Genomic DNA, 72089 nt, shown 5'->3' with positions numbered 1-72089 from the left:
AGATCATGAAACCCTGTTAAAGTTCAATTTAAACGCTCTCGTGATCAGTGGCAAACTGTGGACTTTTCAGAAAAACTTACACGTATGTACAATTATCTCAAAAGCCTACAAATATCTCTAGGTCAGGGTGGCAGTGGTTAGCACTGCTGCCTCATAGCTCCAGAGATCTGGGTTTGATTCCTGGCTTGGGTGGCTGTCTGTGTGGGGTTTGTATGTTTTCCCTGTGTCTGCGTTGGTTTCCTCCCACACTCCAAAGATGTGCGTGTTATGTTGATTGGCCACGCTAAATTGCTCATAGGGTCCGTGATGTGTAGGTTAGAGGGATTAGTGGGGTAAATGTGTGGGGTTGTGGGGTAGGGCCTGCGGTGGGATTGTTGTCGGTGCAGACTCGATGGGCTGAATGGCCTCCTTCTGCACTGTAGGGATTCTGTGATTCTATGATTACCACAAAGGCTTAAGTCCTATGCAGTTGGAACACATTTACTGGGTCATCCAACCCTGCCCTCAATGATCGCTAATATAGTGACTACACAAAGAAATGATTCAGTTTTGGGTGTTTTAGGATCTTTTTGGACCATAATAATACACCTTATAAAAGCAAGATCTTTCTTACTTAAAATTGATACTGAGACGGATTTGAAGGTGAGTCCAGGGCAAAATCTGAAGCTAGTTTCCCAATCAGCTCCCTGAGGTGTTCCCACTTCCACGCATTCTTGCCAGAGGTGGAATGGATGTGGCAGGGCCTATCTGGGTAGCAGCAGCAATAATTACTTAGGGCCAATTTAGGAACTAATTGGGTACAAAACACAAAGGTGGTCTCTTTTCTGGCTGATTCCTGTCGAATCACAACACCATACAGCCCAGCAGCCAGGCTGGGACAAACTTTCAGCAGAAAATTCCAGAGGTGGGAAAGTTTGCCCCCATTGGCCAGAATCTTCCCAAAACTGGACTCAAGCAGACACACCAGTGTGAAGTCCCTGGCTCTTCTCGCCATATTGAACAATGCTCTGTGCAACGTCAAATGGGAAGCGAGAGTCAGACATTCAGTGAGAGTAACAGAGCCAGGGAAAGCTGGAAACACTAGGAATGCTGAGATCCGGCGCCCTTTCCCGATCTCCAATTTAAATAAAAGATACCGCCATGAACCTTCCCACACACGGTCACCGAAATCCCCAACGGATGCAGAGACCGCCACCTCACAGACAGCGAGATCCCACATGGACAAGGGGAACGCAACCCTAACAAGTAAAGGGAAACTTGCCCCCTGCACACAGAAGGGCAGCCCCCCCTTTCCCCTCTTCCCCCAGCAACCCCCACCCCCCCACCCCCCACCCCCCACCATGGATAAGGGAAACTCCCACAATCGAGCTCCCCATAGGGGGAGTGCCATGGGGCAGTACCAGGGAACAGTGTTGGAAGGCACTGCCTGAGTGCCAGGGACATGTTGGGGGTAGTGCCATGGGGGTGCACCAGGGGACAGTGTCAGAGGGCACTGCCAGGTTGCCAGGGAATGATGCCCTGGAGTGTCCCTCACCACCCAGTGGCCATAACTTACCTTGAGGTGAAAATCAGTAGAGACTCGCGCCAGCATGATGTCACACCGGCTGGGTGGGAAGTTATGACAAGGCAGTAAATTGCGGCCTGCGAATGAAACGTTAATGTATGCAAATCAGCCTCACGTCCTTCCCGGGGCAAGGAGACAGGGGAAGATCTCATTCCGAGATCTCACCAGCACAAATCCTGTCTTTGGCCCCTTGCGGGATTTAGCAGGATTTATGGGATCTGCACCCACGGCTAACACAGCTTCTAAATCACAGCCATTGGCTGGAATTTTACCGGCATGTCCATCCCGGTAACTCGCAGAATGGAATTCTGCTTTGGCCTTGGGTTGGATTTTGCGAGCCTCATCCAAACGAGGTCGTAAAATATCGGCCATTAGATTTCGATGTGCTAGAAACAAAGCAATCTTGCCAGGACCTGATCAAATATTTGGTAATGTTAATATATTTAATATACGTCATAGTCTGAGTATTTTGTTATCTGAACATGAGGAAGTAAAAGTAAAGGTTTCTCCATAACTCTGGGTAATAAATAAAAATGTGCTTTCAATGAACAGATCATAAAATTTATCTTTTTTTTGCTTTGTTTGGGAATTTTTGGGATATTGAATTGAAGCAATGATTGGAGTACAGTCTTACGCTGACCCTATGTTTCTGGAAAAAGCCTCACACTCACAACAAAACTGAAAGCAAGTAACTTTCCAATTCCCGAAACAGCTTTCAGCAATCACAATAATTAACAGCAGTTGTTTTCCAAGTGAACTTTAAAAAGGATGAACTTGATAAGAACATAAGAACATAAGAAATAGGAGCAGGAGTAGGCCATCTAGCCCTTCGAGCCTGCCCCGCCATTCAATAAGATCATGGCTGATCTGTTGTGGCTCAGTTCCACTTTCCCGCCCTCTCCCCATAACCCTTAATTCCCTTGTCTGTCAAAAACCTATCTACCCGTGACTTAAATATATTTAGCAAGGTAGCCTCCACCACTTCAACGGGCAGAGAATTCCAGAGATTCACCACCCTTTGAGTGAAGAAGTTCCTCCTCAACTCCATTCTAAACTGCCCCCCTTTATCTTGAGGCTGTGCCCCCTAGTCCTGCTATCCTTTCTGAGCAGGAAGAATCTCTCTACCTCTACTCTATCCAGCCCCTTCATTATCTTACACATCTCTATAAGATCCCCCCTCATCCTTCTAAACTCCAATGAGTACAGACCCAGACTATTCAGCCTTTCTTCATAGTCCAACCCCCTCATCTCCGGTATCAGCCTAGTGAACCTCCTCTGCACTCCCTCCAAGGCCAAAATATCCTTGCGCAAGTACGGCGACCAAAACTGCACACAGTACTCCAGCTGCGGCCTCACCAGTGCCTTGTACAGTTGCAGCAAGACCTCCCTGCTTTTATATTCTATCCCCCTCGCTATAAAGGCCAGCATCCCATTCACCTTCTTGATCACCTGCTGCACCTGCAGACTGGGTTTTTGTGACTCATGCACAAGGACCCCCAGGTCCCTCTGCACCGTAGCATGCTGCAGTTTTTCACCCTTTAAACAGTAATCCCTCCTACTATTATTTCTGCCAAAGTGGATAACCTCACACTTGCTAACATTGTACTCCATCTGCCAGGTCCTCGCCCACTCGCTCGGCCTATCTCGATCCCTCTGCAGACTTTCCACACCCTCCGCACGATTTGCTTTTCCACTTATCTTGGTGTCATCAGCAAATTTCGACACTCTACACTCGGCCCCCTCCTCCAGATCATCTATATAAATGGTAAATAGCTGAGGCCCCAGCACCGATCCCTGCGGCACTCCACTAGTCACCAACCGCCAACCAGAATAGCACCCATTGATACCAACTCTCTGCCTCCTATTAGACAACCAATCCTCTATCCACGCTAACACCTTACTCCCAACTCCATGCCCCCTAACCTTCTGAAGCAACCTTTTGTGCGGCACCTTATCAAATGCCTTTTGAAAATCAAGAAACACCACATCCACCGGTTCCCCTCTGTCTACCGCACAAGACACATCCTCATAGAATTCCAATAAATTCGTCAGACACGACTTCCCCTTAACGAATCCATGCTGTGTCTGCTCTATCAAACAATTCCTCTCTAGGTGCCTCGCTATTTCTTCTTTGATGACGGATTCAGGCATTTTTCCAACTACAGACGTTAAACTAACTGGCCTATAATTCCCTGCCTTTTGCCTGCTACCTTTCTTAAATAGGGGCGTAACATTAGCTGTTTTCCAATCTTCTGGCACTTCCCTGGAATCCAGCGAAGTTTGGTAAATCTGATAAGTAATCTGATTTGGTAAGTTTGATGATCAGCCTTGATCGAAATGAATGGCAAAGCAGGCTTGAAGGGCCGAATGGCTTACTCCTGCCTCTGGTTTCTATGAATCAGGCACTCCAGTGGACAGCAATGGGTCTTTCCTGGAATCATGAACTCCAGGGCGGACATTCCACCACACAAGACCTGCCAGCCAATCAGAGGCCAGCAACTCTTCATTGCACGGCAGTGCCCCCAAAGAGTTGGTGGAAGCTGCCAGTAATCCCAGGAGCCCAGGATCACCGAGGATCTCAGGCCAGATGTGAATGATTGTGGCAGAGAGATGGTGTTGTGGGGGAAGGGAGAAGCAGGGGATGACAGTGAGGTCAGGAGGGATTCTTCCTGATGTCTTGTCCCACAATCAGGCACTGAGCACTTGACAACATGGGATCTCACCAGAAGCACAAGAGGATCCTGAACAGGGTTTGTGTTTTGAACTCCCCACATGGCGTGTCCCCCACCTGCCACTAGGCAAATAGCTTTGGTGCACATTAACTACTCACTAAAGAACCATAACTGGTGACAAGGGAGGAAGGGTGTCCATGAGCCTTCCCATCACAGGTTTAATTGGAAGAGAGGTGGAAAGATGGGCATACAACTTAGAATCCCCACAGTGCAGGAAGAGGCCATTCAGTCCATCAAGTCTGCACTGATCCTCTGAAGAGCATCTTACCCAGGCCGAATTCCTCCAGCCCTATACCCATAGCCCCACACATTTATCAAGGCCAATTCAGCTATACAGCTTTAGACTGGATCACCTTGAGAAAACCCATGCAGATACGACAAGAATGTGCAAACTCTACATAGTCACCCAAGGCCAGAATTGAGCCCAGGTCCCTGGCACTATGAGGCAGTGATGCTAGCCACTGTGCTACTGTGCCTGTCTGATTAAATGCCCCCCCTCGATACCATACTCACCATTGTGAAGGGCATTACATTGCACCCATTGGTGCTGGAGATTGGAATCTCACTGGGCCTCAATTTCCTCTTTGCTGCAATAACAGTTTGGCAGGTCAGGGTAGCCTTCCCCTTGGCCCTTGTCTTTGGCCTCACCCCAGCTCGTTTCCAAGGGTCGGGGCTTGGGGCTGACTGAAGATTCAAAGCAATAATTTTCAACAGTTGAAAGTCCCAAGTCCAATCATCTTCAGCTGTTTCATCAATGGCCTTTCATAGAACATAGAACATAGAACATAGAACACTACAGCACAAACAGGCCCTTCGGCCCACAAGTTGCGCCAATCACATCACCTACCAACCTACAGACCTATCTATAACCCTCAATCTCATTAAACCCCATATACTCATCCAGAAGTCTTTTAAAAGACCCCAGCGAGTTCGCCTCCACCACCACTGACGGCAGCTGATTCCATTCACTCACCACCATCTGAGTGAAAAACTTACCCCTAACATCACTTCTGAACCTCCCTCCCCGCACCTTAAATCTGTGTCCTCTCGTAGCGACCATTTCAACCCGGGGAAATAGCCTCTGAGAGTCCGCCCTATCTATTCCTCTCAACATTTTGTAAACTTCTATCAGGTCGCCTCTCAACCTTCGTCTCTCCAGGGAAAAGAGTCCCAGCTCCCTCAACCTAACTTCATAAGGCATGCCTCCCAGTCCAGGCAACATCCTTGTAAATCTCCTCTGCACCCTTTCAATAGCTTCTACATCTTTCCTATAGTGAGGCGACCAGAACTGCGCACAATACTCCAAATGAGGCCTGACAAGGGTCTTATAAAGTTCCAGCATTACCTCCCGGCTCCTAAACTCAATCCCTCGATTAATGAAGGCCAGTACACCATACGCCTTCTTGACCACCTCCTCCACCTGCGAGGCCGATTTAAGAGTCCTGTGGACCCGGACCCCAAGATCCTTCTGCTCCTCAACACTACTCAGACTTCTGCCCTTGATAGTGTACTCGTTCATCCCGTTGGTTCTGCCAAAATGGACGACTACACATTTATCCGCGTTGAAGTCCATCTGCCACTTCTCCGCCCAGTCCTGCATCCTATCTATGTCCTGCTGCAACTTTTGCCATCCTTCCAGATCATCCACAACACCACCGACCTTTGTGTCATCAGCGAACTTACTTACCCATCCCTCCACTTCCTCATCCAGGTCATTTATGAAAATGACAAACAACAAGGGTCCCAGAACAGATCCTTGAGGCACTCCGCTGGTGACTGACCTCCATTCAGAAAAAGCCCCATCCACAACCACTCTCTGCCTTCTGCAGGCAAGCCAGTTCTGGATCCACAAGGCCAAAGGCCCTTGGATCCCATGCCCTCTCACCTTCTCAAGAAGTCTTGCATGGGGGACCTTATCAAACGCCTTGCTGAAGTCCATGTACACTACGTCCACGGCACTTCCTTCGTCAATGTGTTTTTCCTTCATCATAAGGTCTCAACTGGGGGATGTTTGCTGACGATCGCATAATATTCAGCACCATTTCCAATTCCTCAAATATAGTTCTTGCTTAATGTTGTAACTGCGTTCCTGAAAAGCGCAACTTTAAATGAGACATCATTAAGTGAATCAGAATTTCCCATTACAATCAATGTCAAAGCTGTAGCTGTGTTCTGTAGGACCCGTCTTAAACCTGATAGCAATCAAATGGGTTGTTTTGTACCTTTCCTGCAACATGTTTCAAAGCTGGAACGATGGCTGGGCATAATGTGGAGTATCCACAAATCTGAGAGCATTGTGAATAGCACATTTAGAGATGTGGCCAGATGAAGGGACCTGAGGAAGGGGGTGAATGGGTGACCACCAGGCAACCCAAGAAAAACATTCAGGTAGTTCTACACACCTGGCCACCTCCTCAAATGTTTCAATCAAATTTGTTAGGCATGACGTCCCTCTGACAAAGCCTTGCTGACTTTCCCTGATCAAACCTTACCTCTCCAAGTGGAGATAGCTTCTCTCCTTCAGAATTTTCTCCAACAGTTTCCCTATCACTGACATAAGACTCACTGGTCTGTAGTTCTCCGGCTTATTGCTGCAACCTCTCTTAAATAGCAAAACCACATTATCTGTACTCCAGTCCTCTGGCAACTCCCAGCCACCTGACGACGGGACAGCCTATCCCAAAAGCTTGTGGCATTTGCTACAAATAAACTTGTTGGACTTTAAGCTGGTGTTGTGGGATTTCTTTCTGTTTTACCCCAGTCCAACGCCAGCAACTCCACATCATAACTCCCCAGTGGCCAGAGAGGAATTAAAAATTTGGGTCAGAGTCCCTGCAATCTCCTTTGTTCCCCTCCTCCCAACAACATCATGGATATTGTCATTAACCAAAACCTGAAGTAGACTAGCCATATAAATACTGTGACTATAAAAACAGTAAGAAGTCTGACAACACCAGGTTTGAGTCCAACCGATTTATTTGATAGTAAATTCACACAAGTTTTTGAGCTTCCCCTTTTCGTCCGACTGGGGTAAACACAGTAAGACTTCTCACTGTGTTTACCCCAGTCCAACGCCAGCATCTCCACATCATGGCTATAAAAACAGGTCAGAGGATAGGATGGGACACTCCACAGCATGTTTTCCAATGACAAAGGTGGCTCGCCATTGGCCCTTCCACCTCCAGAGGACCATCCAGCTTTAGGAATCCTGCAGAAAACAACTCACCCCCTGACTCCCCAGAGCCTGTCCACCATCTACAAGGGACAAGTCAGGAGTGTGAGGAAATATTTTTAACATGTCTGGATGAGTGCAGCTCCAACAACACTCACGACGCTCTACACCATGCATGACAAAGCAGCCCAATTGATTGCTATCCCATCTACAGTTATTCAGTCCCTCCATCACTCACACACACTGGCAGCAATGTATCCCACCTGTAAGTACCTCACCAAGGCTCCTTCAACAATTTATTTCAAACCCACCACCTCTACCGCCTAGAATGACAAAGGCAGCCGATACATGGGAACACGATGTTCTTATGTTCTTATCAGTCCTCCACCGACTTTGCATCATGCATTTGATTACTATGTGACCACCTGGATTAATGATCATTTATATTTTAACCATTTTATTCTTCAAGCAGTAACATCTCTGAGGGTAGATAGCTGACCCTTGTACCTAGCATTGCTCAATTACAATGATGGGAAAGAGGTCAAATGACAACATCCCCCTGCGAACAATTATCAGGGTCGGCGAAAATGTGGGATTGAAGTTACAATCAAATCAGCCATGATCCTTTTGAATGTTGGAGCATGCTTGAGGGGCTGAATGGCCTACTCCCATTCTTTGTTCGTATGTTTGATCCCTTTCATTGTTCACAGTTTGTTGTACCTTTTCATTTGCCATCAGTAAATTTCATATTGTTCCAAGTCAAATCATTTCTAAAAATGGTGATCAACAGGCAATTCATCAATCTTTTACCCCCTATTCTTTGATTTGTGTTTCCAAGCATCCTTTCCATACAGTAGCCATCGTCTAGTATACCGTCTATACATTATACATTGCCGATCAAACCTATTCTGGTGCTTTGTTGAGCTGTTGCTTCAGAGATAAGAGTTGTTAATTTAGGATTAACTCTCTTGGTATGACAGCTGGGCCATGATACATAGACAGTTTTCTAAACAACTTGTCGACTTTCGAGAAAGCTGGACTGAGGAAGCCAGAAGTGCTTCAGTCTTCTGCATCATCCTTCATGTCCATCGTAGCAACGCCTATTGTTGGCACTTTCTCACCGTTGTTGCCAATCTGTGTTTCTACAAAGAGTCACAGAACAAAGAGATCTAGGGGTATATGTTCATAGCTCCTTGAAGGTGGAGTCACAGATGGACAGACTGGTGAAGAAAGCATTTGGCATGCTTGGTTTCATTGGTCAGAACATTGAATACAGAAGTTGGTACATCTTGTTGAAGTTGTATAAGACATTAGTAAGGCCACACTTGGAATACTGTGTGCAATTCTGGTCACCCTGTTATAGAAAGGGATATTGTTAAACTAGAAAGGGTGCAGAAAAGATTTACTAGGATGCTACTGGGACTTGATGGATTGAGTTATAAGGAGAGGTTGGATGGACTGGGACTTTTTTCTCTACAGCACAGGAGGTTGAGGGATGGTCTATAAAATAATGAGGGGCACAGATCAGCTAGATAGTCAATATCTAGTCAATATCGGTACAGTGGCACAGTGATTAGCACTGCTACCTCACAGCACCAGGGACCCAGGTTCCATTCCAGTCTCGGGTACACTGTGTGTGTGGAGTTTGCACATTCTCCCTGTGTCTGCATGGGTTTCCTCCAGGTGCTCTGCTTTCCTCCCATAGTCCAAAGATGTGCAGGTTAAGTTGATTGGCCATGCTAAATTGACCCTCATGTCGGGAATTAGCTGGGTAAATATGTGGGGTTACGGGAATAGGGCTTGGTTGGGATTTTGGTTGGTGCAGACTCGATGGGCCTAATGACCTCTTCTGCAACATAGGGATTCTATGATTCCATGAACTGGATACAGGTTAAAGGAATCACAATATGAGCCCTCCATGCCTCCTAACATGGAGAAGGAAGTCTCCAGATGTGCACCATGCAAAGCACTCAAGCCACATCAAGTAAAGGAACCATTGCACCAAAATGAAGTCCTGGAAATCTGCAAAGGGGCAGCAGTCAAGTGATGTTGTAGGGAACTCTGCAGCAGTGGCGATTGGTGAACGGAGGGTGCAATACTTAGGAGGTTGAACAGCAGGTTACTGCTGCTGATTACATTGCTCCTTATCTGACACCACTCTAAAACAGCCAAAGCATCTCCTATTTTATAACGATTCAGAAAACCTGAAAAGTGTGCAAAGTACGTGGGGAGATTGTGGCACCTGCCCAAGAGCTCAGCAGCTGGCTTCACCAGTGAGATTAGTCTCTGCTCCTCCCCCTACTGGCGAGAATTGCACCCTGGCTCTTTTTTTAAACTAAGTGCTGTACAATTGCAACTGGGAGCTTGCCCATAAAATTGGCACAATCATCTCACATTTTCACACTCGTTAAATACCGACATATACCTTTTTTGATTTATCTGATAAACCAGCACTGCAACTGGTACAATATTCCTTTTTAAGCTTGGCCCAGTTGTCCGCAATGTTGTCATCGATCTCAAGAGAATCGTGAAGCCCTTGTGCCATTCTGCCAATTCCTGGCCAACGTAGAAGTGCTGAGTTTCAATGAATGGCGACAAGAACTTATAACAACAGTGGTTTATTCAGCACCTAGAGCAGCTTTCATGCTTCCAATCTGGTCACGTTCCAGGGTGAACTCCCATGCTTCCATCACTTGACCCTTTAAGCAGCATTACATCATTGTATGACTTCTCAATCTACAGGAACCAAGCCTCAGGTGGATATTAATGTATTTGGAGTAGCAAAATGTAACATGTAATGAAGAAAACAATAAAAGTTTTGCATTATAACCAGGAAGAAAAAATTCTGAATATGCCATTTTTTTGTCATTGTGCCCATTAGAATCTCAGGATCATGGAATGTTGCAGGAAAGAAAGGAATTATTCCTGTGCCAGGTCTTTGAAAGAGTTTTCCAATTAGTCCCATTCCCCTACTCAATCCCCACAGGCCTTTAAATTGTTCCCCATCAATTATTTATCTCATCCTTTTTTGAAAATTATTGTTGCACCCGAGAACCATTGAACCACTAGAGCGTAAAAGGAGGCCATTCGGCCCATTGAATCTGCACCGACATTCCAAAAGAGCATCTTCTCCAAGCCCCGTAACCATATTTATTAGGGATAAGCCGCCTAACTTACACAGCTTTGGAAGGTGGGAGGAAACTGGAGAACGCAGAGGGAGAGAATGTGCAAATGGGGAGAATGTGCAAACATCACACAGACAGTCACCCAAGGCCGGAATCAAACCTACAATATTGACTTCACAGTTCCATTTTTAGATTCTCAATTTACGGGAAATATTAGATTTTTGATCTACTAGTCATTACCAAACATCTATAATTTTGCATTTGATGTTAGCAAGTTCTGTATTCATTGGCAGGGCTACGTCCTGATGATATGGGTGGCACGGTGGTTAGCACTACTGTCTCACAGCGCCAGGGACCTGGGTTTGATTCCTGGCTTGGGTCACTGTCTGTGTGGAGTTTGCACCTTCTGCCCGTGTTTGCATGGATTTCCTTTGGGTGCTCCGATTTCCTCCCACGCTCCAAAGATATGTGGGTTAGGTGGATTGGCCATGCTAAATTGACCCTTAGTGTCTGGGGACTAGCTCAGGTAAATGCGTGGGGTTATAACTATAGGACCTCGGTGGGCTTGTTGTCGGTATATGCTTGTTGGGCCAAATGGCCTCCTTCTGCGTGTAGGATTCTATGATACAATTCCATATTGTCAATTTTTTTCCCTGACTGCGCATGCTTCCTGTCATAACCTTGCAAGAAATCAGTAACCATAACTGACTTTCAATGCTTCATTGGCACAGCTCCCAATCAAATATTAGGAGAAAATGTCAATGCACACAGACAAAAAGAGATAAGAAGCTGATTAGTAACCTCCGAGAGGAGAGAAATTAAAACAAGGCGAGACAAAAAGAACATACTCTGACCTTGCATAAGCTGCGATAAAGAGAGAGAGCAACCCCACAAATACACATTACAGCACAGCCCACTGAATCCTGGAAACCCTGGATGTCTGATAACACAGCAATATTTGTCATTCATCTCTCTTCTTTCATTGTGAGGAGTCGTTCTGTTTTATTAAACCAAAAAAAATCCCTCTTTTGTTTGGGACTTAGTGTTCATCCCCAAGTCCAGCAAAGCTACAGGAAGAATGAAAAGGAGTGGCTAATATGCATTGATCGAACATGTATTGATGAGATGATAGCAATGGGCAGGTCATGTCTGTATGATCGGTGTCCTTAGTGGGTCAATGCCAACAGGGAAAATACCACATAGAAACCCAAAGCTGAGACAGCAGCATGGGCACTCAGCACGGGGGGCTGGCAATGCCAAACACCTGATGGTTAGAGCTGTGGCCTCTGCAACCAGATAAACACTGCACCAGCTTCAGTTCATGGGCAATTGCAATTGAAAACAGGAAATTCTGGAAAACCCAGCGGGTCTGGAAGCTTCTTCAGAGTGAAAAATGCTTTTTTTTATCCTTTCATGGGATTTGGCATCAAACAAGGCATTTGTTGCCCATCTCTGATTACCCTCAAACTGACCAGGCTTACAAGGCCATTTCACAGGCGGTCAAACACATTTAGGCCAGACCAGATAAGGACAGCAGATTTCCCTCCCTAAAGAACATTCGCAAGCCAGATCATAGCTTCATTGGCACCATTTCTGAGACTGCTTTCAATCCCAGATTTTATTCATGGATTTAAATTCAATTTGCAATGTTAGCCTGGGCTTCTGAATTACTAGTCCAGTGGCATTACCATCTTAACTCTACTACTCTGTACTGAAAATCTAGAGGGGCAATTTTCATTTTCAAAGTAGAATTTGCATTAACATATTACACATCGGGAATGGCTGAAGCCTCCAACAAGTGTAGTTTCTCAGCAGTTACAGAGTTAAGACTAGTTTCGGCTCATCTATATTTAACCTGCTGATTGCATAAGGAATGTGGAAAATCAGACACAATCTATACCAACACAGCCCTGGCGTAAACAGAACGATACTTCTTTATGATACTGTTAACGTGACCCATGATGTCCTCGTATGTCAATATATCTGACTGACAGGGATTAAGTAATAAACTGAATTGCAACATACAGAACTACTTCCCTCTCTGGAAACCAAGTTCAAATCAAGGCACCATCAAATTATAAAGTTCCTATATGGAAAGAGTTTGAGGCCGTCTTGTTACTAAAATTCTTTGGCAGTCCAACCACACCTAGCGAAAACTTGATAGCAATCAGACTCCAGATATGTGCCCCAAGTAGTACAGGTACCAACTGACCGTGCAGGTTTCAGGAATTTTAAGATATAAAACCCTTTTAATTACTTATCAATTTTCAACAATGGGGCCCTCAGTGGTGCCTGACCTAACACAACACCAACTACCAGCAATTATGGATCAAGTAGAATTTATTAAGCAAGATGTTATATACACTAACAAAAGAAGTGAAGGTAGTGTGTAAGTTTCTTATCCTTCATGGCCCAGGCTTCCTTGAGCACTGCCGCACAAATGATGCCTTTCCTCTTCTTCTCTGAATGGCATTATGTTGAAATGTGTCACAAAAGGATTAAACCACAGAAACAATGGGGAAACTGTGCCAAAGAAGACTCTGAATTTTCAACTTTTATTCCTAATTCTGACTGTTCCTCTTCCCTTATTAAGAAATAGTCTGAATTAATATTTTTCTGGCAACTATAAAGTTACTTAGTTCATCAAGAATATTTTTTTTCCCCCTTACAAACATTTGGTTTCCGGTTGTCCTGTTTCCCAATTGTCTCACAAGTAGAAACTCAACCCGTACTTAAACCTTTAACTGACAAAATCTTCTGATCTTACTTCAAACCAATATTGAACCCTAAAAAAATTAGTTATTTCTAAATCTTGCAACTCCATGTAAGTGAGGTAACTTCCCATTGATTTTCCATTCTCTTGTATAGTCATAGAATTCCTCTTGGGCAGAAGAGGCTATTCTGCCCATGAGTCTGCACTGACTCTCTGACAGAGTATCTTACTCAGGCCCTTCCCTCCATCTTATCCCTGCAATCCCACACATTTACCATGGCTAATCCCATCTGATCTACACATCTTGGAACACAAAGAGACAATTTAGAATGGCTAACCCGCAAATCTTTGGACTATAGGAAGAAACCAGAGCATCTGGACGCAGCCATGCAGACACGGGAGAATGTGCAAACTCCACAGGCAGTCACCCAGGGCTGGAATTGAACGCGGATCCTGAAACCTACAAACTTCTGATCACTCTTACTCAAGGGGTGGGGACATTTGATGGGAGAGGTAATGGGGAGGATGAAAATTGACATGCAGGATGTATTGGAAAAGTTGGCTATGCTTAGACTAGATTAGTCACCATGTTCGAATGCCTTTCTAAAGATAGTGGGAGCAGAGATAAGAACATAAGAACATAAGAAATAGGAGCAGGAGTAGGCCATCCAGCCCTTCGAGCCTGCCCCACCATTCAATAAGATCATGGCTGATCTGTCGCGGCTCAGTTCCACCTTCCCGCCCTCTCCCCATAACCCTTAATCCCCTCTCTTATCAAAAACCCATCAACCCGCGTCTTAAAAATATTTAGCGAGGCAGCCTCCGCCACTTCAACGGGCAGAGAATTCCAGAGATTCACCACCCTTTGAGTGAGGAAGTTCCTCCTCAACTCCGTTCTAAACCGCCCCCCCTTTATCTTGAGGCTGTGCCCCCTAGTCCTACTGTCTTTTTTGAGCGGGAAGAGTCTCTCCACCTCTATCCTATCCATCCCATTCATCATCTTATATGTCTCAATGAGATCTCCCCTCATTCTTCTAAACTCCAACGAGTACAAGCCTAGTTTATTCAGCCTCTCCTCATAGCTCAACCCCCTCAACTCCGGTATCAGCCTAGTAAACCTCCTCTGCACTCCCTCCAAGGCCAAAATATCTTTGCGCAGGTGCGGCGCCCAAAACTGCACACAGTACTCCAGCTGCGGCCTCACCAATGTCCTATACAGCTGCAGCAAGACCTCCCTACTTTTATATTCAATCCCCCTCGCTATGAAGGCCAGCATCCCATTCGCCTTCCTGACCACCTGCTGCACCTGCAAGCTGGGTTTTTGCGACTCATGCATAAGGACCCCGAGGTCCCTCTGCACCGTCGCCTGCTGCAGTTTTTCGAGATAGCTGAAGGACTTGCCATAATCTTGCAAAGTTCCAACTATTACAGGAGACATGTCAGAGGATTTGAGATTATAGTAGGCAATAGTGTTCCCAAAGGGTCAGTGTTAAGACCATTGCTTTTGTTGATCTATATCAGTGATTTAAAGTTTAAATGTTTGCAGATGATACCAAACTTGGAGGTGTGACAGTGAGAATGATGCGAATGCCTAAACAGGACACAAGGTAGCAGAATGTGTATACAAACAGTGGGTGAAATTCAATATAGCGAAGTGTCAGATGGGATAAGAATTTGAATTATAGACTTTGTGAAAAAGTTCTAACAATTTTGCAGGGACAGTGGGACTTGCAAGTTCATGCTATTGATCATTGAACACAATTAGCAAAGCGAATGGGATCTTGGGCTTTGCAAATGATTGCACTGAGTACAGAAACAGGGAAATTCTACTGAACCTTTACAAAGCTCAGATTAGTCATATCTAGAGTATTGTGTTGTGTTCTGGTCACCAACGTTAGGAAGGATGCGAGGGTCATTGAGAGGATGTAATAAAGATTTACCAGATTGGCAAGGATTTTAGCTACAAGTTTGGAGAAGCTGGGATTGTTATTAGAGCAAAGAAAATTATGATGAGATTTGATACACAAGACATTTAGATAAGGTAGACAATGAAGACTTGCCCCTATTAGCTGATAGAGCAAGGACTCTAGGACACATTTTGGGCAAGAGATGCGGGTGGGGAATGTGTTTTTTTTTTAAGTTTATTTATTATTGTCAAAAGTAGGGTTACAATAACACTGCAATGAAGTTACTGTCAAAATACCCTAGTTGTCACATTCCGGCATCTGTTTGAGTACACTGAGGAAGAATTTAGCATGGGCAATGCACCTAACCAGCACGTCTTTCAGATTATGAGAAGAAACTGGAGGAAACCCACGCAGACACAGGGAGAAAATGCAGACTCCACACAGATAGTGACCCAAGCTGGGAATCAAACCTAGTTCCCTGATACTGTGAGGCCTGAACTGCTGCTTGAGGAAGAGATTGAAGCACTACTGATCACAAAGAACCAGGAAGAGCCTGAACCTTTTGAACAGAAAGTGTCAAACTTAGCACTCTATTCATTCATTCAACTCTTACCAATTATTACAGAAAAATAATTTTATTTTCAAATATACAGCACTTTGATATATAAATAGCATTTAACAAATGTAAGTCCACAATGTACAAAAATGTAGCAATACAATATATACAAATAGGATTGTGAAATTGACTTTTTTATTTAAATTATCAGCAGTATAAAAATCAATGTGGCTTATAGCATTAGGAGGAGTCATTGCAGTGGAAGCTGTGGCTTGCGCACAATGTCTGTTTGTGGGCTTTGCAAAAGAGGAAAAGTACAAATGTAACTCTCAGTCCATCACAACCAAAGTTCAGGAAGTCCCTCTTCTTACTGAAGTATAGGGTGCTTATCAAGCCCAGCAGAGTAAACGAAATAACTGTTCAGCAGGAATCATCTCTCACAGGATAAGCTGCTGTTATTCTTCCAGGACAGCATCCAGCAAAAAGTCAACCATGGACCAGGAAGCTTAGACCTCAAAGTCCCTCCAAAGAATACCGCAGCAATGTTAAGAGTGCAAACTGAAGAAATTGAACAGGGAAAAGAAAAGGTTTTATGAGCAATATGAATTCTACTCAAGCTCACAAAAACAATTGAAGGACAAGACAAAAAAAAACAAAGCAACTTAGATTTATTTCAATTCATCTACTCGTTTTCTCACTTTATCCTTCAGTCTCCGAAACATATTGAGCTATTTCTTTGACCCATTTATGTTATCCGTCTCATTGGCATTCATAGTAAATGATTTGGCAAGTCTTCCTTCATTAAGAAAAAATCCCCCTAATTTTTAATCTGATTCCTGATCCCCAATTTTAATTGTATATTCTGATACTCAATCCTCCTCCACAGCATTTTAACTTTGCCTTTCAAGCTATGTATTATAGAGGAATAGAGTTAAAACAAAGTTTCAGGTAGATGAGCTTCCATCAGAACTGTTCATCAATCTGATAATTTAACTCTTTCTCTACACAGATACTGCCTGACCTGAGTATTTCCTGCAGCTTGTTTTTATTTCACTTAAGAAAGGATATACTGGCACTGGAGGGGGTGCAGAGGAGATTCACTAGGTTGATTTTGTAATTGAGAGGGTTGGCTTATGAGGAAAGACTGAATAGACTGGGACTATACTCATTGGAATTCAGAAGAATGAGGGGAGATCTTATAGAAACATAAGATTATGAAGGGAATAGATAAGGTTGAAGTAAGGAGATTGTTTCCATTGGAGGGTGAAACTAGAACCTGGGGGCATATCATCAAAACAAGGGGGAGCAGATTTAGGACTGAGTTGAGGAGAACTTCTTCATACAATGGGTTGTGAATCTGTGGAATTCCCTGCCCAGTGAAGCAGTTCAGGCTACCTCAATGAATGTTTTTAAAGCAAGGATAGATAAATTTTTGAACAGTAAAGGAATTAAGGGTTATGGTGAGCGGGCAGGTAAGTAGAGCTGAGTCCACACAAAGATTAGCCATGATCTTATTGAATGGCGGAGCAAGCTTGAGGGACCAGATGGCCTACTCCTGCTCCTAGTTCTTATGTTCGCATTTTTAGCAGCTGCAATATTTTAAGCATCATGTACGCAGACTGGATGGTGAAGTTGGGCCAAGAAAAAAATCAGTTCTGGAAAACTACACTCAAAACTTAGTGCCTGTTTGCAATAAATGGTGACAAACTAGAGTTCTGTCCACTTATTCCACTAATGATATGGGCAGCATAGTGAAAGTAAATTAAACCTGAGCCTTAACAACATTGCATACTGTATCTTGCCAGAGCACTGATAATACTTGTCAGTCTGGTTTTGGGGAGTAATGCGCACCAGTCACTGTGCAGTGGCAACAAGAGTTAGCTCATATTCAAAATGTTTACATCATGCATATCCAGCTGATAGATTTGAATTTTGTTTACATTATTAAGGTGTATGGCATGAGAGAAATAATTTACAACTTTCCTTAACCTACAAACAGATCCTGAAGTGTGAACAAAGATGTAAACATTGAAATGGTGCCCAGTACCTTGTCTTGCTTTTGATTGGCCAGCCATCCAGACATTTGGTGAACATCATTCCACTTCCTGGTGAAATTTTCATGACTCCGCGATTGTCCGCACAAAAAGTGTATCTGTGAATAAAAGCAGCTTGAATTTAACTGAAAGTAACTTTTTCCTCCGCCCTGCCTTTTATTTTCAATCAGCTGATTCTTTCTCTCATCCTTCCTTCTCTCTAATTGAAGACTGCAATGCTTCCCCAGCAATGGGAGTGGGTGAATATTCTCACACCCTGTCTATGAAGCCAGTGTCATTCTGTCAACTGAATGACATTGTGGGTTCTTTTTATTGGGTGAATTAAATGCTCAATGATTGTATTGGAGGATGGACCACTTTGCCATCTTGGCTGTTTGATGTGAGCATCAAGTACTCTCAGATCAAACACGCAGTTATGCCCAACAACAGCATAATCTTCAGGAGAATTCCTCCATCATAGCAGTGTGATACTTCATACTTTATACACCAATCACCCTTTGTTGTTGGTGCCAAACAAAGAGCTCCAGCCCTCTGAGACACGAGGTTGAGTTTTCCCAAACTGACTTCACATAAGATCCAGACAGCCAGAAGAACATTTCATCTCGTTCTGCCAGGGTGAATAGAAATAAATAGGGGTGGCAGGCTGACACAGTGGTTAGCACTGCTGCCTCACAGCGCCAGGCACCCGGGTTTGACTCCCGGCTTGGGTCACTGTCTGTGTGGAGTTTGCATGCTCTCCCCATGTCTGCATGTGTTTCCTCTGGATGCTCCGGTTTCCCCCCGCACTCCAAAGGTGTGCTGATTAGCTGCATTGGCCATGCTAAATTGCCACTTAGTGTCGGGGGACTAGCAGGGTAAATAAATGGGGCTACAGGGATAGGGACTGGGTGGGATTATGGTCGGTGCAGACTCGATGGGCTGAATTACTTCCTTCTGCACTGTAAGGATTCTATGGAGAAACAAGATTCTAATGCAGACACATAGGAGAAATTGATGCAATGCAGACACAACTTCCATCCCTTTTCACTATTTTTAAATTGGTTTGCTCTGATTATTGATATTAAAATCCAGTAAACCCTTCAACATGCCAAATGCAAAATATGGCAACTGTCCCACAGCATTGTTCATTGAAAATCAGATTAATGCATACTGACAGGAGAGTCAGACCACATAATCCACAATTTGCTTAAGATGGTCAGCAGTGTGAACCAGCTGATCTGTATCTTTAAGTTGCTAGATCCAATGGCCAGAGTCCCCAAAGTCTGAGTTTAATTGTTAATTGGTAAAGAGGGTCTGCAGATTAGAAGAAACTTACACAGTTCTGGCTCTAAGCCAGGAAAAATGCAATGGCTGCTTTTATTTCTCTCTTTTACTTGTTTTTGACACTTCAAATTATGAGGTATAAAGGGTGCTGGCTACTGCCAAAACTTTTAAAACATAGTTCTAATGAAAAATGCCTTTATCACATCCCAAGTTCATCTAAACTGTATGCTACCTCTAGATTTTTATTTAACCCAGGGCTGATCTTCCAATCTTCTTCATCATAAGGACTGAACATTTCTACCTCCATGAATTAGAACAAAGAAAATTACAGCACAGGAACAGGCCCCTTGGCCCTCCAAGCCTGCACCGACCATGCTGCCCAGCTTAACTAAAACCTCTTAACCTTCTGGAGACCATATCCCTCTATTCCCATCCTATTCATGTATTTGTCAAGATGCCCCTTAAAAGCCACTATCGTATCTGCTTCCACTCCCTCCCCCCGGCAGCGAGTTCCAGGCACCCACCAACCTCTGTAAAAAGTCTGCCTCGTACATCGCCTTTAAACCTTGCCCCTCATACCTTAAACCTGTGCCTGCTAGTAATTCACTCTTTCACCCTGGGGAAAAACTTCTGACTATTTCAACCCCTGACCCCCATCTGATGCTGAAAACTCACTCTTGCTTTAGTCATTTGTTAACTCAACTGTTCCAAATGCTCCTCTAGCAGCTTTTCATCCTTCACACACTGTAAACTTCAGCTCATCTAGAACAACTGAGTGGCACAGTAGCACAGTGGTTAGCACAGCTGTCTCACAGTGCCAGGGATCCAGGTTCGATTCCGGGCTCAGGTCAGTGTCTGTGTGGAGTTTGCATGTTCTCCTCATGTCCACGTGGGTTTCTTCCGAGTGCTCCGGTTTCCTCCCACAGTCCAGACATGTGCGGGTTAGGTGGATTGGCCATAGAAAATTGCCCCTTAGTGGATTAGGAAGGTAAATATGTTGTTTTACAGGGATAAGACCTGGGTAGGACTGCTGTCGGTGCAGGCTCAATGAGCCAAATGCATTGAAGATTCTATGAACAATGGGCAAGATTGTACGGCCTTGCCCGTCCCGAAATGGTAAAATTTCACCCGAGATCAAAGGAGCTTCCCATTGTTTGCACCTTGCCCACGCTGATTCCCGTGGCGGGCGGGATGGTAAAATTCTGGCCAATGCTGACTATATTCGGTCTCACACCAAACTCTACTCACTCTTGTCTTTGACCTACGTTTACCTCTGGCTTCCTAGCACTTCAAGTCTGATTTTCTCATTTACAAATTTAAACCTTCGCCCTGCCAATTTCTGCAACCTCTCCCAAATAGGCAATGCAGTTGATGTCAACGGCACAGACTTTTTGGCTTCAGTCATTTCAATGTTTAGTTGGAGGAATTTACAACTCATCCAAGACAGACAAGCAGTCTGACAGCACAGAGGAAATGATAAGGTTGACTAATGTTGAACTGGAAGTTGTAAGTGCAGTTGAACTGGGAGTCATATGTGTACATTTTAGATGCTGACTTTTTGTCTGGGGCAAGGCATGCAGATTGATCCTTAGGGAATTAACACAATGGTGTTTTAAAGTTGGGAGAGAAATTTGCTGATGACACCAAAGTCGGAGGTGTGGTAGATAGTGATGAAGGGTGTCATAGTTTGCAGGTAGACTTAGACAGGTTGCAGAGCTGGGCCGAGAGGTGGCGGATGGAGTTTAATGCGGAGAAGTGTGAGGTAATTCACTTTGGTAGGAATAACAGATGTGTCGAGTATAGGGCTAACGGGAGGACTTTGAATAGTGTGGAGGAGCAGAGGGATCTAGGTGTATGTGTACATAGATCCCTGAAAGTTGGGAGTCAAGTAGATAAGGTTGTTAAGAAGGCATACGGTGTCTTGGCGTTTATTGGTAGGGGGATTGAATTTAGGAGTCGCAGCGTCATGTTGCAACTGTACACAACTCTGGTGCGGCCGCACTTGGAGTACTGTGTGCAGTTCTGGTCCCCACATTACAGGAAGGATGTGGAGGCTTTGGAGAGGGTGCAGAGGAGGTTTACCAGGATGTTGCCTGGTATGGAGGGGAGGTCCTATGAGGAGAGGCTGAGGGATTTGGGGTTGTTTTCGCTGGAAAGAAGGCGGCTAAGAGGGGATCTTATTGAAACATATAAGATGATTAGAGGTTTAGATAGGGTGGATAGTAATAGCCTTTTTCCTCTGATGGAGAAATCTAGCACGAGGGGGCATGGCTTTAAATTAAGGGGTGGTAGTTATAGGACGGATGTCAGGGGTAGGTTCTTTACCCAGAGGGTGGTGAGGGATTGGAATGCCCTGCCTGCTGCAGTTGTAAACGCGCCTAGTTTGGGGGCGTTTAAGAGATCCGTGGATAGGTTTATGGACGAAAAGGGATTGGTTTAGGTTAGTGGGTCATTGTTTTGTAACTGGTCGGCGCAACATCGTGGGCCGAAGGGCCTGTTCTGCGCTGTAATGTTCTATGTTCTATGTTCTATATGTTCTAAATCATCACCAAACATGGTTCACAGATCAGATGGTTTGAATTAGAAAGATAAGAGTAAATCTAAGCGAGGGCAGCTCAGCTGAACTGAACAACATAGGTACAGCATTGGAGGAGGATGGTAAGATCCCACTTGTAGAAGCAGAGAATCTGAGAAGGATCAGGAAGGATAATCCAACACAATCATAATAAACAGAGAATTTCAGTCATAACTTTAGTCAAGGCTGCCTTATTGCTGTGGGATGGGGAGAAATATAACTGCAGGAATTCAGACAGAGTTCTTGGTAAAAAGAAAACACATTCAAGGATTTTGGAGAGGAAGGAGAGACTGAAGATGGATGATAATTAGTAAGCACTTAGGAGTTTGAGGTTGGGATTTTTTAAAGAGTATTCATGTTCCAGATTATTATCAAGTTACTAATCCAGTGAATGTCGTGAAAACAATATTTACTCTGACTAATTGTGAATCCATGTCTGTGATGGTGTGGGAGTAAGTAGCTGCTTAGGACTAATGTTACAAAAGATAGGACCACCTATTAAAAAGGCGGCTGTGGGGGTGATCAGACCCTACAAATTTTAAGGGTCAGCACATGCAGCAAGCAGGAAATAAAGTTTTAAATCTGCACAGGAGGAAGTTCATAGACTGGATCTGATTAGAGGAAAGATCTGTGATCTGCCAATGGAAGGGTGCAATCCTGCCATTTTTATCCCCAGAGTTTCTGATAAAGTGAGTTAAGCTATCTGTCAAATGAAGAATGGAACAGAATTGAGAAGATATCCTCAGAAAAGAGGGGTGGCATGGTGGCACAGTGGTCAGCATTGCTGTCTTACAGCGCTAAGGACCTGGTTTTGATTTCCAGCTTGGGTGACTATCTATGGGAAGTCAACATGTTCTCCCTGTGTTTATGTGGGTTTCCCTGGCTGCTCCGGTTTCCTCCCACAGTCCGAAAGAAGTGCTGGTTAGGTGCATTGGCCGTGCTAAATTCTCTCTCGGTATACCCAAACAGCCGCTGGAGAATGGCGACTAGGGGATTTTCACAGTAACTTCATTACAGTGTTAATGTCAGCCTGTCTGTGACACTGATAAATAAACTTTAAATATCATATTGTAAATTAATCTGCTTTAGCCCGTCCTCACATCAGCAAAGGACTTTTACACATTAAACGAAGTCAAGGTGAAAAATCAAGGCTTGAGTCTTGTGGATGGCCAAGATTTATCTTAAATAAAAATGCCAGTTTTGCTCACATTTAGCACAAGATGTCATCTTGATAAGATCTGATGTTTGCAATAAAACCAGAGTCTGTGGGAGGCACAGTAGCACAGTGGTTAGCACTTCTGCTTCACAGCTCTAGGGACCTGGGTTCAATTCCTGGCTTGGCTCACAGTCTGTGTGGAGTTTGCACATCCTCCTCGTGTCTGTGTGTTTCTGCTGGATGCTCTGGTTTCCTCCTACAGTCCAAAGATGTGCGGGCTAAGCTGATTGGCCTTGCTAAAATTGCCCTTAGTGTCCTGAGATGCATAGGTTAAGTGGATTAGTGGGTAAATGTAGGGATGTGGGGCGGTGCCTGGGTGGGATTGTGTTCGGTGCAGACTCAATGGGCCGAATGGCCTCTTTCTGTACTGTAGAGATTCTCTCAGAAGATTGTTAAGCAGCTGATTGAAATGTCAATTTCCTGCTGCACTCATTACTGAGGTTCCACAGCATTTTAATGGATTGTCTTTGACCAAGCACCCTCTCCTAAGCTCCTGAGCAGCTGATTAAGTATATTGCTTCTTAATTGTTGCCGTAGATTTGAAGAGGATTTTTGAAAATGTGCTGGGAAACTTTGGGACATTTGGTCAAGACTTCACCAACACTGTCAACTTTCATACTGGAAATACTCTGATCGTCACCTAAAAACAGGAGGTGCTGTGCTACTCTGCCTTATACCAGTCACCGTGCAAAAGGAGATGTTTGGTCAGCAACATCTTTCTAACTTTCCTCTAGCTCTGTGGGAGAAATGGAAGAAGGACATGAAGCAAGGCAGAGCAGCACCAGTTGCTGCAGGAGAAAAGGCAGATGAAGATGATGTGGACTCTTCTCCCTACCCCCATCCCCCATGAAGGTACTCGACATCCCACAACCTCCAGGTCTCATCTCACTCAGTCCCTGAACCATGGTGCTGAACAGCCCACTCCACACCTTCAGTGGAAGTGGGTGCAAGGAACACACACATACTGTTTCATTAAAACAATGTCCAATCAAGCACGTGTGAAAACCAGACTTGTAAACAGGTGTGTGCCACTAGCACAACACCGAGCACTGGTGCCAATTACTGATTACAACTCAGTGAGGATGTAGAAAGGAGCAAGCCCAAGTAGGAAAACTTACCTGTAACTTAAGAGGAACGAGAGAGAGCTCAGAGGTGCACTGAGATTATAAATATAAAATAAAGCAGTCAGGAAGGAATCCTGGGAACAAATCCACTCAGTCAAGAAAAACAGTTTAGCAAACTGACCTACAAAACTATAACTGACATAGCTATAAGGTTCATGGTGGGAGATACAAGAGGGATGTCCGAGGTAGACTCTTTATTCAGACTGTGGTTGAGGTGTGGAATGCACTGCCTGCTGTGATAGTGGAGTCAGGCACTTTAGGAACTTGCAAGCAGTTATTGGATAGGCACATGGAGCACACCAGAATGATAGGGAGTGGGATAGCTCGACCTTGGGTATGGACAAAGCTCGGCACAACATTGAGGGCCGAAGGGCCTGTACTGTGCTGTATGTTCTAAAACTGTGGCAGTGAGGATTGCAAACAACAAAAAGGTGTACGGTAACATTTTTATCTGCCTTCTCATAACTAAGTACACTGTGAATTACAACTAGCAGAATGGGAATGAAACCAAGGCCTGGTATTGTTACAGGAACTCCAAGCTCATGGTGACAATAGTTGTGGATCACAGGATACTCAGATCAGGTTAGGCCTCCTGTAGGAACAATGCCATTCATCAATGTGAGTTGGGAGACTGACACAATGCAAATATATAAACGAATCTATTGGTTTCATCATGTGCATGGATATTTAATAGACAGAAATGACCAACTAAATCCAGAAACAGCTACTCCATGTAAATTCTGTCAGTCAGTTTACACCTATTCCAAGCACCATAAACATAAAGGGTAGCCCTCCCGGCACACTACCTTTGCAATTCCGATAATAGCACAATGGAAAGACTCTACTTTCTAGTGGGAGTTCCTGGATGGCTTCTTGGGAGCAGAGTGTTCCAAACATAACCATCAATCCAGGAAGCAGCTCGGAGAATGGTGGAGATTTCCTACATCAGGAATTCCCAGATTTCCATTGCTCAGAGTGTGACACTTGGTCAGCAATGGTACATCAGAATATTGACAAACTAGGTGACATAAGTAGGCCCTATCTGGGCATCTTAGACATGATCATGCCTGGGATCCCTGGAAAATATCACCTTTACCACCCCCCCCCGCACTAAACTAATTAAATAGTGGGTCAAACTTCTTGGAATTGGCAGGTAGCCAGACTGCCTCTTACTGGTACAGGCACCCAAGAGTACGTAAAAGTCCATGTTCCTTTAAGTCTGCTGTGCGTGGCCTGTTTATGATTCTAGTATTTTGATGCACTAGCTTTTTGAGAGGTACTGACATTACAACTTATGAACACAGTAATTGTTAAATAACAGACAGACTACAGTCAACCTGCTTCACCTAGTTGCAATGATAATAGAGTGGTGACTAATCACAGCAATCATTCTTGATCAATGGAATTACAGCAGAGCAACCAGAAGCTCGGGGAAACCTCAATGGTGAAGAGCTTTGGGAGCCCTAGGTCCAAGGCTGCTTGCTCTTCGGAAGCATGTTACATCTACCATATGTCACATACAAATTATTCTTGCACTGTAACCCAAACTCTCATCTTCTAAAAGAGATGTAATTAAACTGGGACTACTTCCACAATCTTCATGATGCCAGTTCCATACAGTGGACATACATTCGCTGGAAGGTCAGCCCCTATTTGCCAGAAAGTGTGGCTCCAGATGAAAACGGTTGAAGAACCCAGCAAGGTTAGAGACACAGGAGGTTCTGCCAAATCTAACAGTTGGACCCAATTAACTCCATTTCCTGCCTGGTGAAATGAACAGCCTGGCCAGGATTGGGGTGGGCAGCAACAAGAGGCTGCAGGGAGGGTCCTTTGGCCCTCTGGAGAGATCCAGGGAGGATTAGACAATGGGATCAGTATTCAGGACCGGTGGGATGTGCAAGTGGAAGCTGAGAGGAGAAGACTGCCAATCAAGGATACACGGGTGGGGTGCCAGGGCATGAGGTAGATTGGAGACTGAATCTCCCTTGAGTGGGTGGGGGCAAGTTCCCCTGCTTTTCCTGGCCCACAAGGAATAATGGAAAAGAGTCTTGGGGAAATTCACTGCCTATGGAACTAGTTTAAAATTAACCAGCGATGGTTCTCATTAGACTGAACACTTGACCATCTACATAATTTTAAACATAGATGTAAATTATCTCATTTTTTGGTGATAGTATAAATGGGTTAATAGCAGATCAGCTGCCTGCTACACACAAATCCTTATGTTGGTTTTCATTACCTTTAATGATAATAATAGTCATGGGGTGTATAACTGGCAGCCAATCCAATATCAACCCCGTTCAAACTAGCATCAAAGATTGCACTAGGTAAGTTCATACTTACTTCTTCTGCATTTCCCCAGACTTCACTCGAATCTTCCTTATTTCCAGTTCTTTCAAGTCTTCCATTTCATCAGAACTTGACCCATACCATAGACTTCTGAACTGTGTCCACAGTGACCAGGACGACGAGGACCCCTCCCACATCAGTCTGATTCTCAGCAAGTCTCCAATGTCATCCTCCAAGCAGACAAGGAAGGAATTTGTCCTGTTTGCAGCAATTTGTTCAGGTCTGTAAGAAAACTAAAATTAGACACTTCGTAGCACCAAATCTTCCAAACTCGTCAGCCAAACAGCTGCCCATCACAGTCATTGATTTAATAGTGAAGACCCCAAAGATGCCCTTGTGGGGAGAGTGTGGCAGGAAGTCTTTAAATTAATCTGAGAGCTGCTAGGAACCTAGAGGAGGTGGAGGGGGTGTAGGGTTTAAAGATTCATCCGGCTCGTTTCAGTAGGGTAACACTCAGGGAAGGCAACTCCCAGATGAGAAACTTTCAGAATAGTGCCCAGATTCTGCTGGGTGGCTGATACGTGGAGAGAAAGCAGGATGTTTGGCGCCTGGAGGGTCCACGCCCAAGTTCAGCCTGATTGACCTTCTCTAGGCTGGGGTTGATAAATCCTGTCAGAACTGGTGACTAGACTGGGGCTGTCACTGACTCACTGGGCAAATAGCCACTGTCGTTCCTCCCACGTTGCTTGCTCAAGGTCTATCGATACCCATCAAGTGCCTATCAATACCCATCAGTTTATTTTTATAATCAAGTGAACCTTCCTCTGGCCTGAGATGCTGGTTTAGTGCCAGAGGTGCCCAGTGGACCATCTCTATAATTGTGAGATACCGGTCTGAATTCTTCAGTCATTCACACTGGCAGGAACTTCCAATCCCGCTGATGGCAAACCCTCACCACGGTTTCCTGACAGCGTGGGGTGGAATCAGTGGGAATTCCCATTGACAGCAACAGGACCAAATGATCCTGCCACTAACAAGCTGCTTCCTGCTGCCAAGAAACACATGGCTAGGAGACCAGAGAATCCCACCCACAATGTCCAACAAGCAAAGGGATTGAAGCTGGCAAGATTCTGTGTAACATTACTTCACTCACCCTCTGAGCACTAAGTCTCTATTTCATTCAGCCCATTGATCTGCATCAGTTCTCCGATAGATGCTCTCTCAGTGAAGTGGTGCAGACTCAATGGGCCGAACGGCCTCCTTCTGCACTGTAAGGCTTTGAATTTTATATACTCAGAAATACAAAGCCATGCCTTACTCATCACTAGCTACCCACAGTCTATACTAAAGATATAAATGCAATTTCTAAAATCAATGGCCCAGTTACTGGGCTTTTAATATTATCACCAATAAAGGCAATAAGGGCGGCACGGTAGCACAGTGGTTAGCACTGCTGCTTTACAGCTCCAGGGACCTGGGTTTGATTCCTGGCTTAGGTCACTGTCTGTGTGGAGTTTGCACATTCTCCTCGTGTCTGCGTGGATTTCTTCCGGGTACTCCGGTTTCCTCCCACAGTCCAAAGATGTGCAGGTTAGCTTGATTGGCCATACTAAAAAATTGCCCCTTAGTGTCCTGAGATGTGTAGGTCAGAGGGATTAGCAGGTGGATATGGGAGTAGGGCCTGGGTGGGATTGTGGTCAGTGCAGACTTGGTGGGCCAAACGGCCTCTTTTTGCACTGTAGGGTTTCTGTGATTCAGACTGTTTTAAAACTAGTCAAATTCCTGTCATATAGATTTACAAACTCTAAATGGATCCTATTTATCCTTCAGCCTTTGCTGAGTTGGTAGCATTCTCACCTATGAATAAGGAGGTTGTGGGTTCAAGGTCCACTTCTGAGGCTTGAGCACTAAATCTAAGTTGGCATTTCAGTGGTAGTCCCTGGTGTCCCTCTATTACCATCCTTAAACCAGATTATCTGATCATTACCTCCTTGCTATGTGCGCACATTTCTGCTATATTTCCTACAATGACTGCAATTCAAATTTCTTTATTGGTTGCAAAGTGCTTTGTGACTTCCAGAGGTCATAAAAGGACATGTAGAAATGGAAGTTCTTTCATTCACTGGGCTCGAGTGGTTTCCCAGAAACAACCACCCTCCAGTTAATTAATCATGTTTGATTATATAGTGAGGAAAGCAGTCACCCTCTGAGTTAATAGCTCTACCATTCCAAAATTTGAATGTTCTCGCAGCAGCAGGAGAAAACAAAATTTAAATAAGAATTATTGGAAGGGTCTATAATTGAGGAATGTAGCGTTGGAGATTTTAAAAGAGATTTTAACCCTGCCAGCCCAGCAGAAAGCAGGGGAAGGGCAATTAGAGTGATCCACAGCCAATGTTCACCCTGCCTCCTTCCCATTACCTTGCAATTTCGTCTGCTTTTCCTCCCCCATTCCCACTAAACACGCAAAAATTGCCCTTACTTCCAGCACACATTCCAAACACCTCTCCATCAGCTATCATAGGCATGCACTACGTACATTTCGATACTGGTCTTCTTGCTGTCTCCATTGGTCCCGTACAATTTAACATAAAACTTTGGGTTCAAATCTTGTAATTCCTCTCCACTGAACAAGTGCATTTTTAGCTGGTAATGAAAAACTGGAAAAGAAACGTAAAACATATTTCAATCCATTGAAGATGAGACAATACATTTTCAAAGCTCCCGTCTGATTCAGTTCTGGTTTGAGAGCCGGGTTATTTTGAGATTGTTTGTTTACAGTGCAGATCCCAGTTGTTCAAAGGACAAGATGATTGGATTGTTATGTGCATAAGTGTAGTGGTTAGTCTTGGGTTGTGCCTCTATTAACACAGGGTGAATTTCTAGTTTCAGAGTTGCCACTGATGGAACACAAGGATAGATTGGATGTTTGCTGGAGTTACCTGCTCTTCAGCTTTGAACTAACTTGCTTTTCGTAGGAGGCGCCTTGAGGCGTTTTTAAATACATACATATAAATCTCACATATGAGAGAGTTCCAAGAGTAATGTTATCTTATTACTCCTTCCAGCTCTCAAAAAGGTTTTTAGGTATTTAGACAGATATTGAATCTGCCATCATGCCAGGCTATCCAGCTTCTCACCTTTAAAGGGCATATCTGCTCTTGTCTTCAGATACATCTTGTTGCTACGTTTACTTCTGACTTTCCTGACATTGTAGCCCAACTTGTTGCAGCGATTCCTCCGACAGCTGAGGCACATCCCTTTCTCGAACGTCTTAGTGTCAGGGCATCGATACATCAGGCTCTGTTTATCCTGGTTCAGGATGGAGTCGACGAAGAGGTGGACTGAACGCTCATGTTCACAATTAACAACGCTAGTGATAGCTGCCAACAGAAACAAGGAAATGATTCAGCAATCTCAACATGTTCTTCTCAGCCCTCCTAAAGGGACTGAAAGAGCTCAGTTACGGTTCCATAGGTGCTGGCTATTTACCTGTACTTCACCAATCCTTTAACAGTGGCCTGGGAAGTGGGTGTCAGAGCTTATTCAAATATGGAGGGTGTCACAGCTAAGCTAATCACATTAGGCCGGCACAGTGGCTAGCACTGCTGCCTCACAGCTCCAACAACCCAGGTTCAATTTCAGCCTTGAGTGACTGTCTGTGTGGAATTTGCACATTCTCCTCGTGCCTGCATGGGTCTCCTCCGGGTGCTCCGGTTTACTCCCACAGTCTGAAGATGTGCAGGTTAGGTGGATTGGACATGCTAAATTGCCCCTTAGTGGCCCAAGATGTGCAATTCAGATGGATTTGCCATGGTAAATGTATGGGGTTACAGGGATAGGACAAGGGAGAAGAACTAAAGATCCTCTGTCAGAGAGCTGGTGCAGACGATGGGCTGAATGGCCTCTTCTGCACTGTAGGGACTCCACGATTCTATGAATATTCATACTTATTGTTTAGACATGGCTTTCACAGGCAACTAGGACTGAGCATTAATTGCTGCCCATTTTAGTTATACCCCTTTCAGCAATGTCCATATTCTGAGAGATGATATTTAAAAGTCAGCAGATAAAAACTGGGAATGGAAATGAGTGGCAATTCGCTTCAAAGTCTTGAAAACGTCAATTAGCATTTAATAGTTGGGATTGGTATCATAACAGAGAAGACACAAACAAATAGTAGAGGCCCATTTTTACACACAGGGTGGGGGGTGCCTGGGACTCACTACCAGGGAGGTAGTGGAAGCAAATATGAAAGTGACTTTTAAGGGGCGGCTGGATAATACATGAGTAGGATGGGAATAGAGGGATATGGTCCCCAGAAGGGTATGGGGGGTTTTAGTTCAGAGCGGGGTAGCATGTTCAGGGCAGACTTGAAGGGCTGAAGGGCCTTTGCTCTTTGTTCATTCAAATCTAATTGAGTTTTCAGTACTTTGAAGAGAGCTGATAAAATTGACCCACAATAGCTAACATGTTCAGATATCAAGGCACAGGAATAAAAATTAGAAGGTTTTGAGTAAATAAAAATTTGGTGGAAAGTTTTCATACATGTTTTGTGTAATAAATTGAAGTAAAAGCGATTGATGTGGAATACAAATGGATTCAAGAAACAAGTGATTGAACTCTGTGGGGAGAAGGGAATACAGGGGTAATGTGATAAAGTAGATGGTGGGAGAAGGAGGGAGTTAACCTACAAAAATGGGACAGACTTCCATGGCTTTGAGACTGTTCTCTCCCTCTAAATGTTCCATTATCTGTCGCTTAATTTGAAATCAGCAAGGGTGGAGAACAAACCTGGGATCTTCTTTGTAAACACCTGTGATATTATTCACAATGAAGTCAGGAATTAGGCTGCTTTCAAATAGGGACAGCTCAAATACTAACAAAAGCTGGAATCTTACCCCTGTTCACGTTGGTGGGATTTTCCCAACCCGCCACAGCGAACGGAGATTTGGCTGGCCACCAAATTCTCCAACTTTGTTGCAGTGGAAACACGGCGTGAACGGCTGGTAAGATTGCACCCAATAAGCCTCAGTGAAGAGCAATTATAAAACTTCTATGCCAAACAGGAATAAAACACAATGATTTTACTAACTGACCCATGAGAGAAACAATCATATTCTTCATGAACACAAGTTGCAATTAACAAGCAATTTGAAAATGGAAGGGTCGAAATAACTACTTACTGCCATAGGCCAAGGCCTTGAAGACATCACGAAGGCCACATCCAGGCTGGAAACTGCCACCATTTGGATACACATCAATATGACCAACAGGCTGTTCAATGCCAATGCTAACTCCCAGAGTACCATATGTAAACGTGTGTAGCACATCTACAAAGTCAGCATCATCAGGGGAAAGTCGCCGATCTGGGTCAGTACCTTCAAACAGTGGACCAGCTGGATCTAAACCTGGTTAAAAAAAAGTGGTTTTATTCATTACACAACTACCTCCTCTACATTCACTGTTTTCTGACTTCCTGTCCTGAATGGAGGTAGTCTGCTTTTGTTACTAAGAAGTACTAGTGATTTTCCTCACTTCTTGACCTGAACAAGGGGACTCATTGGGATACAAACTGTAGCCTTCCTTAAGTGATTGAAGCAATCTGAACAGGGGTGGGATGAAGTAAAATGCTCTTTCAGTGAGCCATTGCTGACTTGATGGGCCAAATGAACAGTGAACAGAACAAGTGAACAGATTCTGAACAGTGGCACAGTATTCAACAATGGCAATTATCACAGCTAGGCCTGACCCTATTCTCATTTAAAACCCACATCTTACTCTCCAAGAGACACTTCCCCATTGATGATTACATTAAATTACTGGGCTCTTGTTGCTGTAAAGTTTATTAGTGTTACAAGTAGGTTTATATTAACACTGTAATGAAGTTACAATCTAAATTCCTTAGTTGCCACACTCCAGTGCCTTTTCTTGTACACTGAGGGAGTATTTAGCATGGCCAATGCACCTAGCCACCTAGGACTGTGGAAGGAAACTGGAGCATCCAGAGGAAACCTGCACAGACATGGGCAGAATGTGCAAACTTCTCACAGACACCGACCCAACCAGGAATCAAACCCGGGTCCCTGGAGCTGTGAGGCAGCAGTGTTAATCACTGTGTCACAACTGACTCCACAACCAGGTAAAACAGTCTTTCCCAATTCAATAGATCAAAGCTCCTTCCCTTAATATTGTGCAGAGATACCACTTCATGCAATGATTTTTTGCAATGAGGGCCAGGAGGCAAGTAACCACAATTTTCATCCCATCCCATTCTCAGAAGGGCCTTATTCCCACTTGATACATCCTGTGGGATGAACTGGCAGAACTGCTCAAACTCACCACAATAAAGTCAACATTGGACTATACCTTGGTCAAATGCATCTTCAATACTTATACACTTAACACACATTTATCAGAAAGTTCAACCCATCTCCACCAATTCATACCTGTTATCCGTCCTATTTTGCTTTGCGTCGCTTTTCCTGCAAATCCCGCAACATGTGCTCCCAAGCTGTAGCCAATCACATGTATTTTATGATGTGGTACTTCAGATATCTGCTGCAGTTGGAGAAGATTTTAAAATTTGTGATTAGACAATCTTCTTTCCTCTGTAACAGCTGAGAAAAATAAGTCACTCGTTTAGTACTACCTGTTATGTTCCTAAAAATGAGAAGAAATATCTAACCTGGTGGGACAGCAAATTCTGTCACTATATTAATGCCATTTCCATTGTTCCACTGAAAGTTAGGTCCCTAAGGCCCTGTATCCTGCAGGGGCATAAGATGTGACTTTAGACTGAGTGTCACCACAATCCAGTGGTTACAATAGGCCAGAGTGGTATTTCAGTTCTTAGCCTTATGCAGCTAACTGCAATGCTGCTTTTCATTATAAAGCCTCCCCAGAGCATTCTGTCTAACTGAACCATGGGGTTTGGCAATTAGTGGTCTCTCTGAGAGATGGAAGGGGTCTTGTGACACACTGAATAACGTCTGAGCTTCTGAGCCAGGAGTTCAAGTTCCATCCCAGGACTTGATGGCCAAGAAAGGTGCATTCATAATGTGATCAAACAGGTTGAGTGTGTCCACCTGCAAATCCTTCAAGACATGCAATGTTTGGCAATAAGAGTGAGAGACTCCTGGTCTCTCCAATCTCACCATAATAAAGTCAACATTGGACTATACCTAACTGAACTATGGGAAATCATTGCATCAGTAAGAGTGACTCCTGCTCAGTCATGCTTGATATGGAGTGGAGCCCTTCAAGCTATAAGCCCCTGGCAACAGACTGGCGGCCTGTTCTGAGAATTACTAGCTATGGAAACATATGAAAGTCTGCTGCGGGAAGAGAAGCAAATTGGATGCTAGATTGACTACTACAATTATTTGAAGGATGGCATTCACAGGTTTCATGGCTAGAAGCCCACATCCATGACTATCTGGCCTTCCAGAAGTTCCACAAGCTTTAGTGGCTGTTAAATACCAGCCTTGCTCAATGGTAGCATTCTCAACATTTGAGTGAGTGAGTTCCAGTCCCACCCCAAGACTTGACCTCAATGGAGGTTGACAATACAATACAACAGTGTACCATGTTGTTCCAGGAGATAGATGTTTAGGCAGTGCGTGCAAATGTTAGATTCCATGGCACTTTCTGTCGGGGAGTTTGTCTGGTACTCTGGCCAATTCTTATTCTTCAGCTATCACCATAAAAACATTGCTGCTTGCAGGCCCTAGCTGTACACAGATTGGCTGCTGCATTTTCCTGTCATTCCAGTGACTACAGTTCAAAATGAAATACTGCAAAGTGTCATAAATACTAAATACTGTAACCTGTCTTGGGATATTCAACGGGAATGAAAGGTGCTACAGAAATGCAAGTTCTTTAAGAATCAAAATGTTAACATGTGACATTAAAAACTATTATTTTTTTTTGTTATCAATATGATGGATCATCAGTGGAGAACATTTCTAGTTCTAGTTTCAGTGGCAAGCATTCCATTCTGCCTCAAAAATAAAAATAAATTACTGCGAATGCTGGAAATCTGAAATTAAAATGGAAAATGTTGGAAAAACTCAGGGCTGGCAGCATCTGTAGACATAGAAACAGATATGACATTTTAAGACAAATATGACGCTTCTTAAAAACCTAAAGGGTTTAGAAGAATCATTATATTGGACTCAAAACTTTAATCCTGTTTCTCTCCCTACATTTAATGCCTGACCTGCTGAGTTTTTCCAGCACTTTGTTTTTTCCCCCCAGTCTGTCTCCTTTGCTACAGGACGGACTATCACCACACAAAGATTTACTAGGATGCTATTAGGACTTGATGGTTTGTGTTATAAGGAGAGGCTCATGAGACCAGGACTTCTTTCCCTGGAACGTAGGAGGCTTAGGGATGATCTGATAGAGGTCTATAAAATAATGAGAGGCATAGATCAGCTGGATAGTCAATATCTTTTTCCAAAGGTAAGAGGGGCATTATTTTCACAGAGGGTGGTGAGTATCTGGAATGAGCTGCCAGAGATAGTAGTACAGGCAGGTAAAATTTTGTCTTTTAGACAGTTATATGCGCAAGATAGGTATAGAGGGATGTGGGCCAAACATGGGCAATTAGGATTGGCTTAGTGGTAAAACTGGATGACATGGACAAGTTAGGCTGAAGGGCCTGTTTCCTACTGTAAACCTCTCTGACCCTAAGTGTGATATTCCTATTATTCTCACCCTCTCTTAATAAAGCTACCAGTTTAATGTCATGAACTTGAACTGGCCAACATCCAACTAATGAGTGAATTACTGCCAGAAAAGGGAATATGCCAACCCATTAGTTTAAATTAGGTTTCATCAAAACCCAGAGGCAAGGATTAGTTTGACTCAGGTTATCTAGTCATTACCTATACATAATTTAAAATGTTAAATCTGTAAGAACATATGCCTTTCTGCTAAGCTCCCTCTGTGAAACTTGTGTCAAAATCGTAAGCCAGCTTATATAAACAAGTTTATTAAATCACTAACACCATACACAAAGACAATCATCCCTCCATATGATACAATCCATCATGTGTTGTCAGTACTCAAACCAGGTTACAAAACCAAAAACAGAAAGGAGATATTATGCTGGCATTACTGCCTGATTAACTGAGCTAAAGACTGCCCAACTCTTCCACGCTACAGGTGGAAGCGTAGAGCAGCTGACTGGAGATTAACACTCCCAGTGAGAAAGCTGTTTCTTTACTCCATTCCAAGCTGGTGAATCAACTGGTTTTGCCAGGGGAATTTTCCAAATTCAATGTTAAGCAAGACAAAGGCATCCAGGTTATTGCAGCGTCCACTGTCACTGCAAATCTCATTATATCCAATAACAGTAAATTCATAAAGAAAATAATGGTCAATTGTGTTATTCTGTACTCCATGTATTCTCAAATATTATAAATTAAAGACTTGTTTTTATTCATTCATGGAGTGTTGGTGTCACTGGCTAGACCAGCATTTATTGCCCATCCTTAATTGCCCTCGAGGAGGTGGTAGTGAACTGCTGTTGTTAGGGATGGACAATGAAGCAATGGTGATATATTTCCAAGTCAGAATGATGAGTGGCTTTGCGGGGGAGCTTGCAGGTGGTGGTATTCCCAGGTATCAGCTACCCTACATGGTAGCAGTTCTGAATTTGGAAGGTGCTGACCAAAGAGCCTTGGCGAGTTCCTTGTCTAATCTTCCCCAATTCCTATTGTTTTAAAAATTACTCATCACATTCAGCACAAAAACACATATTTGGATAACTTATTTAATTTGTTGATATCATTAGAAGGTTGAGAAGGTTGTGGTCACAGCCTACTCTTAGGCATCAATAATAACACTGCAGCAGAATGCATTCAGTGTCAGCTGAGCTCACAATGCAATCCACTCACCTCTGAAGGGAGGAACAGTGGCACAATGGTTAGCACTGCTGCCTCAGTGCCAGGGACACAGGTTCGATTCCTGGCCTGGGTGGATAGAGGAGAGCCGGTGGATGTGGTCTTTCTTGATTTTCAGAAGGTGTTTGACAAGGTGCCTCACAAGAGGTTATTACAGAAGGTAAGGGGGCATGGAGTTGGGGGTAGGGTATAGCGTGGATAGAGGATTGGCTGTCAAATAGGAGGCAGAGAGTGGGGGTCAATGGGTGCTATTCGGATTGGCGGTTGGTGACTAGTGGAGTGCCCCAGGGGTCGGTGCTGGGGCCTCAGCTATTCACCATTTATACAGATGATCTGGAGGAGGGAACTGAGTGTATGGTGTCGAAATTTGCTGATGACACCAAGATTGGTGGAACGGCAAATTGTGCGGAGGGTGTGGAGAGTCTGCAGAAGGATCTAGATAGGCTGGGTGAATGGGCCAGGAACTGGCAAATGGAATTTAATGTTGGCAAATGTGAGGTTGTCCACTTTGGTAGGAATAATGGTAGGAAGGACTATTACTTACATGGCGAAAAACTGCAGCATGCGACGGTGCAGAGGGACCTCGGGGTCCTTGTGCATGAGTCGCAAAAACCCAGCCTGCAGGTGCAGCAGGTGGTCAGGAAGGCAAATGGGATGCTGGCCTTCATAGCGAGGGGGATTGAATATAAAAGTAGGGAGGTCTTGCTGCAGCTGTATAGGGCATTGGTGAGGCCGCAGCTGGAGTACTGTGTGCAGTTTTGGTCGCCACACTTACGCAAGGATATTTTGGCCTTGGCGGGAGTGCAGAGGAGGTTTACTAGGCTGATACCGGAGTTGAGGGGGTTGAACTATGAGGAGAGGCTGAATAAACTAGGCTTGTACTCGTTATGGGAGATCTCATTGAGACGTATAAGATGATGAATGGGATGGATAGGATAGAGGTGCAGAAGCTCTTCCCGCTCAGAAAGGACAGTAGGACTGGAGGGCACAGCCTCAAGATAAGGGGGGGCGGTTTGGAGTGGAGTTGACGAGGAACTTCTTCACTCAGGGGGTGGTGAATCTCTGGAGATCTCTGCCTGTTGAAGTGGTGGAGGCTGTCTCGCTAAATGTTTTTGAGACATGGGTTGATGGGTTTTTGGTGGGCGGGGGGATTGAGGGTTGTGGGGAGGGGGCGGGAATGTGGAACTGAGACACGACAGTCAGCCATGGTGTTGTTGAATGGCAGGGCAGGCTTGAGGGGCTAGATGGCCTGCTCCTGCTCCTCTTTCTTATGTTCTTATGTTCTTATGTCACTGTCTGTGTGGAGTTGGCATGTTCTCCCAATGTCTGTATGGGCTTCCTTCCACAGTCTCAATGTACCAATTAGGTACGTTGGCCATGCTAAATTCTCCCTCATCTGAACAGGCACCAGAGTGTGACGACTAGGGGGTTTTCACGTAACTTCGTTTAAGTGTTAATGTAAGCCTACTTGTAATAAATAAACTTTGAACCAATGGTGTTCAGACCCACTCCAGAACTGGAAGGCATGCTCAAACAAGTAGTTCCCAAAAGTTTTTGCTGAAGGACCTCTTTTCAAAAGACAGCAGCCGGAGAGAGCTAGAGCACAGAAGAGACTGGAACTCCCCACATCTACGTGGGTTTCCTCAAGATGCTCCGGTTTCCTCCCACAGTTCAAAGATATGCAGGTTAGATGGATTGGCCATGTTAAATCACCCCTTACTGTCCCAAAATGTATAGGTTAGGGGGATTGAATGCATGGGGTTACAGGGACAGGGAGGGTTGGGCCTGGGTAAAATGTTCTGTCGGAGAGTCAGTGCAAACTTGATGGGCCAAATGGCCTCCTTCTGCACTCTAGGCACTCTGTGGTTCCCTACATTATCCATCAGGATTATTTAATTGGCTATCAAGCACTCTGAGACATCCTAAGGTCAGAGAAGATGATTTTTAAATGCAAGTTCTTTAGTTACGTACCTTATCAAAACTCATCAACTTTATACATATCAGTCAGACTTTGTCTTAGCCTTCCCTGCTTTTATAAAGCAGCTCAAGGTTTTCTAGGGCCTCCTCATCACTAAAGCCTCTCATTCCAGCACAGCAATATAAAACAGAATATCTCAGCTTCAATTTCTGGTCGAACCCAGTAAGCTAGGTTAAGAGAGGTCAAATATCCAAAAAACAAAGTCAGCCACGGTTTCAGCGCCTGTTGATAAGCAGTGACCTGTGTGCACATCAGGTTATAAAGAAATTCTCACTCATCTGTGATGGCTCATCCATAGTCCATTAGCCTGCCACTTCTCACACTTAAACATTTCTCTCACTGCCAGGGCTGAGGGAAACAGGGTCCAAATGAACCATACCCCAATACAGATTAGCTTCTTTCCTGTTTCCCAGGTCATTCCCCAAGGTCTGCAATGCCGTTTAGAGTTTGATTTGAACGTATTTTTGCTGGACAGTACTCCTCCCAGTATGTGTTACAGCAATGTGCAACTGGTTGACATCAGTACATTGGAAACTGTAGCTTCGATAGCCATGCAAGCAAGATCAATGATAATCAACTTTAAAAAGAGAAGTTTGATTTAGGATGTACAGTAAGGTTCTGCTGCATTGTGTATAATATCATTTACCTGTAGCCAGTCAACAAACATGGCAACTTCTCTTCCAACCACCTCCGAGTTGTTGGCAGCCACTGTGTAAAGCTGGTGTGCACGCTCAAGCCAGTTGACCACAATGATGTTTGCATGTACTTCCTGTTTTCGCAGGGCTTTAACCATACCACTGATCCAAGATTCCATCAGTCCAGTTGTCTACAAGCAATAATTTGAAAATGTCACTCTGTCAGTTTCACTGATAGGCTCCCACTTTACTGTGAAGTCTCTAAAGGTACAAAATGTTATTCGACTCCATTCCCTTTTAATTCTTAGATTAAGCTTAGTGTATGCTTCCCTCTTTTGTGCAACCAAGTACCAGTACACGTAGATGAATCTTCCTCTGATCTCCCCAACAATGAGGATGCTTATCTCTTGGCCAGTCCAGTCCAGCCAGTGAGAGGACTTTCAAAAGAAAGAAGCCTATGTGCTGGACAAAATTAGGGGATCAATCATGTATTTTGCCTTTTTCACTTCTGCACATCTTTTAAAAACAAGGTACCCCTGGAAAACTTAACTTTTCTGTTAAATTTTTATATCTCATAGTTTTCAAATCCATCCATGGCCTCTCTGCTCTCCACCTCTGTAGCCTTCTCCAGCCCTCCAACCCTTTGAGATCACTGCAGCCCTTCAATACAGGCCTTGTGTGTATTCACCTTTGATGGTTCTGCCACCTGGAATCAAAACTCTGCAATTGCCTCTCTAGGCTCCTTTCATCCCCTTCTTTAAGATGCTCCTCAAAGCCCAATTGTTTTGTTTTTATTTATTGTAAGCATTTAAATTGGAGTTAGAGTCATACAGAGCAGAAAAGGCCCTTTGGCCCATTGAGTCTGCACTAATTATAACTATCACAAAAGGCACGCGAATCCCATTTTCCAGCACTTGTCCCATGACCTTGAATGTTATGAAGTTTGAAGTGCTCATCCAAATACTTTTTAAAGGTTGCACAGTTTCTGGCCTCCAATACATTCCCAAGCAGTGTCACAATACCTTCAGTGGTTTCTTTTTCTCAAATCCCCTGCCTCTCACCTTAAGACTATCCCCCTCATGACTGACCCCTCAACTAAGGGGTTCCTATTCAGCCTGTCCATACCCCTCAATCATGTCTCCCCCTTAGCCTTCACTGCTTGAAAGAAAACAATCCAAACCTATCAAGTCTCCCCTTACAACTCAAATGCAGCATCCTGGTAAACGTCCTCTGTACCCCCTCCAGTGCAATCACATCCTTCCTATAGTGAGGTGACCAGAACATACAGTACTCCAGCTGTGGCCCTGTACAACTCCAACATTACCTCCTTGGTCTTACCCTCTATGCCACGACTAATAAAAGCAAGGGCTCCTTATGCAATCTTAATTCTCCTATTCACCTGCTCTGGTGCCTTCAAGGGTCTGAGAATTACCCCAATAAGTACAAAAGAATACATAACAAAAATGCCATCAGCTCTTTAGACTAGCTACAGGATAAGCTTGTACAGTAGAGCCAGCATCAGGGCAACACAATGTAACCCTAGAAAATAACAGCAATTTGTATTTATGAAGTGCCTATAATAATATATTAATAATACATGATAAAAAGCTCCAAGGAGGTGCTTCGCAGGACTGTTATAAAACAAAATTTGACTCCAAATCACATAAGCAGATTTTAGGGCATATGCTAAAAGCTTAGTCAGAGAGATAGGTTGAAAGAAGCAAAGAGAGATAGAGAGGTAGAGAGGTTTAGGGAAGTAATTCCTAAACTTGGAGCTCGGCAACTGAATGCACAGCCACCAGTCTTTCATTAGTTTAAATAAGGGATTTTCATGAGGCCGGAATCTCAAATGTTTGAGGGCTGAAGGGAATTACAGAGAAAGAGAGTCATGGAGGGATTTGAAACTAAGGATGAGAATTTTAAAAATCAAGATTTTCTTAACAGGGTATCACGTCATTCAGTAAACATGGGGCAATGAATGACTGGAACTCGTAAATTAGGACATCGGCAGTGAAGTTTGGGATGACAGCAATTTTACAGTATCCTCTACAAGGAGATGAGATTCTCTCTCAAGGTCTCCCTCTCATACTCAAATTCAAAATGCAGACACTGTGATTGGGTCATTGTTAGAATCACTTTCTTAAACCAACACCCAGTCGTAGAATTCTGAAACTGTCTTCCAGTTGATCTATGAACATCTAACCACACAAATTAGCAATAGGAGTACACCATTTGGTCCCTTAAGCCCAACTATGTCATTCGATAAGAGTGTGGCTGATCTGATTGCTTTCACTCCATATTCCTGCCTATACCCGGTATCCTTTGACATCCTTGCCTCCACTGCTCTTTCAGGAAGTGAATCCCACAGACTCAACACCGAGAAAACATATCTCCTTATTTCCATATTAAATGGAGGATCCTTAATTTTAAACTATGTCCCCTAGTTCTACTTAGGGAAACATACTTTCAGCATCAATCCTGTCCAGTCCCCTCAGCATCTTATATATTTCAATAAGATCCTCTCTCATTCTTCTATACTCCAGTGGACACAGGCCCAACCTTTCCTCATAGGATAACCCCTCGTCCCAAGAATCAGTCGAGTGAACCTTCTCCGGGTTGCTTCTAACTATATCCTTTCATAGATAAGGAGACCAATGCTGTACACAATGCTCCAGCTGTGGTCTCAAATATACCCTGTACAATTGTAGTAAAACATCTCTTTTTGATAATCCATTCCCCTTGCAATAGGTGACAACATTCCATTTGCCTTTTTAATCATTTGCTGTACCTGCATACTAACATTCATGTCCCAGAACACTCAGATCCCTCTGTCTCTCAGAATTCTGCAATCTCTCTGCATTTAAATTATAAGTTGCTGGCTATTCTTCCTACCAAAGTGAACAAGTTCATATTTTCCCACATTATACTCCATCTGTTAAATGTATGTCCGCTCACTTAAACTATCTATATCCTTTTGGAGCTCACTCCGAAACCAGAAAATTCCACCCAAGGTCAGGGGACCTTTCCATGGTCCGCCCCGCGCACGCTATGATGCCTGTGGTGAGCAGAATGGGAAAATTTGCCCCCTTATGTCCTCTGCACAACTTAATTTATTCCCTATCTTTGTGTCATCAGCACATTTAGCAACAATACAATGTGGTCCCATTGTCCAAGTCATTGATAGAGATTGTAAATTGTGGCACTCATTACATCTTGGCAACCCAAAAATGACTCATTTATGCCTACTCCCCCTTTCCCTTGAGCTAAGCAATCCTCTCTCCAAGTTACCCCCTACACCATGAGCTTCTATTTTGTGGAATAATCTTTGAAGTGGAACCTTTAAGGGCAGCATGGTGGCAGAGAGGTTAACACTGCTGTCTCACAGCAGAAGGGACCTGGGTTTGATTCTGGCCTTCAATGACTGTGTGGGTTTCCTCTGGGTGTTCTGGTTTCCTCCCACACTCCAAACAGGTGCAGGTTAGGTGGATTAGCTATGGTAAATGTGTAGGTCGAATGCTCTCTGGAGAGTCGGTGCACTCTCAATGTGCTGCACTTTAGGGAATCTATGACACTTATCAAATGCCTGCTGGAAATCTAAGCACAGTACATCTGAAGTTGACCTTGCTTGCTCTTACTCTGAATATAATCTTGGTTCAAATTTGATTTAAACATGTCAGCAGAAAAGTACATTCTTTCCATTGCTAGTATCCATTACATCATTTAATTGGCATCACACACTTCATTCCCATATGATCAATTGTTCAGAGACTTGGTGGGGGAGATCTTCTGGCTTTTGCAGCCGGCAGGATCCTTTGGGCCCGCCAACAGTGAACCCCTGCTACAGGTTCCCCAACAGTGGAAGATGCAAACAATGGGAAACTATGATGACTAGTGGAACCAGAATATCCCACTGCCAACCAATGGCAAGTCACCTCCACCACCATAGTGCATATGGAAGATCATGCCTGGGGTTTATAGCCTTTAGCTCTCCCTTAATAATTGATTACAAATTTGCCTCCAGAACATTCAGGGGGTCACAGTCTGAGGCTACAGTGTAGACCATTTAGGACAGAAATTAGGAGAAATCTCTTCACCCAGATAGCGGTCATGCTGTGGAATTCACTACAACAGGAAGTATTTGAGGCCAAAACATTGTATGTTTCCAAGAAAGCATTGAATAAAGCACTTGGGGCAAAGGAAATCAAAGGATATGGGGCAAAGGTGGGATCAGGCTAGTGAGTTAGATGACCAGCCAGGATCATAATGAATGGCGGAGCAGGCTCAAAGGGTTCTTTACGTTGCTATGTAAACTTCCAAACCTCTCTGAGCAACAACCTCATTTGGATCTGCAGACCACTATTTATCGCAATATTACTTGGTCATTGGTGGCTTGGTGTTTATAATGAGAATTTTCTGTAATACATGTGTTACATTATACCATAAACTGTAAGTGAGAAACTCAGGGGCCAAGAACTATTGGCTGTGTTGAAACACAGCTGCAGCTTACATTTACAGCATGCCATTGGACTGCTTGGGAGAGTCGTAGAGGCGGGAAACCTCACAACATTTAAAAAGTACATGGATGAGCACTTGAAATGCCATAATACTCAAGGCCAAGTGCTGGAAAGTGGGATTAAGAAGTTTATCGAAGCAGAGTCGATGGGTTGAATGGCCTCTTCCGTTCTGAATGACTCTATGGAACAATGACCCTGATTTTAAATATACATGTCAATGTTAGGCTTTTATACCTTAGGATCCAAAATTTTAATAAGAAAATTATGTCACTAGAATACTCATCCAAAACAATTTTTTAAAATCTATCCTATTCCAATAACTTTATGAATTATGTTTTTATTTTTCATAAAAAAGTAAGTTATTGAGACATATGACCTCGTTTTCAAATGGCTGTTTCCCCAAAGTTAGAGGTCAATGGGTCAGTAAAAGCAGATAGCTGAATCAACTTATTGTGACTGAAGAGCAAATATTACGATTTGTTCAGTCCATCGAACAACTACATTTTAAAGGTTTTCATCACAAATAAATTATTTGGTGGCATTGATAACAGTACTCTGGATATTTCCATTATTGGGGAAGTGGTATATTTGAGAGAGTTAGTTCTCCAGTTTGAGGAAATTAGATAAGGTTAGCAGACTGTGCAACTCACCGTCCACCCATGGATGATAAGGAATGTCTTAGAAGTCCTGTTGAAGTTACATTTCACCAGACTCTCATCCACACCTGCAATGATGCCACAGTCTTGCACCTCAGTATGTTTTGAGTTCTGAAGGTTAAATTTCGTCTGAATATTGCTGTGCTCCAAGTCTTTTTGCATCACATTCTGTGCCAATTTGTCTGTAAGAAAGCCACATAAGGTCAGGCTGAGGAATTGCTGTTAAGTGCAAGGTTGCAGTTAAACTGAAACTGAAATAATAATGAAATTGTAATCTAACATGAAACCTTTGATATCTGCTATTATTCCCCAAGGCTATGTATAGTCTAGAAACATGGAAGGAGATAGGAAGAGAAAGGACTTCTGACTGCTACTGTGAGATTGGATCAGGTTGTGTTAGGTTGTTGTGGAGATAAGTTAAGTGGTAGAGGAGAACAATATTGGACACAGAAGTTGTTAAAATCATGCTGTATAGTGTCTGTTATCAGTTAAGACTGCATTCAGGCTTTGTAAACCCCAATGATTTTCCCCTTTGCAACTAGAAACTAGCCTGCATAAATCTGGAATTTGCCTGAGAATTTGAGATAAAAAATCTTCCTCACTCCATGCAAAATGTACAGATCACTATTCTAAATAAGAGCAGCTCAAATTCAAATTGTACAGTCAAGGAAAAGTTCCATTTTCCAACATAAATTCACCCCACATGATTCAGAACACATGCAATTTTTAAATGAGTTAAAGTTGATCTTAAATTCAGAATTGCTTAGTAAAGTTGTGATAACCAATAAATCACATCAGTGGCAGCAATCTTCCACTTTTTTTAAGTGGATGAGGCAGTTTTCTATGCATTCATCACAAGAAATAATAGCATAGAGGAAAGCAAAATAAGAACAAAACTTTCTGCAAGTACACGAATTTATCGGCATCGGATAAAAGACAGGTGAACATAAATAGAATTCTCTATTTCTTGAGTTTTGATGAACAGCGCTCAAGAAACAACAAGCTATTCTTCACGGGAGATTAAGGCCAAAAAAGGGCTGAATTTTACACTGGGAGCAGATCACCCCACCCCTCTTCCTCAGCACAATGGAGGTGGGTTTGCCATCAATCTATTTGTCCCGGAAACATTTGACAGTCACTGAGCCTTAAATTGACTTGAAATGGGCCTTCTGTCCCACTGCAGAGGAAATAACACCTCTGGGAGCTGCCGGCCAATCAAATGGGAATGGCGGTCACTGCTGGGACCACAGGTATTCTCCAGAATGAGCAGTATGAAATGGGATCTTGCTGGAGACAAGTTGACGGGCTCTGGCAAGGAGGTTGGGGAGAGCCCAAGATCAACAGTGGGTGGGGGAATGGGCGATTTGAAGCACCTTAGGAGTGTGCCAGAGATTGGCACAGGGTGCCTACCCAGAAGGCCAACTCCATCCCCAATCCAGCCGTAAAGCCCACCAGATTTTGCTGAGTGGCTTGGACACTTGACAGTGATATCCCCACTGCAGTTAAAATACCTAGGGAGCAGGGTGACCAGATAGTTGATGGGCATTGCACCACCACCATGACACATCCCCCCAAGCCCTCCCATCTACCAACCCACACCCAAGGGGAGCATAAAATCACTTCTGAACATATGTTCCTCCATTCACTGCTAATAGAAGAAAAGTAATGAACAGAAGAGCTAATACCCAATTACTTCCAATATCTGAACATATGTATAGGGTGTTAATGCTAAAGTAAGGAGCGCTCTGGACATCCAGTAATACTGGGTTTATTATTCCCTAATAATTGGTTGTTATCCTTCAATAAACCTCTAGTGATCAAATCCTAATCATTTATCCTTTAGTGTGGACTTCATAACATGTCATGCTTCCGCGTGACAAAATTCACACTGAGCCCAATAGCCTGAGGAGGGCCCAAATGCAATCCTTGGTCAATCTCAGATAAGCAGCAAGTCATAGGATCAACCAGCACAGGAGACAACTTCACCCGTCATATTTGAGTAAAACTATCCACTTATCCCCATCCCACTGTTCATAGAATTCCAACAGTGCAGAAGCAGGCCATTTGGCCCATTGAGTACATATCTATTACCCTCATCACCAACTTCCCAAGAGCAATTAGGGACAGACATTAATTGCTGGCCTAATCAGGGTATCACATCCCATGAAAGAATAAAAATAAATTACCACAGTATTCCACCAGCCAATGCACTGTAGATTATAAGTGTTGTATAAACGAACATTGTGATGCCAAAATTCAATCCCACACTCCTGGATTAGAAAGGTGAGGGAGAAAATCCAAACAGAGTGCTATCCTGAACACTGGCTGAGGACAGCACATGTCTTTCAGTCAAATGGCAGGGTTGGTTGAGATAGAAGCCTGGTCATTCTGCAATGCAAGAGAGTGAAGCTGGGGTCTAATAGAGCAACAAAGAGTCAGCATCTTTAGGGAAAAATAGTGAATGGTGAAAAAGATTGACTAAAAAAATTATATAGTGGAAGAAAAAGTACAGGACAAGAACAGCTGAATACAGAATTGGGACCAGATTTTGATATCAATGACCACCAACAGCCACTACGTTACACAACACATACAGTATAAAGCTGACTCACCAGAAATATTTCTTCTTTGCTGCTCCTGACAACTTAATCCAGTCTATTTATAATTAGCTAGTCAGACCCAAACTGAGCTACTGAACTGAATGCCTTACAAAGGAGTGTTTCACCTAGGGGAGGAGGTTGGGCAGGAAGGAACAAAGAAAGATAAACTAAGGCGCAATGAATTGCCAACACTTAAAATGCTAGGTCAGAGCAGGTAGCAATTACTACATTTTTACACTATTCCTGGGCCAAATTTTTCCCAGGTTTAAATTCTCAGACCATTTTTGAGGTATATAAGATGATAAAAGATATGAATATGGTAGATGTGGAGCGGATGCTTCCTCTTGTGGGGCATTCTAGGATGCGAGAATTCTAGGATAGTCTTGAGATAAGGGGTAGCAAATTTAAAACAGAGTTGAGGAGAAACTACTTCTCCCAAAGAATGTGCAAATCTGTAGAATTCACTACTCCAAAGTGTGGTGGATGCTGGGACAGTGAGTAAATTTAAGGAGGAGTTAGATTTTTAATTGGTAATGGGTTGAAGGGTTATGGGGAGAAGGCAGGAAAATGAGGATGAGGAGCATTTCAATATGATTGAATAGCGGAGCAGATTCAGTGGGCCGATCCTCCTATATCATTCCGTGCATGAGTTTTCATTTCCCATCATCTAGAGTGGGCTTCTAGCTGTCCAATAGAGAGGTATTGGGTAACAAGCCCTCAGCTCGTGATTAAATCCCATGCCATTAATTTCAGAAGGTAACAGAGTAAACAATGGCTTGATTTCTTCCCTTATATACGTAACCGGACTCAATGAGGCAATTTTGTTTAGTGAACTATTGTAAAACAGTTGATAACGAGCCCAGCATCCATTCTACATCTCTTCTGAATTAGAATAATGTAAAACAGGCTGTCAGTTCACTAATCCCCATTTTATACTATTACCTTCAGCCAGAATTAACCCCAGTGTCTGTATTTCAAAACTATCCTATCAACCCTTCCTACTTACATGTCCTCTCTGCCCCTTATATTGAAACTAGACACTGGAGTAGGCCATTCAGCTTTTCATGCCTGCTCTGCCATTCATTTTGAGGGACGTAAAGGTGCATTGTTCCAATGGACCACTGCTTTTGCAAATTAACCTGGGTTCTCAACTCGATACTGGCAAGCACCATCACAGAATGAAAGAAGCCAATACCATGATACTGTATATACAAAAAAAAGTTTTACTTTTGTCATGAAGATATCAAGGTTGGAATGCACTGTTTGATATGGAACTATTAAAACCATAGAAAAGTTACAGCACAGAAGGAGGCTATTTGGTCCCTCTTGTCCATGCCAAACCGAGGACTCTCAGGTAATTCTCTAATCCCACCCTCCTGCACCCTGCCCTTAGCCCTGTAGTTTCCAGCACTTAAGGTGCAGATCTAGTTTTTTCTTATATAAAGAGTTTAGGGTCTCTGCCTTCATCACCAACTCAGGCAATAAATTCCAGACACCTTTTGAATAAAAAGTTCTTCCTCAAGTCCCCTCTACACCTACTGCCAGTTATCTTGAATCTATGTCCCCCGGTTCTAGAATTCTCCACCAAGTTTATACTGTCCATTCTGTCTGTTACCCTCAATTTTGCACACTTCTATCAAGTGACCCCTCAGCCTTCTTTGTTTCATAGAAAATAACCCCAACCTATCCACTCTCTCTTCATAGCTACACTTTTCAAGCCCGGGCAACATTCTTGCATACCTCCTCTGCACTCTCAAGAGCAAGTTCTAGATTTAAATTAATTAATATCAGCCCGCAAAAAAGCTGTAATTTACTGCTCATTCAAAGGTTAAGGGGGGAAAATTAAACTAGGATTCTTGCCCTCCATTGTTATTTAACAACTTTTGCTGGAAAGTTCACATATCAGGGTATTGGGAAAAAGACAGAATCCAGCATGACTGTGCTTCCTCACAAGGTCAGATGGTATTCAGACACTCTTCCCAATTCATACAGTAAGAATTTCCACTTGGGTCAATGGTAGAGGGCAGCCATTCCCATAGGAAACTGACTGTAGTAAGAATCAGTGTGTTGCTGAGAGATAGCTAGATTGTTTGGCAACTATAATTAGAGTTTTGCTTGTCCAGGAAATCAGGGGCAGGCTGTGTATACAGTGAGTCGAAGTGTGGAGTTCATTGTTACTACCTGGGAAACTCGATGCTGCATTACTATGACAAGGAGGATCTGTTTGGATTCTCACAAGTAGATGTCAGAGCAGGCACAAGCACATGTTTAAACTGGCAGCCAATTCAGTTCCAGAAGGTATTATTTAAAGCAACATTATCATCTGGTAAATTATCTCGCAAGCCCAGTGTATGATTTGAGTTATTCCATTTCCAAGCATCCACAACCATCCAGTGATTCACAATTTACTCATAGCATTATTTCCCATATTTTAATATTACAAACTACCTGATTCACATAGAGGGTAACTAGTGCCTTCTTGAGAAAGGGCTATTTAGAATTTTGATTTCCTGAAAGCTACCCTGATGTCTCATTGTGCGACTTAGCTTCAGAACAGTAAGATCTCAGATTTTGCTGACTGGCTAGAATTGATATCAGCAAGTGAGCGTTAGAGCTGTCTCTCTCTAGGTCTGGGAAGAAGTAACCTGGATTCTGCAACTGGCCACCAGGACTGACTCCCTGCATTGGTAGTCTATACATGTCGCTAACAGGTCAGTCAGTTTCTGCTCTGAGGTCTTGCAAAGTTACCAGATTCAGCTAGCACACCCAGTGATGGCCCACATTCAGAAAATGGCCACGCGGGATAAATATTACAACAATATGCACATAACCAGCACCACTGACAAAAAAAACCCAAGACATTTTTCAGAAGTGCAGTCAGACAAAAAGTGACAGCAAGCCAGAGAAGGAGGCATCAGAACAAAAGCTACAAAGGAGTAGATTTTAGGGAGCACCTTAAAGGAGAATCACACTATCGGAAGGACGTGATGGCACTGGAGAGGGTGCAGAGGAGATTTACCAGGATGGAAAGTTTCAACTCTGAGGAAAGACTGGTTAGGTTGGATTTGTTTTCTCTGGGTCAGAGAAGGCTGAGGTTGAAGCTGATAGAAGTATACAAAATTATAAGAGGCATAGATAGGGTAGATCATAAGAATCACTACCCCTATGGTAAAGCCGTCTGAGACCAGAGGAGACAGATTTAAAGTGAAGAGGAAATAGTATAATGGGGATCTGAGGAAAATAGTTTTCAACCTTTCTATCCATCCATCCATACCCTTCATTATCTTATACACCTCAATCAGGTGCCCCCTCAGCCCTCTCTGCTCCAAGGGGAAAAACCCCCACCTCTCCGGTCTCTCTTAATAACTTAAGCATTCCAGCCCAGGCAACATCCTGCACTTTCCTCATTTCCTCCTCTGCACTTTCTCTAGTGCAATCACTTCCTATAGTGTGGCAACTAGAACTGCTTACAGGACTCCAGCTGTGTCTTAACCAGTATTTTATACAGCTCCATCATAACCTCTCTGCTCTTATATTTAGTGACTCAGTTAATAAAGGCAAGTATCCAATTCGCCTTCTTAACCACCTGTTCTGTCCTGCTGTCTTCAGAGATCTATGGACATACACACCAAGGTCCCTCTGATCCTCTGTACTTCCTAGGGTCTGATCATTCATTGTATATTCCCTAGCCTTGTTAATCCTCTCACAATGCATTACCTCACACTTTCCAGGGTTAAATTCCATTTTTTACTGTTCTGCCTATATCATCATGTAATCTAAGGCTTGGCTCCCCACTGTTTAACACATCATGAACTTTTGTGTCACCTGCAGACTTGCCTACATTCACATCCAGATCATCAATGTACACTACAAACAACAAGGAACACAGATCCCTGCAAACTGAACACAGGCTTCCAGTCACAAAAACAATCTTTGACTATCAACCTCTGCCTCCTACCACTAAGCCAATTTTGGATCCAGTTTGCCAAATTGCCCTAGATCCCATGGGCACTTCTTTATCAGTCCCCCATATGGGACCTTGTCAAACACCTGTAGACTACATGAACTGCATTATCCTCATCTATATGCCTCGACCCCCTCCTCGAAAAATTCAATCAAATTTGTAAGACATGATCTCCCTTCGACAAAACTATGCTGACTATCCTTGACTAATCCTTGCCTTCCCAAGTGGAGGTTAATTCTGTCACTCAGAATTTTTTCCAATAATTTCCCTACCACTGAAGTTAGACTCACTAGCTTATAAATTCCTGGTTTTCCCTACTTCCCTTCCTGAATAATGGTACCGTTATTGACCCTGCATCTCTAAGCATGCATCACTCTTTGAACATAAGAACATAAGGACATAAGAAATAGGAGCAGGAGTAGGCCATCTAGCCCTGCTCCTATTTCTTATGTTTGTATCCTACAGAACTCACTCTCTTACTTTCTGCTTAGTATTTACAGATTGGCAGAAGACCTTTGAGTTCTCTTTTATGCTGACTATCTTTTAATTCTCAGATTCTCTCCTTGCCAATTTTATTTTCTTCTTCACCTTCCATCTTAACCTATTATATGTGATCTGGTTCTCACTTAAAATATTCTTCCGATATATATCATAAAACCTCTGTTTTTCATTTCATCCTAATCTAGCTTCCTTATCGTCCAAGGAGACTTCTTTTCTGTTCCTTCTTATTTTAACCCTTCTTGGAAAGTACGTAGCTTGCACCTGAAGCATCTCTTCAAGCATTGTTCTGTTACAATTCTTTTCCTATCAGTCTTTGTTCCATTTTGTCTGGGCTATAGGTCTTAAAGAGGTATGCCATCAGAATTTTTTTTTAATTCATTCAGAGATATGGGGTCACTGGCTGGGACAGCATTTATTGTCCATCCCTAACTGAGCAACTTGCTGGGCCATTTCAGAGAGCATTTAAGAGCTAACCACATTGCTGTGGGCATGGAGTCACATGTAGGCCAGACCAGGACACTAGATTTCCTTCCCATATAGGTATTTGTGAACCAGATGGTTTTTTTACGACAATAAACAATCATTACACTTTTAATTCCAAATTTTTATTGAATTCAAATTTCACCATCTGCCGAGGTGGGATTCAAACCATATTCCCCAGAGTCTCAAGATTACTAGCCCCTGATAATATCATCAAACTACTATCACCTCCTGTAGATCTATTCTATATGACCTGGTTCTCACTTAAGATATTCTTCCAACATGTATCATACAACCTCTTTTTCATTTTGTCTTAATCTGTCTTCCTCATCATCCAAGGAGTCCTGCTTTCTGTTCCTCTATATTTTCATCCTTCTTGGAAAGTACTTAGCTTATACTTAACCACAAGTTTTCACAATATACATTAACAATTTGGAAGAAGGACCTGAAGGCACTGTTACTAAGTTTTCAGATGATGCAAAGATACATAGAGGGACAGATAGTATTGAGGAAGCAGGGTGGGGGGCTGCAGAAGAACTTGGACAAGTTAGGAGAGTGGGCAAAGAAGTGGCAGATCGAATACAATGTGGAAAAATGTGAGGTTATGCACTTTGAAAGGAGGAATGGAGGCACAGACAATTTTCTAAATGGGGAAATGCTTACAAATCAGGAACACAAAGGGATTTGGGAGTCCTTGTTCAAGATTCCCATAAGGTCAATGTGCAGGTTCAATCTGCAGTTAGGAAGGCAAATGTAATATTGGCATTCATGTCGAGAGGGCAAGAACACAAGAGTAGGGATGCACTTCTGAGGCTGTGTAAAGCTCTGGTCAGGTCCCATTTGGAGTATTGTGAGTAGTTTTGGGCCCCATATCTAAAGAAGAATGTGCTGGCCTTGGAAAAGGTTTGGAGGAGGTTCACAAGAATGATCTATGGAATGAAAAGTTTCTGGGTCTGTATTGCTTGGCGTTTAGAAGGATGAGGGGGTATCTTATTGAAACTTACAGGACACTGCAAAGCCTAGATAGAGTGGTTATGGAGAGGTTGTTTCCACTGGTAGGAAAAACTAGAACGAGAGGACAACTTCAGGCTAAAGGGACAATTTTTTAAAACACAGATAAGGAGGAATTTCTTCAGCCAGAGAGTGGTGAATCTGTGGAACACTTTGCCACAGAACATTGTGGAGGCCAGGTCATTGAGTGTCTTTATGATAGAGGTAGATAGGTTCTTGATTAATAAAGGGATCGGGGTTATGGGGAAACGGCAGGAGAATAGGGATGCGAAAATTATCAGCCATGATTGAATGACGGAGCTGAGGGGCCTAATTTTGCTCTTATATCTTATGGTCTTGTGATCTTATAGCTAAATACTAAAGGACTACATTAGAGTTTTTTTTAGAGGATTTGAGGTCTGGTTGTTCAGGACCATGGAGCAGTTTTTTGCAATCTACTCAGCTTCCCAGAATATTACATGCTGGTTAAACATTAAGGTGAGGGAGCAATGGCCTCAGCTCTGAAGATGAGCTCAGTTTGGACTTTAAGCTGTAAAAGTTTCATTGAGACTTTTGCGTTGGTTAAAAGTGGAATCTTAAAAATGTTATGGATGATCAGGTTTCAAACTTCCCAGCTGATCTTGCTGGTAGAATGGTTTAACATTAAATTCAGTGCCTGGAATATTGTTAGAGTTGAACCAGCTTTTCTGGTGTGTGACAAATTCCTAAGCATCCAGTGTGGTGGTTGGACTACACGCACACATTGGAAACATAGTGCCTCGGATACTGGACTGGGCTACTCCAAGCACCTCCCAGACAATTTCAAATTACAGCTGAAACGATCAAATTCAGCTCCTTAAACTGATTGCTGGGGCTTTTTCCTCATATTGGCCTGCTCCAGCATCAGACTGGCTACATGAACAGTACCCTTTAAAGAGCTAATCTGCCACTGACAACTTAGGTTGAGCCAACATCTATTTGCTTTTGGATTGTTTTCTGACTATGCAAGCTTCATTCCGCCCGCTGAGGGGATTATTCTCTAGGCTTTTTCCAATATTTTGGCTGCCTTCTCAACAGTTTTACTGCCGTTATGTGTAGACCTTTGGGCTGGAGGAGGAGGGGGGAACAACATGAAAAAGAGGAGAGAGCAGAAGTTTCTGTTAACTGTTGTATCCAACAGTTAACAGAAACAATGACACTATTCCAGAACAAGGTTTTGGAGAAAGCTGGTTTATTTCTCCCAATATTCCATGAAGTTTTTCCCCAGTGGCTACAGTTTGGGAAGTGTAAGATTGCTGAATTTCCATTGAGGACACCTTGGATGGCTGTGACCTTGAGAAAGTGACGACCTTGAAGGCTTGACTGCAACATTTGCACATGACTCAGGACATGTCTGATCCAGCTAGCTGTATGGACTAACAAGGGCAGAGTGGTGGGGGTCACAGCTGTGCTTGTCCTGAGAGGAAACAGCGGCTGCCTCATTCACGAAGCTAACACCACTCTCGGTTCTAGAGTGTGGGACTGATACGACATACTGGGCGCCCTTGTCAATGCGCCCATCCATCCCCACTCCACCCAAGATGGCAGCTGCCTGAGTTTCCATGACAGCAGTGTTAGCTACCATGGAAGTGGTCACAGCTTTCAGCCTGGTACTACCACTGTTGTGCCGTGGGGCTGAGCACTTGGCCCATATTGGCAGAAGGTTTTGTATAAATTGGGGTGGTCCCATACCCTAGCCCGCTGTGTGCAAGCTTATTGACACATTATCCATTTTCCTGACTTATGCCCATCAGATTATTTTTCTCCTTTATTTTTGGCAGGCGCACTGGGCTGTTCTGGATTTCTGTAGTCGGCTGAGTCCTATGCAGCGGAGTTGGTGTGCAATTTTGTTCTATGCCCAGTTGACATGTGACATTACAGAGCTCTGTCCCAGCCCCGGTGCACTTGTGATGCACTTTGAGAAGATCACTCCACTAGCCTCACCTTCTCTGAACTCCAAGGTCGTAAACCTACTGGGGGACAATCAGGGGCGATTGGCTTTAGTAAGCAGAGGGGTGGCAGCGAGGAGGGAGGAAAAAGTTCGAGAGATGGAATGGGAGTTTGGATATTTATCACATTGTGGGAAAGAAGGTTAAAGATCGCGGTGAAAGAGGCGGGAAGCTGTTCAAAAGGGAGGCAGTCCTGGGAACCACCGCTGACCGGCATGAAATTTAACTCAGAATCCCAATATCAAACCGAACTGCCCGACCTCTCCAGAGCAGGAGACTGATACTGTCACCTTGCAAGCTGCCACAATAAAGCATTGTTAAACCCCTATCAAACCTTCACCCTACATCATGGGGGTGCGTTTGAAGTTATCTCCAGTATTTAATGTGCCATATAATTGTATTAAAGGAGGAAAGATTTGTTCTTACCGTTTTCAGAATATCCCAAAGCTCTTCACAGCTAATGAAGTACTTTGTGAGAAGTAGTCACTGTTTAAAATCTCTCCTTTGGAAAATTAACTGGTTTACTTGCTGACATTTTCTAACGGTTCCTAAACAATTCCAGTGGGCAACATTTTCAGACTAAGTCTCAAACTGCCAGCCCGATCATTTTCGCCCCAACTCCCCAGTTGTGGGGTTAAGGGGTAGAGTGGGACTGTTGCCGGCACAGGTTCGATGGGCCGAGTGGCCTCCTTCTGTACTGTAGGGATTGTCTGTCAACTCGGCATCTCTCCCTTTTCCCCCATTTTCTTCTCCCTCTCCCACTCGTCAGTTTTCTTTATAAACTTAACTTTTCTAATTTAATGTGAATTATTTCTATAGTTACTTTGTAAATGAGTTGGAGTTTGTTCCATTTGCTGGCCGTCTTATATATATAAAACAAAAACTTAATTTTTGGTTGTACAGTTTCCAAACTTCGATTTAAACCTCAGCCGTTCAGGCATGAGGACAGCAGAGATAAGCAATTAGCAGGAGTTTAATGAGGTGCTGGTGGCGAGTGCCTCTATCTTTCTGGCCAAACTAACCATGTCTGAAAACTAGTGCAACTCAAACATTGCTGTACCTTTTGATAAAGGCGCAGGAAGATATTTTGGAGGAACCTGTTGTTCAGGAAGTATCAGGACATTTCATTTCAAGCACTACCTGTGCAGCAATCCGCCCGCTGTACACCCAGGATCTCTGCTGTGGCAATTTCCAAACTCAAGTATATTAAAGTTCTGAGGCTATGAATGGTGAAACACCCTCCATCCAGGAGAACGCCGTTCAATTCAGGAGGGAAACCTGTTCTTTTTTTTATAACTTTTTTAAATAAAATGATAAATCTGGATAAAAGACCCCAGAATGCGGGACAGGACCCGGGATTGAAAGGAATATATGATATGAAGTGGACTTAGGGTGTACAGAAGATTGGGAGACATGGGGGGGGTTGCAGAAATGTCAAACTCAAGAACTTGAAAAGTTGCTCCAGGAAAAGTTTTCAATGCTGTTGTTGTTCAACCACGGGATTTAAAAATCTGCACGGCACTTAATAATAACTTTAAAATGTATTCTTACCAGCAGTGGCTGCGTCCTTGGAATCTCTCACTGAGAAGCCGATAGATAACAGAGATAGCAGGTTGATACACAACGTGAAGCCAGTCATCGCCTTCATTCAGACACCGCACTAATGTTGGAGTGTGCTTTGCAAAGGTGGCTTCTAAGAGTTTTTTTTGGTACTGTTTAATCAATGCAAAGGAATCAACCCCGACCCCTGAACTGATCCTTTCTTTTAACAAAAAGCTACTTCAACCCCTGCGAGTTGGTTGAAAGCTTCTCCAGCCACCTTGTGACAATTGCTTTGCACACTCAGGTCCCTGCAGCTGGCTTTTTAAGCAGATATTTTCAGTCATCCGACTAATCGGCAGATGGATATTTGGCTAATTTATTCAACTTTAGGTTTTTGCCATTGGTCGAGCCGGGGAGGTGGAGTCTGCATATTGAAGAGGAACTGATATTCAACACCAAATTACTGCGAAAGACCCCCCCCCCCCCCCCCGCCCCGCAATATCCATCGCCGGCTGAGAAACTGGGGGGGCACGGTGGGAAGAGGCACATTCATAATGGTGTAATCCGCTTGAATCACAAGCGCGTCATGTTTCAATACTTTCCACTGCAACTTGGTTCAAAGTTGAATAATTGTATTTTCCAATTACGTTACAGTCTGTGTAGCAGAGACAGATAAAATACCACAATTGGAATGTGCTAGTTTATAACAAAAAAAATCTGATGTAGCCAATGTTCCTCTCGATGCAAAGAAGCGACCTGTGTGATTAACGCAACATTGGGTTGTAATGTGGGGGAAGGGGGGGCGGTGGGGAAGGGTGGAATAAGCTTGTGCAGTCCGTATGAATCCGGGTAGTAGTTAATTTCACACTGTACACTCTGTACAAACCCGTTCAGAAGCCACCTGACCAGCCGACAGGTGCCTAAACAGGTTCCTACCCTGCCCGGCAGGTAATGTGGGAGAGTGAGCACTCCGATACAATTAGTCTCGCTTAGCGGGGGAGTGGAAGATTTATGTGAATGAGTTATTATAGTTCACCGTTTGTAGAATCACCTCGATCAGTCAATGCTATTTGACATTCAGAATGTGGTGGAATTCTCTGAGTAAAGGTGCAAGGTTAACATGAAAGACTTGGACCAGTGACGCTGTGAGTTTTTTTTTATTTTTGGTTGCCCTGATGGATGCCACTGCACACTCGGAATGTCCCACTTCCGTTGCTGCTCCCTGATAAGTTAGCCAACAAATCAAGTGGTATTAAATGTCGGAAGTTGGTCTCAACGTCCAGAGCTGGTTGAGGAGAAGACTCATCCAGGCTTTCCCCATCATCCAGTGATCCTTCTTGCTGGAAAATGTACGGATGGAATCAGGTGAGGTCAGCAGGTCAGAGGCTGCGAATTCTGTGCAGGGTAATTCACCTCCTGACTATCTACAAGGTGCAAGTCGGGAGTGTGATGGAATATTCTCCATTTGCCTGGATGGCTGCAGTTCCAACAACACTCAAGAAGCTCAGCGCCATCCAGGACAAAGCAGCCTGCTTGATCAGCATCCTAACCACCACTTTAAACATTCACTTCCTCCACCAGGTACACACACACACACACACACTGGCAACAAATTGCACAACAGCAACTCAACAAGCCAGGAGTTAACAGCACATTCCAAACCAGCTACCTCTGCCACCAACAACAAGATATGGAGATGCCTGTGTTGGACTGGGGTAAGAACATTAAGAAGTTTCACAACACCAGGTTAAAGTCCAACAGGTTTACTTGCTACCAAATAAACCTGTTGGACTTTAACCTGGTCTTGTGAGACTTCTTACTGTACCACAAACAAGAGCAGCAGACACATGGGAACACTGCCACTTGCAGGCTTGGCTTTAAGTCAAACACCAACATGGAATGATATTTTCTCCTTTCACTGTCATGGAGACAAAATCCTGGAATTCCCTTCCTAACGTGCTATGGTTGTACTGACACAAGATGGACTGTACTGGTTGAATAGGTGGCACAATGTCACATCCTTCTCATGGGCAATTAGGGATGGGCAATAAATGCAATTATGGCATCCTCATCCCAAGACTGCGATGCCTTACCTGGTGGAATAGTTTGCCAACAGTTACTGTCAGTTTAATGAATAAAATGGCCAGTTCTGATTGTCATTACTCCTGGAATCATACAGACAGTGGGCAGCATGGTGGCACAGTGATTAGCACTGCAGCCTCACTACACCAGTGACCTGGGTTTGATTTGTGGCTTGGGTCACTGTTGGTGTGGAGCCTGCACACTCCCCCCACCACCCCGCCCCCCCCCCCCCCCCCCCCCACCCTCCACCCCAGTGTGGGTTTCTTTAGGGTGCTCCTGTTTCCTCCAACAATCTGAAAGATGTGCTGGTTAGCTACATTGGCCATACTAAATTCTCCCTCAGTGTACACAAATAGACACCGGAGTGTGGCGACTGGGAGATTTTCACAGGAACTTCATTGCAGCGTTAATGTAAGCCTACTTGTGACACTAATAAATTTTTAAAAAGACTTAACAAGTCAGCATTTTTAGTAGAGGACAGGAGAAAATTGGGGAAGAAGTGTTAAGCAACATGTATTTATATTCAGTAGCATTTAGAAAAATGTTCCAAGGCGCTTCACAGAGATGTAATCAAACAGAAATGTACACATAGCCAAAGAAAAAGATATTAGAAAGGATTGTTAAATGTTGGCTCGGGTTTGAAGGGTGATCCTAAAGGGGCTGAAACTGGATTCTTTCCTGTAAATGGAGTGACACCCAATGGCCCTGTGATCTCCACAGAAAACATTGCCATCCCTTTGCAGTGTACAATGATATAATTGGGACAATCTACAGTGACAGCTGAAATGATAGATGTTCAGTGAGCTTAAACGGAATGTTTAACATTACAAAGGCATATCTTTATCAGAAGTTTTGAGTAATGAGTACATTCTTAAGAAACAGGTCAGTCAAAAATTATGAATTTCCCAATATTACTTAAGGAACAGAAGAGAGTTAAACTGAAATTGAGTCATAAAGATAAATTCCTTTAATCTGATTCCTATTTAGAGGAAAGCAGTGATACAGTGGTATTGTCACTGGACCAGTAATCCAGAGACCACGGTTCAAATCACACCATGGCACTTGGAGGAAATCGAATTCAGTTTTTAATGACAAATTTAGTAAAAGCCCATCTGGTTCATTAATGTCCTTTAGGGAAGAAAATCTGTCATCTTTACCTGGTTTGGCTTACATTTGACTTCAGGCCCACAGACTTCATTCTCCCTCACGACGCACTAGTTTTTTGGTGCACTGAGTTGGGAGATGCGCATGTCGGCCATTTTGCGGGATTCACGCATGCGTTCCCACAGCCGGACAGGAGGGGCAGTCGGGGCCGTGCTGGAAACTGGTGGGAAGACTAGGTAAGTGATATTAATCTATTTTAAGTCTATTTTAAATAAAAAATCATTGGCCAGCAGGATTAAGAAAAATGCCAAGGCTTTTTATACATATATAAAGAGCAAGAGGGTAACCAGGGAGATGGTTGGCCCACTCGAGATCAGGGGAGAGAATCTATGCATGGAGCTACAGGAAATGGGCGAGGTATTAAATGAGAACTTTGAGTCAGTATTCACCAAAGAGAGGGAGTTGGTGGATGATGAATCTGGGAAAGGCTGTGTAGATAGTTTGAGTCATGTTGAGATCAAAAAGGAGGACGTATTGGTGTTCTTGAGAAACGTTAAGGTAGACACAAGGCCCCAGGGCTTGATGAGATATATCTCAAAATACTGAGAGAGGAAAGGGAGGAAATTGCTGGGACCTTGAGAGAAATCTTTGTATCCTCACTGGCTACGGGGAGATCATGACCTGGAGTTGCCGTTATTGGACTGGGTCATAGAAGACAGAGGGTAGCAGTGGAAGGGTGTGATTCTGAATTGAGGGTTGTGACAAGTGACATTTCTCAGGGATCAGTGTTCGGACCTTTGCTGTTTGTGATATATATAAATGATTTGGAGGAAAATGTAATGGGTTTGATTAGTAAGTTTGCAGACGACACAAAGATTGGTGGATTTGCGGAAAGCAATGAGGACCATCACAGGATGCAGCAGGATATAGATCGGTTGGAGGCTTGGGCAGAATGATGGCAGCTGGGTTTAATCCAGACAAATATGAAGATCTAATACAGATAGGAAATATACAGTAAGTGGCAGAACCCTTAAGAGTATTGATAGGCGAGGGATCTGGGTACACAGATACACACGTTACCGAAAGTGGCAATGCAGACGGAGAAGGTAGTCAAGAAGGCATAAGGCATGTTTGCCTTCATCGATCGAGCCATTGAGTTTAAAAATTGGCAAGTCATGTTGCAGCTTTATAGAACTTTAGTTAGGCTGCACTTGGAATATAGTGTTCAATTCTGGTCGCCACTCTGTCAGAAGGATATGGAGGCTTTGGAGAGGGTACAGAAAAGATTTACCAGGATGTTGCCTGGTATGGAGGGCATTAGCTATGAGGAGAGGTTGGAGAAACTTAGTTTTTTCTCACTGGAACGACGGAGGTTGAGGGGAGACCTGATAGAAGTCTACAAAAATATGAGGGGCATGGATAGAGTGGATAGTCAGAAGCATTTTCCCAGGGTGGAAGAGTCAATTACTAGGGGGTGCAGGTTTAAGGTGTGAGGAGCAATGTTTAAAGGAGATATACAAAGAAAGTTTTTTACACAGAGGGTGGTGGGTGCTTGGAACTCGCTGCCAGGGAAGGTAGTGGAAGCAGATGCGATAGTAAGTTTTAAGAGGCGTCTGGACAAGTACATTAAATGGTGGGAATAGAGGGATATGGTGCCCAGAAGAGTAGGCGGTTTTAGTTCAGTCGGGTAGCATGGTCGGAGGGCCGAAGGGCTTGCTCCTGTGCTGTAATTTTCTTTAACTCATTGTTAATTCAAATCTAATTGAGTTTTCAGTATTTTGAAGGGAGCTGGTAAAATTGACCCACAATTGACCCTGGGCATGGGCACCCTGGCAGTGTCAGCCTGTGCCCTCTGGCACTGCCCAAGGGGCAAAGTGCCCAAGCCCAGGGTGTAACATGGCAGTGCCCAGCAGGCATCAAGCAATGCCAAGGGGGTGGGGCCCAGAGGGCAGTGCCAAGGGGGTGAGGCCTATTGTGGGTGGGCCTGGGACAATCAGTCAGGGTTGGGCGGGGGGCAAGTCCCACTGCACTGTGCATTGGGATCTGTTGGGACTGGAGGGAGGCCAGTGATCAGGGTGCGTTGGGGGAGGGTGGTGTACGGAGGGGTTCTGCCTCCAGGAGGGGGCCTGCCTCCCATGAGCGGCGTCTGACTCCTGTGGGGGAGGGGTCTGCTGAAGTGGGGTGGGGGATCATCACTGCCGGGGCGGGGGGGGGCTGGAGATTGTGGTGCTCCGGGACGTTGGGGGGGGTCAGGGCTGGCCTGGGAGTGGTTTTCAGGGCGGCGTTCAGGCTGTGTGGATGTCACAAGGGGCAGTATTACGGGGTCCCAAGCTGGCCTGTGATCGGAAGCTGACAGTTCGGGACCACTGCCAATGCACAGAGTTCCGGACTGTCAGACTCTGGCGTGTATAGGCACCCCCCCGCCCCGAGCTTTTAATGATATTCACGATTGTAACCTCTGCATTGCACAGAGTGTGGGAAATTCAGGTCTGAACTCCCAGTGAAAAAACAATTGTGAATCACACCATTTTTCCCATCATAGAAACTCTACAGTGCAGCAAGAGATCATTTGGCCCATCAACTCTACACTGACCACAATCCCACCCAGGCCCTATCCCCATATCCCTACATATTTATCCATCTCTCTAACCTATGCATCTCAGGATACTAAGAAGCAATTTTAGCATGGCCAATCAACCTAACCTGCACATCTTTTGGACTGTGGGAGGAAACCCACACAGATGCAAGGAGAACAAACAGTGACCCAAGCCGGGAATCGAACCCAGGTCCCTGGGGCTGTGAAGCAGCAGTGCTAACCACTGTGCTACCATGCTGCCCTAATTCAGCACTTAAAATATTTTTGGGAGAATAGCCCCCGAGATTAACTCTGAAGTGGTTAGCTAGTCACTCAGTTCAAGCTTCAGTTAGGACAAGGATGGACATCTCATCCGAGGCCTTGCCCATGGTTGTGTAAAATTGCTGGGAGGTTGGAGCAGGTGGAGACCCAAAGGGAATCCCATTCTTCAGTTCTATAATCCCCCGCCTACCTAAAAACCCACTCGGGGACTGGGGGGAGCGTAAAGTTCTGGCCTATCAAATATAGAGAATAGCAGGCATACAATCACAATAGAATTTTTAAAAATGTACTTTTGAAACAAGCATTCCTTTTAAAAAATACGTTATAGTGAGATTGTATCTGAACTTCGAGCTTATTGCAACCTTATTCAAATGCATGTGGTTATTATTAACAGCAGAGAACTCTGAATTGTGTGGTCTCTTTAATAAGGGTTTCTGGAAATGTGAATTTTTGAAAATATATAAATTCATAAGATTGCCAAATGATCAAGTGAAAAGGGTGCAAATTGCCAGCACCACAATTCTAAAAATAAATAGGTTAGTAAAACAGAGTCTAGTTTTCGTTGTTCTCCTTCATCTTGGAGACTTTCTCTCTGCTCTCCGAATCCTCCCACCAAATGGGTCAAGATCAAGAAATCATCACACAAAAAGCAGGAGCAGGAGGATTAGACCATATGACCTGTCCAGTCCAGTCCACCATTCAATGGCTGATCTTGGGTTTTCCACTTTCCTGCTCACTGCCCTTATCCCTCGATTCTCTGAGAGACAAAAAAAGTCTATCCCTCATCCTTAAAAACATATTCTGCCTTTTCTATTTTCACAGCTAATGTGGGTAACTTCACACTTTCTGACATTATACTCATCTGTCATTTTGTTGTCCATTCCCTTAATTTGTCTATATCTTTTTGTAGCCTCTCGTTGTCCTCCCCATAACTTACTTTTCCACCTACCTTGGTATGCTTAGCAAATTTAGATACATTATTCTCTCACTCTTCATCTAACTTATTAAGGTAGATTGTAAGTAGCTGAGACCCCAGCACTATTCCTTGCAGCACTCTACTGCCTACCAGCTTGAAAATGTCCCATTTATGCCCACTCTCTGCTTCCTGTTTGTTAACTAATCTTCTATTCATGCTAATATATTGCCCCTAACTCCATGTGCCTTTACTTTGCCTCTCAACCTTTAACGTGTCATCTTAACCTTTTGAAAATTCAGGTATTCTACATCTACTGGTTCCCCTTCATGTACTCTACTAGTTACAGCTGTGAAATTTATCGAATGGTCTTTCCCTTTAGTAAACCGTGTTGACTTGTTTAAATCATACTGTGCTTTTCTAAGTGCATTGCTGACATTTCTGTACTAATAGAATCCAGCATTTTCTCAACATCTAATGTTAGGCTAGCTGGCCAATATTTCACTCTTTTCTTTCTCCATCCTTTCCTGAAAAGTGATGTAACAGTAGCCAACTTCCAAAGTGATTGAGCTGTTCCCAAATTGAAGGAATTTTGGAAAATCATTGCTGGCACATCCACTATCTCAGCAGATATCTCCTTAGAACCCTGAGCTGTAGACTATCAGGTCCCAAGGTTTTGTTGAATTAAGTTTCTCCAAAGCTTTCCACTCTTCTCAGTTACTATGTTCCTGTCTATATCTGGTATGAAACTTGTATCATCCACTGTGAAAACAGACACAAAATATTTGTTAAATGTCTGTCACTTCCTCATTCCCCATGATAATTTATCCAGTCCCTGTTTCTTTGTTTACTTTAGTTACCAATGTTTCCTTTAGCTACTCTCTTCCTGTTTATATACTTATGAAACAGTGTTTTTATATTTCTGGCTAGTTTACTTTTGTATTATATTTTTATGCCTTTCTATCAATTTTTGGTGGCCCCTCTGCTGGCTTCTATAACCTTCCCATCCTCAGACTTGCTATAGTTTTTGCAACATTGCACCATCCCTCCATTCATCAGCAGCAGTTAAGCTCCTGTCCCCCCCATGCCAACACAGGCCATTAGCGGCATTGAGGCCCTCCCAATGAACCTTGTCACAACCCCCCTCCATGGTTCACTTTGCCTGCTATCCACCCCCCCCCCCCCAACATGCTGGTCTCCCCTTTCCTCCTCCCCCACTCCCCCACCCCCACCGCCAATCACTCCAGTGCCGGTCTCCCCCCACACCCCCACCCCCGCCCTCTGCTGATCACTCTCTGTGCCTGTCTCCCCATTCTCTGCTGATCACCATCCCCCTTGCATAGCCTACCCGCTGATCATCCCACAGCTTGCAGAGCTGCCCCTATTGCAGAACTCCCTGTTACCTTCCCCGGCAGAGCTCCCCCTCCCTGAAGAACTCCCCTCACTGCAGAGCTTCCCTTTTGCCTCCTCTGAGTCCTACCCCTTTGGCACTGCCATGGCATAGTTATGGTGCCTGGTGGGCAGTGCATTGTGCCTGGTGGGCAGTGTCAGGTTTTCTAGTGGTCACTGCTGTGCAGGCAATGTCTAATGGGCATTGCCCAGCCATACCCTGACCACCAATGGCTTCAAAGGCCTCTGATCTCCACAGAGAGGCCACCACATTTGGTCTCCGCTGATGGACATGAGGACATACCAGTGTGGAGGTAAGTGTGCCCAGGCGACACCTTTCTGGGCGTGAATCTGATCTTACCAGCGAAACAGCACTGGGAAGATTGCAATGAAAAATCGCTTTGCGTCTTATAATAAAATTGCGTGCTTTTGTTGAAAATTGCGAATTGTTTCTTTAAATGTTTTCCAGTGGCCATTGACCTCCATACCTTTTAGTTCATTTGCACAATTAATCCTAACCAGTTCTCTGCTCATATCTATGTAATTGGCTTAGTTTAAGTTTATGATTTTTATTTGCGGGAATGCTAGGGTTAATTCTCCCAAAACACTGCACCACTCTAGCATCTTCTGGGACACCTAGACAACAAAGGCACTTACCATACTCCTCATACTCCACTGACTGTGTAGCCAAATTCCCCTCCAACTCGATCTTCAAGTTTCATGGTGACACCACCGTAATGGGTCGCATCTCAAACAATGAAGAGACAGAGTAAAGGAAAGAGAAAGAGAATCTGATGAACTGGTACAACAACAATAATTTCTCCCTCAATGTCAACAAAACGAAGGAGATTATCCTCAACTTCAGGAAGCCTAGTGGAGGGCATGTTCCTGTCTACATCAATGGGGATGAAGTAGAAAAGGTCAAGAGCTTCAGGTTTTTAGGTGTCCAGATCACCAACAAGCTGTTCTGTTCCCTCCATGCAGACATTACAATTAGGAAAGTCCACTAACGTTTCTACTTTCTCAGGAGAATAAGGAAATTTGGCATGTCTGCTACAACTCTCACCAGCTTATGCAGATACACCATGGAAAACATTCTTTCCAGTTATATCCCAGCTTGGTATGGTTCCTGCTCCATCCAAGACCACAATAAACTACAAAGGGTCATGAATGAAGCCCAGTCAATCACTCAAACCAGCCTCCCATCTGTATTCAGTCTACACTTCCCGCTGTCTCGGAAAAGCAGCAAGCATAATCAAGGACCCCACGCACCCCGGACATACTCTCTTCCACCCTCTTCCATCAGAAAAAAGATACAAAGTCTGAGGGAATGTATGAGCTGACTCAAGAACATCTTCTTCTCTGCTGCCATCAGACATTTGAAAAGACTTACCTCGCATTAAGTTGATCTTTCTCTACACCCTAGCTATGACTGTAATACTACATACTGCACTCTCTCCTTTCCTTCCCTATGTATGGTATGCTTTATCTGTATAGCGCACAAGAAACAATACTTTTCACTGTATACATACATGTGACAAAAATAATCAAATCTGCAGTGCACAGAGTGTGGGAGATTCATTTTGAAAATTCAGCTGAAAACACCAGCAGGATTTACTTCAGTTTTTACATGAATATGGCATTTCAAATTTTTTTTGGGAGAATCCCTCCCATCATTTTCAAACTTAACATGAAATTCAATGGTATTATGATCACTTTTTCCCAGTGGATCATAGATTCCCTCCAGTACAGAATCCCTACTGTGCACAAATCGAGTCTGCAGCAATTACAATCCCACCCAGTCCCTATCCCTATTTATTTACCCCACTAACTCCCTGACACTAAAGGCCAATTTAACATAGCCAATCAACATAACCCCTACATCTTTGGACTACGGGAGGAAACTGGAGCACCCAAAGGAAACCCACGTGGCAAGAACGTGCAAACTCCATACAGTTACCCAAGGAGTTGAACCCCGGCTCCTGGCACTGTGAGGCAGCAGTGCGAACTACTGTGCCAGCATGCTACCCCTCATTTGCTAATTGCTAATTAAACCTTCTTCCTTACACAATAGAATAAGAGGCTTCATCCCTAGTCAATTCCACAAGTTATTGTTCCAGGAAACTGTCACAAAAACATTGTACAAACTCATCTGTCTATCCTCCTCCAAGCACCTTGCACTAAGTGGGCAATCGTGGACTTACACTCAATTGGTCCATGATTATGCTGGACTAATATCTACAATGGTTTGTCATTACCTTCTGAAGTATGGCTGACCAGGAAGCTCTCCTGTTATTAGGCGTATTGAATTATTTTTAAACAGACTGATAATCAACCAGTTGACCATGTTATGAACACACCTTCAATGACTATCTCATTTGAAGGAGGGCTTGAACTCAGAGCATATGGCTTAGCATTAGGGATGCTGCTACTGCACCTCAAGACATCTGAACATATTGAATAGGTACGGTGGTTATTACATGTATCACAATTGGATGGAAACATCTTTGAGTGCAACCTTGATCAATGTAGACAACTTAAACACCTTTGCACCATTTATAATGATCATTTTGAAATGTCTGTAACATTTCTTTGACTATATTGAAGCATAGATTCAATGATCTGTGATTATCTATGTGGAAAACCTGAATATTACTGCAATGTGTGTGATGGCCGCGCATTCAGATGCTGAACAAATAAAATATGTTTTTGAGAAAAAAAATCAAGATTAAAACCCCCTGAAATTATTGCATTGCCTTTGTTGAAGGTGGCATGGTAGCACAGTGGTCAGCACTGCTGCCTCACAACACCAGGACCTGGGTTCAATTCCCGGCTTGGGATCACTGTCTGTGTGGAGTCTGCATGTTCTCCCTGTGTCTGCATGGGTTTCTTCCAGGTGCTCCAGTTTCTTCCCAAATGATGCGCTGTTTAGGTGCACTGATCATGCTGAATTCTCTCTGTGTACCCAAACTGGTGCCAGAGTATGGTGACTAGGGGATTTTTACAATAACTTCATTTCAGTGTTAATATAAGCCTACTTGTGACACTAATAAATAAACTTTACTTTTACAAGCTTATTTAATTCTCTGCCCAACTATATAACCATTGTTAGCGTATGAACTACTCTCACCAGTGTTTTCATACTCTTGCTATTTCTCATTTCCCCTCCCCCCGACTGATTCAATTTCATAATCTTCTCAGGCCAGATCCTTTCTCACTAATGTCTTTATCGTTCTTTATCGTTCCTTCATCAATTGGCATTCTTTATGTCTTTCCAAAATATTGCACACGCTGGAATATTTATTTTCCGATCTTGATCAGCTTGTAAAGATATCTCGGTAATGGCACCTAAGTAATTTACTTCTATTTGCACCGCTTACATTCCACAGGCCTAGTTATACAATTAGCCAGGATACTGGTCCCCATCCCAGTTCAAGTGCAGTCCATCCCAACAGAATAGTTCACTCTTATTATCATCCTATTTGATCCATTTTTTGCATATTTACCATCTGGCAAGTAAATTACTTTTCAATTAAAGAATTCCGCGAATAAATCGTTGTTGTTACAGTAGAAATTAAAACACAAATTAATTTTTAGTTAAGCTTTTTAATAAACAAAACAACAAGTTTATTTCTTAAAAAAGGGATCAAGTGTTCCTTGCTTGACTGTAGCATTTCGCTGGCTGCCAGCGAAATCTAGATTTCCAGCCACAAAGTGTTGATTCCATTATCCCGAGGTCTTGTGCAACTTGAGTTTGACTTTTAGTCTTGATCACGTCAAGTGCGTGAAGCTTATCTTTCACAGAAAAAGATTTCCTTTTTCTAGCAGTTTGTTCCATTTTGATCTAAGAAAACACAAAATTAACTCACCAAAAACTTTTCACATCCCCGGAAAGAGCAAAAAAAAGGGTCCAATGATTCATCACGTTATATCCAAATTCACGCTAAATTGGGGCGCATAAAATCGGGGTTTCACTGTAGTTCTATTTGAAATTGGTAGGTCGCTCCTTTCAAACCAGTGTTTGCCCATCATGTGGCAGTCGCCAATTCCACAGTCTCACTGGAGACCCTTCACAAATCCCCAGGGGTCTGCAAAATCCAGTTCGGGAATTCCTGCCCTAAGATATATTTAACCAATCTTGCCGCATGAGATAAAAGTTGTGATTACATATTAACCACAACTTTCCTTTTAGATTCTGTGCAATCACATTGGTAACAAATTAAACTGACCAGTTAGCTGTTGTTGATTTTGATAGCTGAAATAAAGGTGTGTCAATGTGATGGGTAGGGCAGAAAAATAATTCAAATATTATACATTGATACGACTCCAACACAGTGAAAGTAAACACTGGTGATGATTTATTCCAGTACATTAGCTGCAGGGTCTTTTGCTCACTCCTGTTTCTTTCATTTTCTTCTCACTCACTCAATTCCACACACACCCATCCAGCTTCATTCTCAGTATAACCTCTTAGACACTATTTCATGAAAAACTTAAGATGTACGCTTCCAAAGTATTATTCATTTCTAATGATTTGATCACAGTTTAATTAACAGTTTAAAGGGGGTGCTGGATTTCTATGAGATCAAAATTAGCAAGGATTTGCATTGGCAAACATTCACGAGTTATGGGGAGAGGGCGGGAATGTGGAACTGAGCCACGACAGATCAGCCATGATCTTATTGAATGGTGGGGCAGGCTCGAAGGGCTAGTTGGCCTACTCCTGCTCCTATTTCTTATGTTCTTATGTTCTTATGAGTTATTCGTCTTTCTCGTTCATAAATTAGAATAATTGCTGTAGCTCCCCAAATATTCATTCGCTACATGTTTTAATCAAAGTCTAGGCAATGGTGTAATATCTTTCCATTCTCTTGGTCTCTGTGGCATTTAACATTATCATAAGAGCATAAGACCGTAGGACCATAAGACATAGGAGCAGAATTAGGCCATTCGGCCCATTGAGTTTGCTCCATCATTTAATCATGGCTGATATTTTTCCCATCCCCATTCTCCTGCCTTTTTCCCATAACCCCTGATCCCCTTATTAATCAAGAACATATCTACCTCTGTCTTAAAGACACTCAGTGACCTGGCCTCCACAGCCTTCTGTGGCAAAGAGTTCCACAGATTCACCATTCTCTGGCTGAAGAAATTCCTTCTCATCTCTGTTTTAAAGGATCGTCCCTTTAGCCTGAAGTTGTGCCCTCTGGTTCTAATCTCATCCTTCCTTCCTATTGCTCTTTTGATGTCATGCATTGTGGCATTGATGTTGAATTGTTTTTGTCTGTTTTGTTTTACCAATGCTTCTCCAGTGACTTCAGAATTACACATTTGTCAACGAAATTGGCCAAGGATTCTACCTGATCACTTCAACTCCACATCAAACTTCTGCCCCGGAATTGCATATTTGATAAGCACAACATCCACTTCCACACATTTACTGGCCAGACAAAATTATGCCTTTTCACCAGTTCCCTTAATCCTTGTCCAATATTAGCCAAAACTTCTCACAACTTCTGAAACATCAGAAAGCTCAAAGCCATTGTTTTGAAACACTATCCAAATTCCTTACCATTGATTACTCTCCCAAAATTTGTTCAAACTCAATCTAGCCATGAACAATATCAGGGTCCTGTTCCAATCACGGTTGAGGTTCAAACCCCACGGCCTACCTCCTAGCAAGAACGCCTGAATTCATCTCTGCAGCATTCGCCGTTTTCGCCTCACTTCACTCTCACCATCATCAAAATCCATAACCATGCTCTTATGCACCTCAAGACTCAATAGGCCAGAAATTCCACAACGATGGCTTGCTCATGGGAGCCAAGTTAGAACAAGTAGGCCCGTGATCCAATCAAAATGGAATTTCAGACCTTGCTTAAATCTGATCGGCAAGCTGCAGAATTCCAGTGTCTGTACAGAGGCATATCTTTTATCGCATTAGAATCGACAGCACAAAATGTGCAGGCATTTTAAGAATGATCATATCACTCCCCCAGCAGTACAGTGAGTATGTTCACTGACAAGTAGTTTGCCAGCCTCTTCAATTTCTTCCATCAGGAAAAAGATACAGAAGTCTGAGACCACGTACCAATCAACTCAAGAACAGCTTCTTCCCTGCTGCCATCAGACTTTTAAATGGACCTACTTTACATTAAGTTGATCTTTCTCGACACCCTAGCTATGATTGTAACACTACATTCTGCACCCTCTCCTTTCCCTCCCTATGTATAGTATGCTTTGTCTGTATAGCACGCAAGAAACAATACTTTTCACTATATACTAATACAGGTGACAATAATAAATCAAATCAAAAAAAGCCCAGAATGTAAGAATGTCCACCTAGCCAAAATACCAAGGCCTCACCCAGCCTGCTTCTTCACTTTAACGAAAGACAAAAATAGGAAAGTGAATGAAGATATTTTTTGAAGTTGATGTGAAGATGTCGGTATTGGACTGGGGTAAACACAGTAAGAAGTCTCCCAACACCAGGTTAAAGTCCAACAGCTTTATTTGGTAGTAAAAACCACTAGCTTTCAGAGCGCTGCTCCTTCATCAGGTAAGTGGGAGTTCTGTTCACAAGCAGGACATATAACGACACAAATTCAATTTACAAAATAATGGTTGGAATGTGAGTCTTTACAGGTAATCAAGTCTTAAAGGTACTGACAATGTGAGTGGAGAGAGCATTAAGCACAAGTTAAAGAGATGTGTATTGTCTCCAGACAAGACAGTCAGTAAGATTTTGCAAGCCCAGGCAAGTCGTGGAGGTTACAGATGGTGTGACATGAAGCTGAGATCCCGGTTGAGGCCGTCCTCAAGTGTGCGGAACTTGGCTATCAGTCTCTGCTCTGTGTTGTGTGTTGCAAAGGCCGCCTTGGAGAACGCTTGCCCGAAGATCAGAGGCCGACTGCCCCTGACCGCTGAAGTGTTCCCCAACAGGTAGAGAACACTCTTGCCTGATGATTGTCGAGTGGTGTTCCACTGAGTCGCTGAGCAGAGACTGATAGGCAGGTTCCACTTGAGGAACATGAGGACGGCCTCAACCGGGATCTCAGCTTCATGTCACACTATCTGTAACCCCTACGACTTGCCTTGGCTTGCAAAATCTCACTAACTGTCTTGTCTGGAGACAATACACGTCTCTTTAACCTGTGCTTAATGCTCTCTCCATTCACATTGTACCTTTAAGACTTGATTATCTGTAAAGACTCGCATTCCAACCATTATTTTGTGAATTGAGTTTATGTCTTTATATGCCCTGTTTGTGAACAGAATGCCCACTTCCCTGGCGAAGGAGCAGCGCTCCGAAAGCTAGTGGCTTTTACCACCAAATAAACCTGTTGGACTTTAACCTGTTGTTGTGAGACTTCTTACTTTGAAGTACAGTCAGATTGTCTATAAGCCATTATCATCACATGAGACCACACTGTGTGTAAATGGAGAGACTGGAATGCGGTTTACACTCACTATAGACTGAACGTGACACCTTCCCACCAAACATAAACAATAGAAAAATACTAACCACTTAACGTCAACAGTAGTTCTCCTCTGGAGTGAAGCAATACACAGCAAACAAATATTCTGAAAAGGATATGGTATCAGCAGATCTGGGTTAGACACAGGTCAGTGTGTGTTGTGTATTCAGGTTACTGCATCGCCTCCCATTTAGCAGCTGCACACAACACTGCCACC

The 72089-nt window shown here is 43.5% G+C and overlaps 1 protein-coding gene across 1 annotated transcript; it reads right to left on the bottom strand.

Annotated features, from left to right (window-relative positions):
* Positions 1–15872: 15872 nt before the first annotated feature.
* LOC145355270 (endothelial lipase-like) lies at positions 15873–56373 on the bottom strand. Its single transcript, XM_080207205.1, has 10 exons — positions 56059–56373; positions 43979–44166; positions 38826–39005; positions 32740–32851; positions 31477–31701; positions 29431–29673; positions 28830–28950; positions 26345–26572; positions 17817–17921; positions 15873–16327 (listed from the first exon to the last, which is right to left on the bottom strand). The coding sequence occupies exons 1-10, from the start codon at positions 56153–56155 to the stop codon at positions 16315–16317; spliced, it is 1512 nt and encodes a 503-aa protein (XP_080063331.1). The 5' UTR covers positions 56156–56373; the 3' UTR covers positions 15873–16314.
* Between the last annotated feature and the right edge of the window lie 15716 nt (positions 56374–72089).

The sequence above is a fragment of the Carcharhinus amblyrhynchos genome, chromosome 1 (genome assembly GCF_965287045.1).
Source record: "Carcharhinus amblyrhynchos chromosome 1, sCarAmb.v2.hapA, whole genome shotgun sequence".
Classification (NCBI taxonomy): domain Eukaryota; kingdom Metazoa; phylum Chordata; class Chondrichthyes; order Carcharhiniformes; family Carcharhinidae; genus Carcharhinus; species Carcharhinus amblyrhynchos.
This window is presented reverse-complemented; position numbering and strand designations above follow the sequence as displayed.

Excerpts from the sequence above, each read along its gene's own strand:
- LOC145355270 (XM_080207205.1), bottom strand. The coding sequence starts at position 56,155 with ATGAAGGCGATGACTGGCTTCACGTTGTGTATCAACCTGCTATCTCTG. Across the intron at positions 39,006-43,978 it reads TTATCATCCATGGGTGGACG|ACAACTGGACTGATGGAATC; the intron begins GTGAGTTGCACA and ends TATTGCTTGTAG. Across the intron at positions 26,573-28,829 it reads AAGAAGACCAGTATCGAAAT|ACCTGAACAAATTGCTGCAA; the intron begins GTACGTAGTGCA and ends GTTTTCTTACAG.